Source organism: Lepeophtheirus salmonis, unplaced genomic scaffold (assembly GCF_016086655.4).
Source record: "Lepeophtheirus salmonis unplaced genomic scaffold, UVic_Lsal_1.4 unplaced_contig_487_pilon, whole genome shotgun sequence".
Taxonomy (NCBI): domain Eukaryota; kingdom Metazoa; phylum Arthropoda; class Copepoda; order Siphonostomatoida; family Caligidae; genus Lepeophtheirus; species Lepeophtheirus salmonis.
In genome coordinates, this window is record NW_027294566.1 from 1 (window position 1) to 64,532 (window position 64,532).

Here is a 64,532-nt window from a genome sequence, read left to right on the forward strand (position 1 = left end):
AAAAAATAGATTAATTTTTTTATATATTGTTATCTTTTTTAATACACAGAACCATGGATTTCTAGTAACATGTAATAACAAGGGTCGTCTGAAAAATTTCCACCCTCAACGTGAAAATGGTAGCACTGTTAAATAAAAGCTAGTCACATCTATTTAGCATCTGTTGACAGTTACTCATCAAAGTTTCAGCCATTTTGGACGGTCAGTTGTTATACAACAGTCGTTTGAGTGAGTTCATGTGAGTATTTTTAGTTGTTATTAAATATTTATTTTGAAAGTATAACCTTTAAATAGATTCAAATAATTGCAGACATAAAGGTTGTTATGTTAAAATTTGACACGTACAAGATAATCCAACCTGTAGAATTGAGTTAAAAAAAGTGTCTTGTGAGGCGTGCTGCTGAAATTGTAACTAAATGTTATTTACTTATTCAATGTGAAGGCATTTAAAGATAATGAGAGACCCTTGATATGTGATGATAAAATTTCTGGATAACAGCTCTTACTCACAAAGGTTATAAAGTTGGAAAATCAACTTCGATTGAATATCAACTTCTATAGAGCCTTTTCCCTGAAGTCATAAATTGTATTATAATTGAAGGATACACCATTTAGGGAACTCAAAGCTGATATTTTGACTACATCAAATGAAAAAAAATCAATAAATCATAATATAACTATATCAAATGCTTTTATGAATAAAAAGACATAAAAATTGCATTAAATACTACTTAAAGTCAAAGATAAATACTAAAATTTATATAAAATTAAAGTAATAGATACTGAAAACCCTTATGAAATGTTCAATTTTGTACAATTATTATTCTTTTTTGAGTGATTAGGACTAGAAAGATCGAATATTAGTATAAATATGTTATTCTTTCCCTACTTACAGTTATTTTAAATCTTCAACACAAAAATACAAATGTATAATTAACAATGCAATAACATATTTTTAATTCATTTAATCATACATAACATAATTAGGAATAGAGGAACAGGTTTTGATGACAGTAATGTTCATGTATGGTTCTCAAAAGTTCGAGCGTTGGACAAAAAATTTGATTAAAAGATCATCTTACAGGCCCATACTACTTGGTTTAATTTAATTCGAAATTTAATAATGTAAACTTGATAAGTCATTGGCGATTGAAATTTTTACATATTTAACAAATGACAGTAATTTTGACTTCTGAGCTGTCTTTTGAAAGTTCAAATCCAGACTAGTTGTGTCAATTTGCATTATCTGATCCAAGTGACCATGTGTTAATTTATCTAAATAAAAAAAAAAGATGGACATATAATTGAGCCCTCGGCGCAAAATCCTCACAAAATGGAATCCTATTGCCAGGGTAATTCAGTGTGGATTTATTGCAAGGCATTCCTTCCAAAACATTCACCCTTCCCATTGATGAACACAGATTCCAAATTCGGTATCCTGCTCTCAAGAGAGATTTCATTTGACACTTTTTAATATTTACCGCTTCCTTTTTCTCTCTCTTCCTATAAACTGTAACATGCAAATATATGGACTTTTCTTATGATATCAATTCAAAAATTAGTTTTATAAATGACATATTATTATGGGATTATCTCAAATTGACAACGGTATAGATCATTTTCTGATTTTTTTAAAATTAATGTTCAAGCTATCCAATCAGATACTTTTGCGATATATTTGTATTGAAACTATTAGCTTCTGAATAAAAAGCGCATATTTTCAACTTTAAATAATGGTAACTCAAGTTATAAGCACGATACATACATTTTAAAAATAGTACAATATTTTTTTACATTACGCTTTCAAGTATACTTTTATAATTTATCCTTATCTTCAATACTTAAAATAGCTTCAGAACTTAAAAATAGCAAAAAAATAAAAAAAAACCTACAAGGCCTGTTTCTGTAGGCTATTATCCAGATAAAGAAAAAAATATGGATATATTTGGAAGCAGGGGATGAATCTGAACTATTTTCATCATAATTTGCGTATGTGACATTGTTGTTGAAAAGTGTAATTGATAGGATTAAAATTTGTAATAAAAAAAGTGAAGAATACCAACCTTTGTTAAAATTAATAGTTTGACATCCAAAAATGTTCTACACCATAAATTGAAGCCCTAATTTACACTGATAAATTATTTTATATAATCAAAAGAAAACATGAATCATTTTGGAAAATGGAGAATGCCTTCATTTATTCCATTTGTCAAGAGTTCCATGGCTGAAAATATACAAAATATGCCATTTTTTAGTGGGAAGGGGTTTTTATCCATCTGAAAATTGGTTTATTTTAAAACTTTCTGCAATACTTGTGAGTTTTATTATAAAAAAATTAGTTTAGTGCTAAATTAAAAAATTGTTGTTTATGAAAATAAAAATCAGAAGCCAGTAGCGTATAAAACTATAATTTGGACCATTTTTATTCTTTGATATAACCATTTCTTTACTTTGCTGTAAATCTTTAACCAAAAGCTAAAAACACAATTTTTTAAGTCAAACTGATAATTTCATTATTTGAGCTAGACGTATATATAACTTTAAGTAGGGCATAATGGCATAAAAATAACTTATCTTATAAAATAACCAATATCAATTGGAATAACAAATATTATATTTTCTTGCAGAAGATCCTTTGTTTTGCTGATTATCAGTGATGAAAATTGGTTGTATTTTGGGCATGTTAAAAATAAACAACCGAAAATCAACATGATAACCCTTATAATTGAAATAATAATATTTTGGAGGAGTGCTGCTTAGCACTCCTGATGATTCAGAAGATCATATACAATCATTTGTGACAAGAGGGGGGAAAGAAAATAAACAAGGACATTTGCAAGAATTACTCCGATTCTACACCATTCTACTCAATGTCAAACAAGGATTTACAACTTTAACTCGGCAACAAAACTTCTAGGTTACAGTGCATTTTTTATGAGCACACATGCATGTTTTATCACGTTTTGTATGTAACTGAATGTAGAAGGAAGCAGTTCACTAAGAGTTAAATAATAATGAAAACAGCTAAGGAAATAAGTGTTTTTTTCTTTAAAAAACAAAATATCACTACTAATTAGTAAAAACACATTCAAAATTAATTATTGATGAAAATAAAATGGACATTGTGCAAGTCAAAATATGGACATTGTCCAAGAAAAGACAAATATACATGTACTTATGTGGTATATATGGCTTGCGATGTACCTTTTTGTTTACTTAATATGCTATCATATTAAAAAAAGTAATGCCCGAGTCTGAAAGCATGATAGATTGTGATTATTTTTTTTCAATCAAATCACCTTAAGTTCCAATTCAATTTCTCTCTACGAAGCCGAAAGCTCCAGTACGTCCGGATCAATTTGTCCCTTGACAAATCCTGGAACTCCTTTTTGATTGGACTGATAAAATCGTCTTTGATGTTAGAGAGTGTTCCATTGGTTTCTTGCTGAATCACACTCCACACAAAAAAATCCATCAGATTCAGCGAGTTTGGAGACTATAAGTCTGCACAGATGAAGTTGTAATGGATCCTTTTGATACTTTTTTTTAGGTGTAGGGGGGAGTCGTTTCCTGCTTCTACATGTAAGGCCTTGGGATCTAACCACCCCAGACACCATGGCATGCCTCAAAAACACCTTGGAAGCCTCACATTCCCTCCTAACCTTTTGAACGAATGTCTAACTGAGTCCCAGAGTTCGAGCAAATGTTATGTTGTCGCTCCCGGCGTGGATTCCAAGGAGGGCTCCGGAAATTTTCCAAATATTAGGATAACAAATTCGTAAATTGACTTTATTTTTTCAAAGTGGTGCAAGTTTAAAGAAGCTACCTAACAAAGATAAATATCTGCCTAGGTGCCAGTGTTTGCCGAAGAGAGCGTGCCAATGTGGCAGCTAGAATACTTGTGTACCCTGTATATATTTAAGAATGATTAAATTTTTAGAAATCAAGCTTACCCGAAAACGTTTCTATAAAAAACAGCATTCCAAAAAGTGTTAAAAATTAACTTACATTAAACTTTTTAAGAATCTTATGTTAACAGTAAGAGGCCATTAAATTTTGAGAGATTTGACAAGATCATCTAAAATGGTTTTTAAAGCAATATACAAATTAATTATGTTGGTGGGTTATTTATGTTAATAATCAGAGGTCGTTAAATTTTAAGATGTCAACGTCACACAATACATAAACGTAATTGATCATAACTTTTAAAAAACATATTGAGATATATTGCTCTAATAAATGTTAATTTTTAGTGGAATACATTGTAGGTGGAGGTTTGCACTCTAACTAGTGTCCATTCTAGTTTCACAATAAATTCAAATTTAATACATCTGGATGGCTTAAAAATAAATTTTTTGTCCATATTCATGGTACAAAATATACATCTAACCCTTTTTGCCAGATGTATCTAATTGGGTACATTTATTGTATATATCTACACTTTATCATAACACAAATTGTTCTTTAGTTTAATCTTTTATTCAGATTATAAACTTGCATTTATGGATACTACTGTATTATTTTAGAGAATATATTGGTATCTATACCTGTATATATAAAATATATATAATAAATATATAAGCCTGTATCAAGAGGTAAGACAAGTGGAAATGAATAAGTGACACTGATTAATACATGTTAACTAACATAAAATAATTTTAGTATTTAAAACCTCTTCAATGATGAAAATAGTAAATAAATTAAGTTACAAAAATGGGCATGTCTTCATTTATCATTTGCTAACATGTCAAAAGAAGGTCTATGAGTCTGTAAGAGGGCACTCCATCTTTGTTTTGTTCTGAACAACATATGAAAATAATATGATGAGCAATATGCTAATCAAATAACTTTTTATTGCAACAATTTGATAAATGTTTTTTGAGAAAAGCAGCATAGCTTTGATTACATTTCATTAAATTTACTGCAAGCCGCCATGCGATGACAAAAACTCATTCCATATCTAAGAATGATATAGGTAGAAATCTCTCCGTTATTGATCTTCAATACTACTCCAAATCCAAGAAGGACTTAATCTTTTAAATATAATTGTGCCAGTCCTTATTTTATCAGTACATTCCAGTCTTAGGATCGGTCCTTGAGAATGGTCCTTAAGAAAGAGATTCAAAATGACACTCAGTACTAAAACTCATTAAAAAAGTTGCGTAACGTCATCAATGTCCGAACTTTATCGGTTTCAGGACTGATATACAGAACTGAACTGTACTGGAAGGAGCCTGACCTGGATGGAACTGGAGTCTTTAGTCCTAAATAAGGTTTGATACAACACTACTTATAACTCTGAAACAAATTATCAGTGTTAATTTGTGTCTGTCACACACTAGTATTGATTTTATGTTTATAAGTTTTCTCTTCAAGAATAAAGTTAATTATGATAATAGCTTTTGGAAAATAAAATACATTTATTTAGGTAGTAACCACAAAAAGTCTGCTCCCTCATCCATTATCCTTTTATTTTCATCAATGCCCCACAGTAAGTTAAAGATAATGACCGTTATGAAAAAGGCTAACCATTGAACGTATTTATTTAATAATTTGTGTATCTGGTGGATCGGAGATTGCAGTGACACGCTTCATATAGTCTATTTATGTGATAAAAAGCCTGCGTGTTAACTATATATAACATATTTAAATCAGGTGACGGGTATGGTAAAGTTTGACAGTGTGTCGTTTTATAAAAGACCTCCATTGCCAACCTCCCCCTACGAGAATGTTTAAAATTGCCATCTTTTGCTGAAGAACCATTGATCTAGAGGGACTTAACATTCTATCAATGCTAAGTGTAACACAGTTTGGGAATCATTGCTAGGTTACATGCAAAATACATATTTTCATCACTGTCTTGTTAATTATTTTATTACTTTTTTTTTTTGACGTTGCAGAGACATAAATTTGCAATAATAAATGAGTTATACTTATTCTATTTACATACCATAAATTCATTTTTTTGTGCAAACTATAAAAGTAGCAAAAAAGAAGGCAAAAATCAATTTGCAATATATTCGCAGACTTTTTAGTTTCTTCCAAAAGACAAAAACAATAACAACTTATTGTTGGCATTTATTACGCTTTTGGAAATGATTTAGAGTTGAGAAAAGTTATTTATCCAACGAAGGGTTACAAATAGTTATTTTGCAATAAATAATGTACAAGGGCAAGGCTTAATCTGTGAAAGAAAACGAAAAAATAGACGGTTTGTTCTGCTACACTTATTTTTTTAATCAAAGGTTACAAAGATTAGGGGTGAATTATTTCCTCTTGGATGGCGTTAACTTTTGCAAACTTCTTGATATTGCAAAAGTGGTATTGTTAAGCACGCATAAGAAGTAATGACTTACATAATTATGTATTCATAAAGTTGTCAAATGATTAAACAGTGCATTTCATAGATTTAAAACAAGATATGTACAACATAATATTTGCAAATAAAAAATTGAATATTTATTAACTCTTATATACATATATTTAGATATTAAGGTGTCGTTAGGCAAATATATCTTTTTTTTCTTCTTCAAAATCTATTGGATCTCACTAACACAAATCCCCCTCTCCTAGAATAAGGACTACAGTTGCCAACTTAAGCATAAGCTTTAATGAGGGAGGTATCACTCCCAAAAGTTTCACACCACGTCCGTTCCCATCCTAAATTTAAAGAATACATACATATCGGACGCAACAGCGTCCAATATAACCACCCTTTAAAAATTGCATCATTATAGGTATCTGCTTGTTACATCATTATAAATTAATGTTCTATCATTTTAATTTGTCTAATTTATATATACTTAAATTAATAATAATTGTTAAATATTCCTTTGATTACAGATGTTTAAAGTTTTACTATAGTAAATCTAAATTATTTCCACTATACTTGAATTTTTTATTAAATAAAAGTGTTGTTTAAAGACCCTCATAGTGAATAAAATATATTATTCTCGATATAATTTATGTATAATGGTGTAGGAGAGTCATGCCCATTTAAAACTCTTTCTTCAATGACTCAGAGATAATTTGGATTTGACCTACAAAATTATTTACACCAAATTTCAATAAATTTAAATGAAGGCATATATTTTAATAATATTTTTAAAGTATAAAATGTTCTAATCGCATGTCATAGTTAATGCAGATCATAGTGACATCTGATAGTTTCGAGAAGAAAAAAATCACAAAAATAGAGTTTAAACATTTTTAACATTTTTTTTTACTTTTACAGGATACCTAAATATAAATATTTATAATATTATATACCTAAATATTTCCATACATTAATCATAATAATTATAAATAAATTACCTTTTTGTTACACATTTGTAAAAGATAATAGTTTTTTTTTGGCAATGTTTTTTCATACATATTAATAACCAATTACTTCTTTGGTTATATCATTGCAAAAATAAAAAAATATATTGCTTTTGAAGACCTCTTTTCCTCCTTAAACTAATGGAGGCGTGCAAAGATTGCAAGATTTTTGCAATGTAGTCTTCAGTTGGCTAATTTTGCAATAAAATATATTTATTTTTTTAATGGAATTCTGTTCTAAATTGCTGCAACATGTTTTTTTTTGTTTTTTTTATAAAAATCTAATTTCTTCGCTGATACAATGCATTTAAGTAACTTGAGTGGAAAGAAAATCTATAACTTAATTAAACTTTTGTTGTTTCCCAGGGGGTCTTTTTATATCCTGCACTTTGAAATATCATTTTATTGGGTAGGTGCATAATTAGCTTTAGAGTCATTAAGAAATTCTGGAATTGACTATCGAGGTTTCAAAGAATAATTCGTACTTTTTTTATATTATTCATCTACCCCAACGTTGAATATGCAAAAAATGGAAGAGGAACATAAAATGTTTTATTCTGAATAAAAATAAATGATAATAATTTATTAATTTAAAAGTAACATTTTCCCTACAGAGTAAGGACCCAAAACTTGCAGTAACATTTAATTTCGATATAATCCTCGTTATTTGTAACTATGAAAATTTATTGTGTGGCCAAATGACAGTTGAAACAAGAATATAAATGTATTGTTTTTATCTTATGTCTCTTAGTTTAAAAATGTCGGGTCAAAAACAAACAGACAAGGCTAGTGTAGCCCCCTTTGGACCAGTGTAAGTACTGAGAAAGCTGCAAAGACCGTTGATATCTTCATTCGAACTACCGGCAACAAAATCAAGAAATAAATTGCAGCCTCATACATTCAAGGATAATAAAAACAAATACAAAAAAGAAAGTCTGACCGTCTGCCATACCTTCATCGTGCAGTCCTTACCTTAACCCCCTGATTTTTTAGTTTTGAGACGTCTTGGATGAGAATGTCGGCTACACATCTAATTCAAATGAGATGCGCTCCAAACTTCCAACATGATAGTGTGGTACTCCATGGATGCGACCTTCATCATTTGTAGCTGCAAATCTGTTCACTGTCGTGTCGAGGCATTTATTGCTAGAGACAGATAAAAAATAAAACATTTGATTATATCTCAAATTAGTTCTAGATATTTTTTTCCTAGATTTAATATCATACAGTTTTTTATTTATGCTACTGCAAAATTTGGGTCTGCCCTCTGTACAGTTTACAAAGTTTAATATGATTTTTTCTTAACACAATTTCAGGTGACGAAATCACACGAAATAATATATAATTATCAAATGTACTCAATTGTACAATAATAATTAAAATATCAAATTTAAGAACAACTAAGAGCAAATATAATTTTGAAAATGATAAAATATCCATTTTTGTGTTTGTTTTACTAAACACCTCACGGAAGTACTCATCAGGGTACAGATATTCTTTAATTATTTAATGAGGAGGGGAAAATTTCACTGTCTCACAATTGGATAATTCCTGACCAAGGCTATAAATAAAAAAGGGTTAAAAATATGAAATTTTTAATTTTTGTAGTTGCCATCTGTAAATATTTCTTTATTTACCAAAGCTGTTATCATTGCTTGTTTATTCTTGAAGGAAAAACAATAAATATAAAATAATCCCCAATGTGTCAAAAACAAAGATTATTTTTTACAAAGATATAAGTGCAATTCTTTGTTGGACTCTGAATATAATTGAGGATCGACATTATTGTAGCTTCGGCCTTTAACATCGCTAGATATAGAGTCGGATTTGTGCTTATATCCCTAGTTTTATAACTTTGCAGATAATTTAATGAACCTTTATGACAGCTGAGTTGTTCTCCTACAAAACATTCGTTTTTAAAGATTGGATAAGGGATCACATGAGATATGACAATAAATGTTTGAAAACACTGGAGAACATTTCAATTCGAGAGGACATAAAAATCCAATATGAAAGAACATGTGCTAGAAAAGTCTGGCCTTAAAGATCCGATGTTTATATGATACAATTGTTTTTGGTTCAAGAAATGGTGGATCAATCAATTTCAGTTAAATACACCAACTGTAATGAATAAAATTGAATTCATTTATAAAATTTACTGTAAAACAGTTTCATTTAAAAAAATCATTTAGCTATAATTTCATGTAAGGCTACGATCCTGAAAACAGAAAATAGTTAGATTTTTTATAATAAATATAATAATATATTTGATTATATAACTTTAAATACTCCTACTTTTAAATTTTAATGTTATATTTCGAAATCGATTAAATGTTACAGATCCTCTTAAAACATATATATGTATTGTTTTGGTTGGGTTAAGTCCGTTTTCTTTAAAATCCGTCAAATTGGCAGGGTACCCATGGCAATATTTGGTTTCGTTTTTCTTTAACATACCGGATTTTCATATTATTTAAATCTCTGGCTATAAAGAATTATCTATATGAAAAGTTAATATCAACCTGAAATTGACTGAAATTTCTTTTTTTTGTATGATTTGAATATTGTTAAAGTTTGAGATGTACTATTTTTTATTATTATACCATTTTTGCTTACTGAAGTGTATATACCAATATTGATTATACACTGTGAATTCATAAATCCCATGGATCCATTGAATGATTCATTAAACTAGTTTTCCGTAAATTTTGAATTCCCTGTTGTTTAAAAATTAATGAGAAATGCTGTAGAATTTTTTTCTGATTGCATTATATTTTGATATCTTGAACATGTATATATGCAGATATAAAGCTAATTTCCGCAAGTATTAGTAACGATAATGATTGTATAATTATTGTGAATTTGAGGAAGGAATGCAGTCTGTTCATATAGTACCATTTTAGTAGAGACAAAGGAGGGGGTTGGAAAGGTAGTAATCTTATTAGTACTGCAAAATTCAAAGTGTTTAAGTCAATAGTTAAAAGCTGGTCAAAATACTAATTAAGTCTTAGCTTTTTTTTCATTCGGTTATTATTATTTAGTATTTTTATTATATTTAAAATACACAAATAAAAAATCTAACATGTTTGTAATATAATTACGAATATTATAATATTGTATGAATAATTGTATTTTTTACTAATATATTTCGGCGGATTAATTGGTCTATGTGGCTAATAAAATTTGACAAAGACATTCTAAGACTTCTTATTGATAAATGCCCCAAAATATAAACCTTAAAATGCTTAGTACGCTAATGTTTGGTCATAATTTTCTATTTAAAAAATTAGAAATCATGTCTCTTTGTAAAAAAAAAAATATTTCTTTTATTAATGCAATTTCATTAGTTGCACTGATTAGAACCTAAAAATTGAAGTCTATATGAAAAGTGTGACAGGGAAATTTTCCGTGTCATTATATATAAATTTTTTTGTTTGCACTAATTAAGACTTGATGTTTTGTTCTTCTTGCGCATTGTTTTGATTTGATCCAAATCGGACGAGAAATGAGTGAACAGGAATAAAAAGGCAAAGGGTTTTGGATCTTCTTGACGCAGATTTTGATCAAAAAAAGAATTTCAGACATCGTCGGCGAGACCGTACGGACAGTCTAGAACATCAGGATGGTCAAGGAGAATGGGAAAGATGTCATAAAGAAGGCAGGAAGTGGAAGAAATGGGTTGAAGCAACATAAAACATTTCTCAAGTAAATGAAAGCCTAGATCCAGGAAGAATCAACTGCATCAATGCGCTGCTTAACTGACGCCTTTAACGTGGACGAGATCACCATCCGGAGGGCAATTCATAATGATCTCGGCCTTAAGAACTTTGTCAGGATTCTAAGACTTATTCTCAACGAGAGGATGAAATCTTTAAGATTGGGAAGTTGCAAAATAGCCATTAATTACTTCCATCGACTGTGATGATCTTCTCAGACAAGATCTTGACAGCAGACAAAGCTTTGAACCGCAGGAACAACAGATTGATAGCAGCATCACCTACGGTAGTCCAAGGCACCTTCAGGACAAAACATCCGGTCCAAAAATGTACTTGGGAGTCGTGGCCTCTGATGGGAGAAAATGAATCCCTTCTTCTTAAAGCGAAATGAGAAAAATTGGTGCAGAGACCCACTATAAGGTCCTGAGGTGGGAAATATTACCCTTGCTGAAGGCTAACTATCCCAAGATTAATTATGTGTGGACCCCAGACGGTGCCCCCTTCTGGGTAAAGATATTCTGGCCCTCTTCCAGTCCTGATCTCACTCCCCTCGACTTGAGTGTGTGGAGCGTCTTATAGAGCAAGGTTGGAAAGACATCACACAAAAATGTGCAAGATCTCAAGGCCAGCATCAAGAAGCATTGGGCCTACATGTCCACCGATTATATTGTGGCAACCGACACCAAGTACCGACCTCGTGTGGAGCCTATGATAGATGCTGGAGGTGGGCATATTGAATAATTCTTACAAGGATTAATTGCTAAAAGTTATTTCAATAATATTTTTATTTTACTTTTCTAATCAAAATTTATTTAATCCCTCTGAAGTGAACTTCCTTTTCTATTTCATACCAAATATCATTGATGTATACGAAATTGGATGGAAAATTTAGTAGAACTCATAAAAGGGGAAAGAAACCTTGATGATTCGTCAAGAGTTACAATTTGTAAGTACTTATTGACTTTGAGTTTATTTGAATATCTAGTTAGGACTAATTTTTGTATATGTCCTTGTTTATTAAATTATCTCCCTCCCACTTCTTCACAGCTGATTGTAAATGATCTAATGAAACGTCATGACAACATGGATACTCTCTTAAAATTTTTTTTTCAAATAATCAGTGTCACCATTTTCAATTTTGGTTTTTTTAACATACTCTAAATGCTCCCGAGTGGCATCACTGTCCATTTACATAATATATTTTTTCTAATGTTTCTAGAAATGACCGTAAATCAAACATACGCACATTGATTTAAAAAAATTAACTTTTCTAGAGTTTGTTATCTACTGAGCTATGTTGCTTTATAAAAAACTTCCGCATTGGACGACGATGAAAGCACTATTTCACACAGATAACACATGGCCCACAGGTTAAGCAAAACCATTGGAAAACTTCAAGAATTGAACTTAGAATTTCTTTGGCATCTACCTTACTCTCCAGATTTGGCTTTCAGCTACTATTGGTTGTTGGCAGACCTAAAAAGGTGCTTTTGTATAAGAAATATCTCTTTAGTGAAGCGATTATCCCTGAAACTTAGGATTATTTTTATGTAAAAGATAAAACATGTAATAAAAATGGCAATGAATTGGTAGGACGGCGCTGGAATGATTGAGTTGTTCTTGATGTAGATTATTTTAATTAATAAAAACAACCTTGAACGGAAAATAACTGTTTTCTCTATTAAACCTAGGACAGTTCAGCTTATGTAATATTTATCTAATGGTGTTCAAAGCATTATAAGTTAAGCATGAACGTATTTAAGAACTCGAAGGAATTAAAAATTTATTTATATACATAGTAGAAAAAAACTTTTAATAAAAAAGTCAATTTTTTTCTATATCTAAGTTTTTTTAAGACGTCATTACAAAAGTTTTATTTTTTCTATGTAACTTTATCTTTATTCTCTAGAATTTATGATGTAATATTACTTAACTAAGTAAATATAAAATGTGGATGAAAGTATCTATTCATTATATATTAATTGGTGCCTTTTTTTCAAAAAAAAAAAATTTACAAAAGTAAAGTTTTAAGGCGGTTGAAGCACTTTTCGATTAATTACTCGGAGTTGGGTATAATTATACTTAAAAATTTGTAATTAACAAATTTAAAACTTTTTTCTTAAAAAAGAAACTGTATTTTCCAGACTATAAGTCTCAATTTTTTTACCAGATATCAAATCAATAGGTGACAAAAAAAGGTTGAAAATGTTTGATTTTTCAGACACTACTGCTAGGCAAGACATCACATCAGACACGGATGCACCTTCATGGAAATGTTGCTCCATTCCCTTAATTATGAAGACCATCAATGCCTTTAAATTTGGATTGGGCATTTTGCAGAACTTGTCTTCCAAAATGGAAGATATTTCAAAGTCTATAAGATTCAGATCTGGAATGGATGGGGGCTAAAAGTTATTGCTTAAAAGTTAGCAAGATGAGCCTTGCATGATCTTTGCATCATTTTGTGTGTCTGAAAGGAGCACCATCTTATTGAAAGGTCTAAGCTCAATCCCTAATGTGGGAATTTGCCCGTGATAGGATACATTTCTCCAGGATGGTGCGCACGTACTCAATGTTGTTAATTTTGATCCCTAGAGGTACGAAGTTAAGACGCATCTTACTGGACCTTCTGATGTAACTCAAAGCTATCAACAGCTCAATTGTTTGCTAACAGTAGATTATAGGGAGAGAATCAGATCTTTTTAGACTAAACCCTAATCATTAAATTTACCATCACCTGAAAAAATAAAATGATTAGCCCTTGAAATATTACTCTGAGTCGTACCAGACTATAAAAAATCAATAAATTTTTGCTAAATGAAGGATCACCAATTAATGATTTATACGCAAACATTGTAGACATATAATTAATAATTTATTCTAAAATTTTGTATAATTATATTTAACCTCGTTATTTTTTAAATTTATAAACGATATATAAACCAATTTATGTTAGTTGTAATCAATTTAAGATTAGAACTCTAATAGGATTATATTAATTATGTTTCACAAAAAAATAGAAAAGTAGAGGATCAGATGAGACAAAAAATATTATTAGGTAGAAAATCACGTGAGCTTAGAATTAATATTAAATATTTTATGTGATGGTTGTAATAGCAATTCAGGAATTTGGTCCGAATATTACGGAGATTTGAACTTCCCTTTCAAAATGCCACTTCAATGGCTGGTGTGTCAACTAAATATCCATGATTTGACATTAGGAGCTATTCAAGGAAATAGGTAAAGAGCAGCTGGGACAAAGTATTTAGGATAATTATATGAATCTAAAAATTTAAAAAAATGTCAATCATTCATAAATCGGTTGTTAAAAGAAATGTAAAACATATTAGAAAAAAGCAACGCTGTCTTTACAAAATTGCCTTGGAAAATTAAATCAGGAAACATTCATCTTGGTTTCTAATTTGTCTCTTAAATCACCAAGAACCTTGCATGAGGACAGATGGCTGATCAAAGTGAAAATAACTTAGGGATATATTATACTAACATATAAACCAACGAAAAATCTTTAAAATATGATAGTGTTATCCTAAACAATTACATATTAATATGGTTTACAATTAAACTTTAATCCTATTGTTTTGATGGTTCGAAGCATTTTCAGTCTGAAATTTTATTGTCCATGGATACTGATCAGGATCTGCGTCCTATAATACAAAAGTAAGAAGTAGAATTGCATTATTTACTAACCATTAAAACTTATTGTTACTAGCTTTGGTAGATGAGGATTCTGAATTTCATAGATTTGCGTTGCACCAAGTAATAAATGTAAGAATATTCATAATTTTCCTAATTAAATTAACTATGAATAGAACAATTCTATGCACACGATTGATAGGTCCAAGACAAATAGTCTATGTTCTTTCAATCTGACAATATTGGTCCAATGAAAAACTTAAAAAATTCAAGAATAAAACAATTAGATAAATATTCATATTGTTCCCAATCTCTGGAAAGGGAAGTAAAACTTGTATCATAATTAAGAACAAAGTTAGGAGATTTAAAATAAAATATCAGTATCAAGTTTGATTAATAAAATATATCATTGATATAAAAATAATAATCATTATTGGTTAAGGAAATATTATTAATATTTACGAATGTTATCTTATTTTGTTAAATACAATTCGTATGCTGTTGAAGTTAATATACAACAGATAAATATACTAATTAAGATTTGTAAATACGTACCGAGTAAAGACAGATTATTAAGTAATTAAAATTGTCTACAAACAGGGTCCTCCATAATTCTTATTGCACAGCAATTTATATTGGGCTGGAAGTATTGAATATAGAATCACAAAACCTCACATGTAAACAATTGACCCAAAAAACTCAACCCAAAAAAAGTTGCTAACTGAAACACAGCTTTACTGCGCTAGGCCAGATCAAATTGCGCAACCAAAAGTACTCTGCAGCCGGTCTCTGGTTACAAAAAAAGACGAATCCTATGCAATTGTAATTATAATTAATTGAAAGAAAAAATAATTAACTTTCATATGAGCCTGTTCAGGTCTGTCAATGACAAAAGTTACACGTGGGGCAAGCATTTTAGTGATTTTGTCTTGTTAAAAATGGTACTTCTAATACCCAAAAGCAATGAAGCCGAAGTATGAGCCAATTGTTAAATCATCAAAGTCATAAATTAAGGTACAAAAAGTGACTGTCAGAATGCAAAGTTTATTTAAGACCACTTGAAAAGAATTCAGGAGGTCATCAGGGTTCTTAAGTGCAAGATTGGAGGGGCGAAACACTCAATCAAGGAGATACGCCAACAAAATTGAAGTTTTCATGAACAATATGGACATGACCTGGATCATTGGGGACATTCAAGATCAAAAAAGTGTGTGGTAAAATAAGCAAGGGGATTGGGAATGTGCTGGTTGCAAATTGAGAACACTTAATGTAAAGAAAAGTCAAATGGTGTCCTCGAAAACTTAATTTTAATATTAGGATTAATATTTAGCCATTTTTGAGACGCCTAAACTCTTGATAGCTATTTTTTTTTTTTTTTCTGGTTTCAGTAAAACACTGTACCGTACATACATTATCATCAACTGGTTATATATCAATTTAATCCTTTTAATCACTTTTTTGAACTGTTTAACAGAAAATAAAACTTATAACCATGTTAAATTTTAATTGAAACACATTAATATGTTTCATATTTTTGTATAGATAGTTATGATATTTAAATCATCTCTTTGAATGAAAAATCTTATACTACAATATTCAAATATGAAGTGATAAAGTACAAGCCTGAAGAAAAAAAGAACGATCCAATGCTTAAGTTTGCACATTTATTCTTGAGTAATTCTAAGAATTCAATAGTTATGAGTAATTTAGTCAGTTTTTATGTTCTTTCTTTATCTGAAATAATAATATCCTTTGAGTATTCTTCATTTGATGTGAATTAAAATACTATAAATTACACCAAAAAAAATACGGTTGGTGGCGCTTCAAAAATTAAAAGATGTAATGTCAAAAGTTCCAACCGTTCCTCCTAGCGTTTAAAATATTACGTGTAAATACCGGATGTAGAAAAAGTTCTGAAACCTGCCTCTATCTTGTCATTAAAATTCTCATAATTAATCGGGATGATGTTCTACATAAAATTTTTATTTCATAATATTTTTTATAATCACAATTCCCATTAATTATGAATATGCCCAACATCAGTTTCAATGACAGCCTCCAACCACCTAGGAACCCTTGCACACATTGCTAACGTAGTCCTTTTTTTCATTATCCTCCACTGCTGGTTAATGTAGCTCTTCAGAGCATCAATATTCAGGTGGCAGACTTTGCAGGCTTTCTCTAAATTTGCCACCATATGGAGTATTACAATATATTCAGATATTGGCTCTGAGAGAGACAAAGGTTCTCAGACAAGAAGTTCATGTTACTACCCATCCACTCTTGTACAATATTAGCAGTATTGGGCGCTAGGTCCCTCCTGAAATACGTACGTGGTCTTGTTGACTTCTTCAAGGTCTTGTTGATCTATGGGACCATATTTTTACCATCAAGTAGTCTGCCGTGCATAACCAGTATCCAAGAAGAAACCAAATTGGTGGTATTTTTCTCTACTTGATGCCATAACCCCAACATCATCACACAGGCCGGATGTTTGGACTTTGTGATTGTCTTGAAACTGTTGTAAACCTTTTCAAAGCATACCACCCGATTATTTTGCTTGTTGTAGACGGCGTCAATGGTAAAGTTATTTTCATCATAGAAAAAATTGCTGTTGTGCTTAAAATCATTCAAGAGTTGTAGACATCGCTGAGGACAGAGTTCTTTTGACGTTGGGACAGGAGTGGTCTCTCAATTCTTCTAAGTGACCTTCCTACAACCTTTCTTATGGCCAAGCTCACAGTAGACCAATGTCCTTCTTGTTCATGGTGTACTCTGGACATTTCCATCATTGGGTTGACTTTTTTTTAGAAGGTCTCAATACATTTTGTACAGCCGGTATTAATCTTGTATATTAGTAAGGAAAATATTTTTAGTTAGTTAGTCTGGGAAAACTCTCCTTTAACAAATGAGCGTATATAACTAAAACTCAGTTCATAATGTTAAAAAAGAAAAAAAAGTGAGTACATATATAAAGTTAATAAAACAAAGTTTGTCTAATTGTTTGTCTGAGGAGAACTAAAAAAATATATTACAAAAAACAAAACAATTATGTTGATACTAAAGTATATTAAAAGAGAAAATTGGAGCACATATTTATACTAATAAAGCAAAGTTTGCCTGTCTGTTTTTTTGATGAAAATTAATTGCAAGCAATGCCGTGTAATTTGCTAGTATATCCCAAAATTATTTGTAAGTTTAAGTAATATTAGTAAAAAAATTAACTGAGATACTAGAAATAACAAAATCAACATTTATGTGAGATTGTGCAAAATTCATTCTCACAAAATTTCATATGTTAAAGTTATAAACTAGTATACTACCACTTCAATGAAGATTCTAATTTTAATGAAATAAGGAATACCATTACAAGCAATATTAAAAATACCTTAACAGATAGATATCCCACAAACTTAATTACAATTCGAAAACTTAAAAGTGAATGGGGAAGTCTTTAATTGGCTATAATTGCCACTTATACCCCCTAGATACAATTGCAAAAAGTGTCAAGACAGCTTTAAAGAATTTAGAAAAAACGAAGGGCAAAGTTTTTGGTAATGATTACATGGGTGGAAACTTGATTTATAACATAAACAAGTTAAGGTATAAAAATGGTAAGGAAGATCCTAAGGGATTTACAATTTTTCTTGAATGTAAATTTAAATATATTAAAATTTCGTTTATGTTTTTCCAACTGTTGTGTCTTGACGAGGGAGAGACACAAACTTATTTATAGTTGGAGAGATCCAGGATGACAGAGAGACATGAGGAGAAGAAATCACGAGGAGGAATAATACAACACTTATTTATAAGATCATGTGTATTCTATATAATAAAAACCATACTCGTAATTTATTTACAAAATACACGACTATTTATACTATGTAAAATACAGTACTTATAAGAACAAGGGGAAAGGAAATATGAAATACATTACATCACACCCCAAGCACCAAATCCATGACGGTGCTTACACAGGTTCCGCTCCATGAATAGCAGCTTATAGATCAGACCATCCATGTCCAGGCGCGGACAAACCATTCTTTCTTGTACAGCAAATTTTTATCTCCATAGACGAGCCGTGCTCTCAGCACGCGCACCTGAGAAAGGAGAACAATACTCCTCATAGAGGTTTTAGGGACACGAGCACCCTGCTCGTCCCTGGGAGACATATCGATCTTGTTCAATGTACCCTCATCCAACTCAGGATGATCCAGAGGAGAGACCGTTGCACATCCATTATCCAATGATGTGAACGGGAGAGTAGGAACAGCAGAGAACCAAAACTGCGTAGGACTAAATCCACTTTTAATTATGTGGTCCCTGACCCGGACACACACTTCACTTCTTGCAAGTGACCAAGGTTCTTTTCTTTCCTCCACGAGGCCCAAACTGAGGCACAGTCCATATTGCTCCGCCTTCTGCAGACGAACGAGCGTTCTCCCTATTGACGAAAAAGGGCTACCCAACTCCAACAGGGCTAGCTTCGCCGACGATCCCACAGCAGGGAGGTCACGTGATCCTGATCCCATCTTCGTCGCCAATGTTGTGTCTTGACGAGGGAGAGACACGAACTATATAATATAACACTTATTTATAAGATCATGTGTATTCTTTATAATACAAAACCATACTCTAATTAATTTACAAAATACACGACTATTTATACTATGTAAAATACAGTACTTATAAGAACAAGGGGAAAGGAAATATGAAATACATTACATCAACTGAGAGTTTAGGGACTGGAATGACATACATAATGTCAAAGTATGAAGTAAATCCAGTTTATCATTAATATTATTATGGAATAATTTAACATAATATTAGTTATAGTAAATATAAAAATTTGACTTTAACTATTTAACACATTCTATAAATTTAACACAATTTTATATTTCAAAAAATATTTTGACTTTAATCTTGATAAAATATTAAATTGGTAATGAAACTACCACTTAATTACAATAGCTAAGCGGTAATACATCATTCTAAAAAAAGTCATTTCGCACAATTTGGTTATGATTTATTATATTAAATATATTTTTGAAACTATAATTTAAAATTGTTATTACTGTATGTTTAATAAGATAATATATTTATTATTATTAATATATAATTTGAATTTCCATCCTTAAATAAATGTAAAGTTTAAACAACTGGAAATAAAGAATCGCAATAAAACTCGCGCTCACTTTTTTTCTACACGAGGAGGCTGACACATTCTTCCTTTGTTTTATAAATTATAATAAAAGAAAACGTGGTTCACTAAAGTTAATTTTTTTTGTTATTACTTAATTAATAATGGTGTACAAGTATTCTGCTCCTGGATGCAAGTAGGGCTATGACGGCATTACTAAGGATCCGGAAATGAGCTTTCACAAATTCCTCATGAAGGACTCCAAAATTCTAACCAAATGGCTTAGGGCCATCCCAAGAGATACGACTTACTAGACACCAACAGCAAATTCAAGACTATGCAGTCTGCATTTGAAAGTGACTGATTTTATTACTGAATCTTAGATCAATCCCGTGATAAAGGAAAATCACTCCAACGAAGGTAAGCAATGCTCCCTAATACTATGAATATTGCTTGTGAATATCTGAGACGGCTCGTTTTTTGCTAAATTTCCTTTCAAATATTTTTAGAAGCACTGTCCAATGTTTGTCAAATGTCTGGACAACGAAATTATAGCATAATTCAGAAGAAAAAATTCCTTGAGTTACCTGAGAAGCTTTATAAATATGGTTCAAAGTTGTTCGAAGGACCATGTGAGGATTTTAGGCCTCTCTCAAATACCTCAAGGATTGATAATAAGTGGACTGTAATAACTTACTAATATAATATATAACGCGGAATAATAACAACGGACGTGTGTATAGTTGAAGATGTATATTTCAAGTGCTCAACTTAATAATAAGAGGAAACGCAGTTTCCCTTCAAAAGCATGTATGTAAAAATCCCTCCTACGTGAGGTAGGGGAAACAAAGGGAAAAAACCTCCACGCGAAGTGAGGAGGGAAAAATCCACCTGTAAGAAGAACAATAGAAAAACCCGCTCTTTTGTTGGCGGGAAAACTATGTGCATGAATCATTCATATTTTTGATCCTATGCATGATTGGATATGTGAGAGATCCAGATTCCGACAGTGGGATACCCCTTAATTTCTTCATCAAACTTAAAAAGAACTTCGTATCCCTCTTTAAATTATGCATTCCACTTCCTGACTTTCTGCATATGTATTCTCCATTTTTTCATCTTAGCCAATTTAAAAACCAGGCTTCTAGAACACTTAACAATATCCGTAATCTTCCTCACATCAATTCCAGCATCTAGGAGATCTGAGATGCGCTGTCTTTTTGTTTGTTGCTCGCTCATGATTATGAAATGACTAAATGATGAGTTTGTTTATGTAAAAAGGACGGCAGAAACAGAATATCAAAAAATTAACAAATGTATTAATTAATTAACACTTGTGGTTTTGATTACACATTTTCTTTAACAAATGGAAGAATAAAGCAGCACAAAGTCAAAAAGGCCTACAAAAGACACATATTTGTATCATTTTTTTCTTCCAGTATCAAATGAGTGATATAATGCGTCAATATAGGTTTAAAATAAACCAATGGATCCATTCAGTCTTCATTTAAAAAAATATTTATCTAAATTCGTCTTGATTTTTAAGATAATGATATGCAGCTTCACTATTTAAAGGATCCTCAAAGTTCAACAAATCCGAAAAAAGGGAGCTTAATCCCCATATCACATCTTTCGGTTTACGAGTTGGCGCCCATCCTGAACCATTGACACTATTTTGACGAAGAATTGATAGACAAACATCATTACTTTCATTTATATTAGAATGCCAAAGTTTTTTTTTGACATCTGACTATTGGTAGAACAATGTTGAAGTCCTCACATAATATTTATAAGTTAGGTGATAGTAGACGGGAACATACTCATAAGAAGTGTTCTATTATATGTTTGTATTACCGTGTGCTTAAGATTCCCCGAGGAAAATTGACATCAGCTGAAAGTTAACTTCAAATATACCTCATTTATGGGTGATTCATCCACCCATCTAAGGACCCGTCGATACTTTTCCTATCTGCAAATACCATATCTTCCAGAACAATAAAGCATCCCTCCTAATTTTTCAATACTTTTTTATAATGACAGATTCGATGACGGCCACTACATATGTTCAAGGGTTTTTCTGCAGAAGGGAAAACTCCCATGTTTAGATGAAACGGATTGGTGAATCACAAAATATATAGTATAACTGCTGACAATCTTCCTAGATTCGTATAATATTAAATAATGACATTACTTAAAATGCCAAAAATTAGAATTGTAAGTTTTCAGACGATAAAATGTTCTATTATCATAAAACGGAGTAACTAGCAAAGGAGGATGACACACCTGCAAAACAGTAATTTATTTTACCACAACTAGGCAAATGGTTCAAATTCAATTACAGAAACTGAGTAGTATGTACCACCTCGGGAATATACGATGTGGCGCAGGTTAAAAAAGTTTCTATTTCCGAAATTTAAAAATATAGAGAGGCGTATAAGCAAATAAAAATTAAGGTTAAAATTTCAATTATCAATGATGAAAATCCAGCGTCGAATGGGTATGTTAAAAAAAAACCTAAAATCAACATGGTAACCCTGACAATTTGAAGAATGTTTTTGAGGAGATAAAGAATAATGCTCGTAATGTTTCATTAGATCAGCTACAATCAGCTGTGACAAGAGACATAGGAGAAAAGGATATAAACAAGGACATTTGCTAGAATTACTCCGATGTCGATCCCCAATTCAACTCTGAGTCCAACAAGGACTTACATTTATAACTCCACATTAAATCCTCAGGGTTACGCACCGTCTTTTATGAGCACACACGAATGTTTCATCAGGTTTGGAATATAATTGAATCTGTTTAGGAAAGGATATTGACTACTGAAGAGTTAAATAATAATGACAACTGCTAAGGAAAAGAAAATTCCTTCTTAATATTACCAATTAAAAATTAACGGGCCAGCTAGAAAACACACCGGATTTACATCATTGTGACAATCATCATGCTTGCTTGTGCTGCACTCTAAAAAAACGAATAAGGATCATTGAAAAATTACTGCTAGCATTCTAAAAAAGATTTTCCTTAGCCTTCCCCTCTTCACTTTTTCTACATAGTATCCAAAGACATCTTCTACTCCAGGACATGAAAGAAAAATTAAGACGTCATAATATCAGACATTACTACAAGGCTTCTTCTTTTCCTAAAGAAAACATCCTCTCACAATCATTCTTTAATAGAGTAGGAGGGAAAACGAACCTTCAGGCCCTGTTTGATGTAACAATCAATACTTTCTGAATTTCAGTTCCTACTATAGAGCGTTTTCATGTGACGTTAGCATTGTTGATGTCAGCATTTTTGGGGCCGAAACAACCAAGTTTTATAACAAGAATAACCCTTTAGCATAGTTTTATTATATATCTGACCCCAAAAATGTATTAAGAATATGTTATAACATCGCCATATTATCTTAACTATTACAAAGGAAAGAATAAGATATTTTTCTCTTTATCCTACTTTTTTTCGTCCCTCATTTATAATAATTGTACAAAATCTAAGCATTTTTAGAATATTTAACTTTAATTATATTCAAATATCCCTGTTAATCATTGGCATGAACTAGTATTCATGATTCAATGCAGGTTTTTTTAAATTCATAAAGCCATTTAACGAAGTTTCGTGAATATTTATTGGAATTTTGTTCATTATATCGTGTAAAAATTTCAACATGGAGCCTCAAAACTGGCGTCTCCTTCAATCATGATGCTATTACTGACGTCAGCCAAAGCACTCTTATGGGGGAATTAGACGTTCAGAATAATGACATTTGAGTTTTACAACTATGTAACATGAATAATACTGTAATAGCCCGAACTGTCTGGTCCATGGGTTCGTCGGATACATAACTGTATTAGAATAGAATTATTTTTCTCTGTGTCAATAGTGGACTGTGGGATTCTAATAACTTTGACATGAAACCAGGAATCCCAGCAGCACACAGGGCATTACGCACTCCTCCTCCAGCCAATAAATGAGTATATCCTCGGCTTATCATTCTAATGACCAATGACAACGCGATGACAGGACAGATATAAACAAGGAAATCATGAAGGACGATGGGATCTAAGAATTTGTTTTGGATCCTTGAGGTATATTCTCATCTATTTCCGCTACTTCTTTAACAAGGAGTTGATCTCGAATGGAAACACAGCGTCGAGAAGAAGAAGAAGCCGACTTCTCCACTTCCTCTTCTTTTTTAAGGAGTATTTTGGTTAAACTTATCATTATTTGTTTGATTTGAGGATGTGGTTGTCAAACATTCAATTTTTCGCAGGAAATAAGCTCTTGTTCCTTTCTTCGAGTGCAAACATTCAATAAGGAATTCGATTCCCTTCACTTCAACTCCTTCAATTAATCAAGAAACCGAAGAAAAAAAAAGAAGAGAGATAACTCCAGCAAGGAACAAGAAGGGAGCCAGAGCTGCTAGGCCTTGACTCATTACAGCCCACAAAAGGCTTGCTAGGTAGCTGCAACGTATATATAAATTAATATAATCTACCTTGGGTAGCTGCTATATCTAATGGCGTGCATTCATTTTAGCAACATTTATTTCAGCGAGGGTCATCTTAGCAACATTCATTTGGGCAAGCTTCAATTGAGAAAAGTTAATTTCAGAGCACATTTTCATATGTGAATATTATGAAATAAATTACGTCATTATTAAACGTCATCGTTCATCACCCACCCACGGTATTCAAAATCAAATGGGAGAAATCTCGAAGGAACAACTGAGGCTCTTATCGGATTTCGTCTTAACTCCGTAAGCTTATGTGGAGGGATGAATTTACAAAACATATTGAGTGGGATGGCATTCGAACACTTCGATCGATGGGTTCTCTAGGAGTAGGATCTTTATAAAAGGATGTGCACTATCCGATCATTTTCGTTGTCCAATGTTATAACAGTAAACCTTTGATTTATTAGCCATTTTTGACTTGATTTAAAACTATATTACTTGTATTTAGTTCTTTTTAGGAGAACGCTTCACCGGAGTTGGGACGGGTTTTTAGGGTGCTCTTTCATCACTCTGCTAGCTTCATTGAATGCAGAAATATTCGTCATTCTTAAAGGAAGAAATAAACCATAGATAGTCTCTATAGAAGGCTCTGTTTTTTAACAATAAACACAACATTTGCCAATTTTCTATCAAGTATTATTTAATATGATACGAATAACCAATTAAATATCCCTCTTTGGATGGCTATGTTTTCCTTAACAAAAGGACATAGATTTGAATGTAACCTTCATAAATTAATATAAGTTCTATTTTTTCAATTTATTTTAAGTGTGTCGTAGAAATAAAGCATTTGGCCCGCCAAAAGGCACTGCCGGATAATTTATTCATCTTTAGTTATTATGACTAACAATAGGCAGATAAATTTTCTTATAATCATTTCAATTATTTTCGAGGTATTTTTTATCTTAAATTTATAGAAAAGCCCAACACCCTTTGTCGTGGATTGCAATATTCAATTCAAGGATATATTCTTGCACTTTGCTGCCGGTAGACACCATTCTCAATTTTATATGATTTGGTATCCAAATAAAGGAATGCATCATGCGCCTGTAAAACAGAACTTGTATCTAAAATCATGGTGAAGAAGATAATAAATGATTTATTTACGTTTCAAAATTTTAAGAGCTAATGAATTATACGAATTAAAACAGTCAAGAAATTTCTTAAGGTTGTATTAATCTTTTTTACAGAGGAATTACTCATTAAGGAGTCTTATAAATTCGAAAGAGACATCCATTTAAAATATTATTTCTTTATTTATCAAATGATGAATAATTGAGTGATTTGCTTTATCAAGTGCGTCCCCAGGATTTTATTTTGGGGGCTTAGGTTTTTTGGAAAATATTTCAAACACTAAATTTTTGCCCCCAGATCTAAATTTGATAGAATGACCTTTAATTTTTTAGAAAAGCAAGAACATTATTATCGAAAGGTGACATAAATGAATGCAATTTCTGATAATTTAGTCATAATGGTATTAATTTGTACTAGAACAAGCCAATTTTGAATTACTAATTGATTGAGATTTATCCAATTTGTTTAACGTGGTTTATTCATTATTAAGTTACAACGATTTTAGCAGTCATCATTTGTATCATAATTATACAGTTATAAAAAATGGAATTTATCAAAAGCTGCCGAAGGGCTAATCATCTTTGCTTTCAAGGCTATATCTATAGGTCGGATAGGAAAAACTTAAATAGTTTGAATTGGAGGTGTGTTGAAAATGGTTGTTAAGGCCGAGTTAAAACAGGACCAAACCCGGATGTTGGAACATAATCACATTCCTGCTCCTGGAAAAGTACGGGTAAAAAACCTAAAATTAAACATTAAAAGTATGGCTCTTTCCTCGGTTGAGCCTCCAGAAGCTCTTATAAGGGGTGGTGTTCAAAATATTGGAGATGAAGCTTCCATTGTCATTTGGAAAAATTTTAATTTAACCCAAACCATAAGACGAATAAGGAGATATAACAGTGCTCCTCCATCGCCAGTGTCTAGGTGTGGATTTGAAATCTTTCAAACTCAGGAAAATCAATTTTATTATTTGATTCTGGATCGATGGATGAAATCGAATAATTATTTATTCAACTAAAAAGTGTTAAGAAATAATGAGCAGATACCAACATTGGTTTGTGGATGGAACTTTTAAAGTTAGTCCGATTATATTTTACCAATTATTTACAGTACACGTACTAGTCATGGACACAGTAATTCCAGTGTATATGCACTTCTTCCGAACAAAAGCCGTGATACATACAGCAGATTTTGGGATGGGTTAATGAAGAACACATACGGAATTACATTTAATTCCATCAGTGTATTAGCTGATTTTGAAATAAATACGATATCTACAACTAAGGAGGTTTTTCCTTTGACTAAAGTTGTTGGATGTTTTTTCATTTGGGCCAGTCGTAGTGGAGGCAAGTTCAGAAGTCAGGGCTACGACAAATGTATATTGAAAATGAGGAAATACGAATTAAGATAAAGAGTTTTATTGGAACACCAGCTTTCCTACCTCATGATAGAATTATCAATGTTTTTGAGATCCTCACAGAAATCTTTCCTGAGTATCTCAGAGTCATTGCCAATTATTTTGAAGACAATTACATCGGTCAATATATGGGAAGAACTAGGAGAGAGCCACTATATCCACTAGCTTTATGGAATATGAATATACGAACAGAAGAAGGTTTGCCTAGAACAAATAACTCTGTAGAATCTTGGCATATGGCTTTCCAGTCTTCCCTGCAATGCCAGCACCCTTAACTTTGGAAGCTTCTCCAAACCATTATTAACGAAAATGGATTACAAGAAGTTGTCTTTCAACAAATTATATCAGGATCAGTTCCTTTGCACAAAAAAAATAAAAATATAAAAGAATAAATGAGGCACTAAATAATTTAATTCAAAATATAAATAATTTAATAATTCTTAATTTTTTGCGTGGATGCGCGCTAAATATAGAAATGAATGTATAATTTGAAAATTGAATTTGTCTTAACTTATTTAAATATATAATACCACTTCGTGGTAAATATCAGGAGTCGTTGCCTAAGAAAAGGGGGGAAGGGGGCGTCGTTGTGGACGAAAGTAAATCAAAAGATGGATGACTAAACGAATGAAAAGTGTATTATTATTGCCAAGATCCCTCTGCACACTAAAAAAGTAAAGATAGTAAAACGATAGATAAATAAAATTACTATATTTACAAGTTGCAAGTAATACTAATATGCCACGATATACATATATCCAAGTAAAAATACATCACATCAGCTAATTAACTGATTAAATATTAGACCTTTAACCATTAAATGTTTTTGTTGCACACATGAAACATACCAACCAACACCTATTTGATATAATATTCAACATGAATGTGTCAAACTGAAACAACCATGTTGGTAAGTGTGAGTAGATATTCGTATGATATTGATGTTGCATCAGCACACGTGCTAAATAGTTAATTAGTCAATAATAAAACAACATTTTAGGGTTAAAGAATTTTTTATATCTAATTCAGAATAAGAGACAATTTATTATATTCTATAATTTGTAACTTCTATAAAAACCAATCAACATAATAGTCAATTAAAGAAAATCATCATCTGGCACAATAATTTAACTATCATCCATGAATAATCAAGATTTCAAGAATCAAAACTGTCAATAGTTTATTTCTTCCTTTAAGAATGATGAATATTTCTGCATTCAGTGAAGCTAGCAGAGTGATGAAAGAGCACCCTAAAAACCCATCCCAACTCCGGTGAAGCGTTCTCCTAAAAAGAACTAAATACAAGTAATATAGTTTTAAATCAAGTCAAAAATGGCTAATAAATCAAAGGTTTACTGTTATAACATTGGACAACGAAAATGATCGGATAGTGCACATCCTTTTATAAAGATCCTACTCCTAGAGGACCCATCGATCGAAGTGTTCGAAAGCCATCCCACTCAATATGTTTTGTAAATTCATCCCTCCACATAAGCTTACGGAGTTAAGACGAAATCCGATAAGAGCCTCAGTTGTTCCTTCGAGATTTCTCCCATTTGATTTTGAACACTGTGGGTGGGTGATGAACGATGACGTTTAATAATGACGTAATTTATTTCATAATATTCACATATGAAAATGTGCTCTGAAATTAACTTTTCTCAATTGAAGCTTGCCCAAATGAATGTTGCTAAGATGACTCTCGCTGAAATAAATGTTGCTCAAATGAACGGACACGATATTTAATATCTCCAAGTGAATAGGCATATGGGGATGAGTGTTGTGTCGGTCCTTATTTATTCGGTCCAGTCCAGTATTAGGACCTCCCTATAGGTCCTTGGAATTTTTCATAAAAATATCGGTGATTTATTAAGCCAAATAAGATATATGAAATATGTATTTGGATCATCGCACATATCTTGAAGAAATATTACTTTTTCATCTAACGTCAATTTTCAGTTTTTTAAGAAAAAATGCCACCAGACAATGCTAATTGTACATAAAAATACCGACGAATTTTTTTTTGTTAGGTTGTGTTTCTTTTACAATTTCAATAAATGCTATTAACTATTTTTTTGCAAAATTAGTGCAAAAAAGGGTTTTGCAATTTTCTTCGCAATTTTCAACTTCGGAATTTTTTAAGTAAATAAAAAATGGACCTCTCATTTAGACAATTTTTTAGATGCATATATGTTGGTATGTTATTTGAAGTTTATAACAAATTACTTTTTATATTACTTTTTATAATTAATGTATGATGGTTTATTTTTTAGTATGTAGATTATATTTAATTTAAGCCTTCTATTTTAAACTTGGAACTTCAAATATATTTCGAAATACTCTTACTTTGTCGTTTTATTAGTTATTATTATGAGAATATGGTTCATAATGAATTACAATTTCATGGAGTGTGACGTTTTCAAATCTACTGTAACGGATAAAAAACGTCTAAGTCAATTATACGTAGTATATCTTTATTAAACATTTTGCTAATAAATACTTTTGTTATACCCTCAAAAATCATAATAAAGCAGGCAACTGATAAATACTTATGTGATTATCAGTGAGAATCACATCAGTATTTTAAACAATGACACCATATGTCTTTCTCCCCCCTTCTCCTCGCACGCGTTTTTCTCTACAATATTATCAACTATAATTATAATTACTAGCTAAGGATTACCCGGCGTTGCTGTGGTAAAGGAAGGAGAGGGAAATCATATTGAAAATGGTCAAATTAATCGAGAAAATTAAAAAAATATTCGGAAAATACTTCCTATATATATAATAAAAGTAAAATCTGTGCTTCAGTTCAAAAAGATAACCAAGATTGTGCGTCGATAGACGGCGAAACTAGTAGATGTACGCATATAGCTCATAAAATAAAAGTTGTAGACCATGAAAAGGTGCAGGGCTGAGTTTTTTTTTCCTGGAAACCTTTTGCCAAGGTCTGGAGAAAACCGTTCTAAAAAAACAGGGACGACAAAAACAAAATACTAACTTCACATCAATTAATAGGAAAAATGTATAAATTTACAAAAAGTTTTCTATATGTGTTGGCTAACTTTTTGCATTTTATAGTATGCAAAATTTTGCCGTATTGCTCTTTTTTTTACATAAAATCCTTATTGCGTGCTATTGACTCTGATGCAAATCAGTTCCTGAAATTATACTGGTAAAATAAACTTTTGAATAATACATTTTTGACTAAATTAAATTAGCATATTTAGGTTAAATATTTGAAATTTTTTAACAAGTGCAAATTTCAAAGATGGAGCCCCTTATTAGCAGCTATTGACTCTGATTATATTTAGTTAAATTAACTTGTGATTTATAATTTTTTGTCTAAATTAATTTAGGATAATTATTTTCTTGTGCAAATTTGGCATGGAGTCCCTTATTAGCTGCAAGTCTATATACTAATAATTATAATATGAATGTTCCGTTGTTGTAAAAAGATCCTGATAATTTTACACAAACCTATCAATATTTTTTTCGTACTTAAAAAAACAAAATAGTTATGAAGAATAGTGTTGTCGAAAAAATAACACTCGATAAATGGTTCATTTTTGCAAATATTGCAAAAATTATATAATAAAATGTTCCTGAAATAGAAAATACTCTTTTTATTAGTTTTCGTGAGCATTTTTTGGTATAAATAACGTCGTCTGGCGGCATTTTTTCTTAAAAAACTGAAAATTGACGTTTGATGAAAAAAAAAAAAAAAAGAGAGAAAAAAAAAAAAATTGAAAAACTATTCAAAAATGACCGATATTTTAGTTAAACATCAATTTTTATTTGGCAAATTTATATGCAAAGGAATCTCCAGACAAATTTCTACAAACTTTATTCCATATACTAATCCCATATTCGAATGAATGTTCATTTTTTCGCACTTGAAATAAGCAAAATTGCAATTTTCTCCGATTTCTTTTTAAGCCCATAACTTTTTTGATTTTGAATAAATTTAGAAAGCGTAGTAATTTGTATAGTTGTTTTCGAAACGCCAATCACTTATTGATAAATAACTCAACCCCCTATCTAGTCTCCTTGAGCTACAAAAACGGTTTTTGGGTTTAGGATAAGCTCCTCTTATATGTATGACCTCCCCTTAAATTGACACCCCATCTTTGCCTGTCCCAGCCTAAAAAAAAAAAAAGAGGAACCCATGCAAAATTTCAGTCTCCTAGGTTCAATGGTGTGGGAACGTATAAAGGACATCTACACACACAATCTCTCTTTTATATATATACAGATTTATAAGTATTTTCTAAATAATTTTCTCAATTAATTTGACCATTTACAATGTGATTTCCCTCTCTCTCCTTAGCCCGAGCAACGCTGGGTAATCCTTAGCTAGTAATACAATATAATAAGAACATATTATATCGTTACTTAGTTAAATAATTTATCCTATTATATAACTGAATAACATTGACGTCACTATAGTCCGATTATACCTTCTTCGAGGACCGACAATTAGAGCGGACTGGACCACAGTCCTAAATAAGGACCGACACAACACTAATGATGATATGAGTCACTTGATTATTGAGTTTCAGAGGAGGTAATGTACAATATTTGGAGGTCACACCTTCAATAGGAGGAGGATCTATTGGGTCTAAGAATAAGAAGAAGGGAGAATGAAATTGGACTTAGCAATGAATCAGTGAGTAAATCTTGGTGGTCGAGTTGATTTTCTCTTATTTCTTCTCTCTTTTTTTCTTTCCCCTCTCTCTTTCTCCTTCTTATGTTCAGTCACTTCAGCTACTAGTTTCTTGACTGGATTTATGCAAGAATCCTATATATTAGGTCGTGGCATTTCAGTTAACACTGCTAACCAGCCAGATGACGTCACGAACAGGATAAAAATCAAAATAAACTCCGTGATACTTCACACTTGACTTGACTGAGAATTAAATAAATTACTTTCCAATATAATTATAAAACATCCTTTGGATCTAAATAATCATGGACTTGAATCTACATGGAGAGAAGGTAACCAACGATATGAAAGATATTTCGTTAAAGTTTTACTTTCAATAAATAATTACTTGGGTGGAACCTCCTGAGTCCAACCCCATAAAAAAATAGTCATAAAATATGTGCAATCTTCGGTTGCAAAAGTCCTGATGGTGTCATATACCACAATTTTCCAAAGAACATGGTTCGACAGAGGATTTGGAAGAATCTTTGCTAGAGGAAGGATACATTTAAAGCAGAAAATGCACAAGTGTGTAGTATGCACTTTAATGATGGAAGCTACAAGAGGGGACCTGGAACATGAGCTTATTTATTTGACTCCCAGAAAGAGGCTAAAAACAGATGCAGTACCAAGTCTGCTACTTCCTACTTCCTCTGTTCCTAAGCCTGAGGATCAATGTGATAAAAAGTTCCCGAAAAATTTGCATGAATCAACATCCTCTCAAACTCCCAGCAGTGTCGATAATCAAGGTGAAGACCAAGTAGATTTTGTTTCACCTCGTTCCAGGAGGGAAATGAGGAGGCAGAACAAACAAATGATAACCAATTTATTGATAAAGGAAACGGAGCAAAAGAATAAGGATATTGGGATACAGACAGAACATTCCCTTTTTCTGGAAAATTCTGATAATCTCAAAGCAGAATTAAAGAAAACGAAAGCAGATTTATGTTAACAAAACGTCAAGGTAAATATTCTCACAAAGAAACTCGAGCTGCTTGAAGCGAAGGAAAAGAAACACTCCAAAATTGTAAGGACTCTTCATGATAAATGTACTCCAGCTAAGAGAGTTTTTACCCCTAATCAAAAATGGGTTAATTACTCAAAAGAACATATTGTTCCTGCCTTGATAATAAGATCAATGAGTAGACGTGCTTTTGAATATTTAAGACAGAAGAAAATCATGCAAATGCCAAGCAATCGAACTCAAGGGAGATGGCTTCAACATTTTAAAATGAATCCAGGATTTCAAGATGATAGCATCAAATTCCTTCAGGAAATGATCAAGACCAACACATCTCAATACAAGTTTTCTGTGCTATGCTTTGATGAATGTCAAATTAAGAAAAAATATGATATTGGCATGAAGACGCAAAAGATTTATGGGCCTCACTCTAAAGTTCAAGTTGTTATGATGAGAGGATTAGTTGAGAAATGGAAACAGCCGATCTGGTTCCATTTTGATACCACTATGACCAAGAAGCTGCTTGATTATATCATAATCAAAATGGAAAGCAATAGTTTTGAAATAAGAGCAATTGTTTGTGATCTTGGGAACCACACACTTCGTTCTCAACTTGGGATTGACAAAGGAAACTTTTTCTTCACCAATCTATTTGATTGCAGCAGAGTTGTCTACATTTTTCCTGATTCTCCTAATCTTCTCAAGCTCTGTAGGAATCATTTACTAGACAAAAGGTTTATGGTTCCTGCAGAGGATGGAACATTAGTCCCTCTTGTTAAGACTGATTTTTAGGGATTATTGAGGAAAGATTCCGGATAATTTAAAATTGCTTTTAAGCTTAAACCTCTTCACATTTACTGCAAAGGAGGAGCAAGACAACGAGTAAGATTGGCTGCACAAGTTTTGAGTAATACAGTAGCCAAAGCTTTCACCATTCATAGCCAAAGTAAAGAAGCGAGAGCCAAGGAAAACGCAGTAGAAATAATGAACAATTGGTTCGATGTAGTAAATATCAGGCAAATTTATGACAAGGTCAAGCTCAGATGTGCACTGAGTATCAATTTTGAAGATCAATTTATTGCCTTGGATAAAATGGAATTGTTTTTTTGATACATTTAAGGTCATTGGAAGGGGAAATGAGAGTGAATTGCCATGGCAGAGAGGTATGTGAGTTTCAATCAAATCAACTCGAGCCTTGTACCATGATTTGATTTCTAATGGTCCTCTTTCTTTCATTTTGATGTCCAGAAATAATCAAGATTGCCTTGAAATTTTTTTTACCCGTTTGAGAAGTGCTGGTGGTGATGATGATCACCCTGGAGCCGTTGGAGCAATGAAAAGGATGATAATTCTGGAAATTGGAAAAAATTGTGAAACTTTGGTGAGCAATCCGGCTGTTCAGATTGAAAAAGAATATGACGTTTATAGAATTGAGGATGAAGAGGAAAAAGAATCTGTAACAAAGCAAATCACTGGAGACATCTTAGATATCACAATTGGTGAAGAAAGCTGTTCAGAATTTGAATTTACGTTTGATATCCCTCATGAAGTTCATGTGGATTTTGCAATAAACCATCCACTAGATCAGTTCAAAAATGGGATCTCAACTTTGAGGGGCTCAGTTATATATCGGGTTTTATTGCCCACAAGATGAAACTTTTACATCCGAATTTGGGGAAGAAGACAAGTGACATATATTTGAATGATCATGGACTGACACTATGGATATATCATTTGTCTAGAGGAGGACTGATGGTGCCATCTGATAATTTTTTCGAATTGAAAAGTTTTCGACCAGAAGTTCAAGGAATTCCATTTACCTCTATTAGATCGTCATCCAAAAGTAATCGAACGTTTTTGTCAAGTTTTGGAACATTCCTTTGGAGGCAAGTATGACAAGGCTGAATCTATTCGCAAAGACAAGGACAATGATACGAATAAGATACCTCAATGCACAATTAGAATTTAATACTGGAGGGAGTGAAAAAATAAGAGGAAAAAAGTAAATCGGCCTATTTCAAGTTTAATTATAATTTAACCAAATATTCAATATAATATTAATTATCACCAAATAGATTATTTTTTATATGTATAGTATATAACTTATCTACGGCAAAAATCAATTCTTATTATTTCCTATGATCTGCATTATAAATTTATCCTTGAATAAAAAGTGAAGCACATCTGCTGTTCATTATGTAATCGTTAGTATAATACACAAGCCTCTAAATTTCATATTAGTGATATATTGTTTATAGTTGATGGAACTGGGGAGCCGAGGGGCCCAGGCCCTCCCAAGAATTTTAATAGTAATATGTATTACTTGTAACAATTAAGAAGCCAATAAAGGTGACACAGGAAATTTGAAATCCTTAAAATGGCTAGCAACCTCTCCCCAAGGAGAATCTTGCCACCTTCCACAGATTTGTTACTTCGTCTCCTTAATATTTTTAACTTATTGCATCTTTGTCATAATAGGATCTTGCTTGAAAAGTAGAAAAATGTCAAAGAAATATAACAATAATTTATATACTTAGTACGTTTAAACAATATAGCTTTATCCCGTCCATGACGTCACAATTTATTTATTTATTTTTGTTTGCATAGAAATGCCCCAACCTTTAACGCTTTAATATCCTTGGACCTTGGATTTATGTAGGAAAATTTCCTTTTCCACTAGATCAGATACAATGACATATTTTACTGCAGGACTAGAATGCTTCTGCGTGTGCGCGATAAAATAAAAAAAGACGTCCTATTCAAAATAATTTGAATATAAATCAAGCTCATTGAAATAGTTATTTCTACATAATATGAATTATTGATGAGCTTAAGCAGTTTTCATATTTGTATTATAAGAGTAGTAATGTGAGGAAAAATTCAAAATGCATCGTTCCACTTTGCAAAACGGGGTCCAGGTCATCAAGTGATAGTATCACTTATAAAGGTAGTATTTTTTGTCCTATCTGATAGAAAAACCTGTAAGTATCTATTTTTTAGGCGCTCCGACGATTAACTTTAGTTTAAATAAAGCCTCTGATTTAACCTTTGAAATCTATAAAGAAGGGAAGCTTCAATCCTCCTCTATTATCAGTCATTTATTAGCTTCTAATAGTATTTGTACCTGTTCTGAGGTTGTAAACATTTTAGCAACTCTCAAGAGTCTTCCAAAAACTTCAGACTTCCAACACATTGGAGGGAATAAAAAATATATACAGGCAATTTTGAATGTTCTTCCAGATATTGAAGATAAGACTTCAAAACCAATAAAGTTTTTGATAGAGCAGTCTTTAAATATATTGACTCCTATGAAAGGACGACGCTATTCACCTATTACGTTGACAGTAGCTTCTGTGTGGGAAAACATTTCTCCTGCATTGTACAAATACATAGCCCAAGAAGGACTCATCGCATTACCAACTACGCGTTATATAAAGATCTGTCGTCATATTTAAACGTGAAAATGGGAACGGAGTCTGAATCGTACAAATATCTGCAAATTAGGTTCACATCATTAAAATGGAACGATAAAAAAGTGTCCATTCTCATAGATGAAGGTTATGTAATGCAGCAAATTGAATACTCTAAAGGCAGAATCACGGGTTTGGAAAATATGGAGCCTGCAAAAACATTACTGTGCTTCCTCATCAATTGCATTTCTGGCCATTATAAGGGCACTGCTGCTATTATTCCTGTTTCTCAGATATCCTCTGAGCTAATACAGACATCATTCTACTCAGTTCTTAAGATGGTATCGACGATAGGGTTTGACTTTGTCTCAGTTATAACAGATGGACATTTCTGCAACAAATTTTTTTAGAACTATGTCGAAAATCCATATTCCAATGGGAATAGAATATACTTTTTGTTCGATATGGTTCACATTTTTAAGAATATTTATAACGATTGGCTCATTTGGAATTTTTTTTGAATGTTTAATGGAGTTGCAATGTCAGCGAATTTTAATCACATCCGTGAGTTATATGAAAAAGAAAGACTTCTACCGGTCAGATATGCTCCCAAATTAACGGATAACGTCATTCATCCAAGGACTATTGAGCGAACTTGTGTTAAACTAGCAGATAGTTGTTTCCATGACTCAACAATATCCGGACTAAGAACATTTGCAGAGACTAACCCAATGTGGGAGGTAACTTCTAACTTTTTATCCCTAGTCAAAGAATTCTGGTGTAGGATTAATGAAAAAAATGTATTTGAAGCTGTCCGCTTTAGGGACTGCAGTAATCTCTAAAAAATTTGACACTCTACTTTTCTTAAAAAAATTTTATAAATGGATTTAAGATTGGGAAAACTCAGGAAATTGTGGCTTTAGAACTTAAAGGACTGGATTATGTTCTATTAGGGAAAATTAATTCTGATCCTATCGAAGCTCGTTTTTCAAAATATCGCCAACTTAGAGCAGGGGTTCCCAAACTTTTCAGCCTGCGACCCCCAAAATAACGGTGCCAGAGACTGGCGACCCCCAACAACACTGGAGGTGGATTATAATGTTGCGCACAGCCACGCGCACATGCACTATGCGTGCGTGCTTGTGCGTGTCTGTTCTCCCAGACAGCGCGCACACACACAGGCCACGGGGCCCCGCTCACTCGACCAGAGAGACGCACACAGTGAGATCAGAGCTCGTTCACGTGAAGCAGCCGATCAGTGACTGACTGCTTCTTAACAGTTGAAACAGTGAAAACACAGAGTCTCTCTGGTCACAGCTGCTCAGAGATCAGCGCCGCAGCTTCTTGAACAGAGCAGAAGCTACTGGTGGTTTGTACCGAGTTTCTGTGTCCGCCTCCAGTCCGACCTGCTCTCACGTTTAGTTTTAATATTTCGTCAACTAAAATATATCTTTTTAAGCTATTAGGCTGCAGCTATATAATATTATTTATTTCAAAATAGAGTGCTTCTTATTTTATACATTTCATACATATACACACATTTTTCTCCTCTTCAGACGAGTTTGGTATTTTCCTTTGTTGTCACAGGTAAAAATAGCTAAAAAAATTTCAACAGTTGTCGTTCTATACTTTAATAATTGCAACAAACTATAGTTTTAATATATATAGTATAACTATATATAAAACTTTATAAGCTGTGTTATCAAATATGATTTGCGGCTCCAGACAAATTTGATTTGGGGGAAGAGGGGGCAAAACGGCTCTTTCGATAGTAAAGGTTGCTTACCCCTGGCCTATGCAAAACGGGCATTAATACAACACAAAATAACAACAGCCTTACAGAGATGAAATTATTTTATAGTAATTTGAGAAATAAAATACAACCAGAATACAGGGAAACTTTAAACAGCAGGACTGAGTGAACATACAATTATAAACAAGTGCGCAGGTAAGTCTTGTCTGAGAAAAACACAGGATCTGTGCGCTTATAACGTGCAACAGACACCTTATTGCTGCATGTGCAAAAACTTTACTTATTAGGGATATTATTTTAGCCTATTATTTACATTTCTTAAACACACCTAATGAGATGGGTGGGCAATATTCTTGGAGCAGAGCAAGTCCATTCTGGGCTTTATTTTAGAGACGGCCACTCGTAGATCCTCCTCCACGTTTAGCCGCGATCTGTATTTATTTTTTATGTAGGTCAGTGCTGAGAACGTTTTTTCGCACAAGTAAGTAGAGCCAAATGGAATCAGGAGATGCATAGCGGCCTTGGATAGCTGTGGGTATTCCCTCTCAACCGAAATCCAAAACTCCACCAGCGTCTTGGTGTTAAATGCTGCCTGTAAGGTTCTGTCACTTGACAGTTCAACCAATGCGTCCTCCAGGTCGGATGTGAGATGATAAGCCCTCGTAACGGTGAATGGTGATCTTATCCAGTCATATTTCTCTGGAGCAGTTTCCTCCGGAAAATACTTGTTGAAGTGTTCCAGGAGAGACTGAAGGTGCGCTGTGATGAACTTCTGCACAGTTTTGACACTCAGTGCATTTTCCTCGATGAATTCGTCCAGCTCAGAAAACATATCGAGACTCCCCATTCTCACTTGCCCTGACCAGCGCTCGAGTTTCCTCTTGAATGCGCAGATTTTGTCATTCATTGACAAGATGTTAGTGTTTTCACCTTGCAGTGCCAGATTAAGTCCATTTAATTTTTCAAATATGCAAGACAAATACGCCAGCCTTGTTATCCATGCAGGGTCATTGAGGTGGTCGGCGAACTGGGATCCATGCTCCATCAGAAAAAGGCGCACCTCGTCCCGCAGTTTATACAGGCGGCTGAGCACATTTCCCCGCGAGAGCCATCGGACTTCGGTATGGAACAGCAGGCCCTCATGCTCTGATCCCAGTTCGTTACACAGAGAGGCAAACAGTCTAACATTGAGTGGACGTGTTTTTATGTAGTTTACCATTTTAACCGCAGTGTCGAGAACATGTTTAAGGTCTGGTTCAAGCGTTTTGCTGGCAAGCGATTCCCTGTGAATCATGCAGTGTGTGAAATTTATGTGCGGCGCCACTTGTAATACTCTCGCTTTCAGTCCTTTCTTTTTCCCCAGCATCGCTCCAGCCCCGTCCGTACACACACCGATGCAATTTTCCCAAAATAGTCCCTCTTCTTTTAGTTTGCTGTCAAGCTTTTCAAAAATGTCCTCACCTGTGCACGTTCCCTCCAGCGGCGAGCAAAACAGCATGTCCTCATTTAGTTTTCCGTCAAAGCTGTATCTGACAAAAACAAGCAGCTGGGCAGAGTTGGATATATCTGTCGATTCATCTAGTTGTAAAGCATATTTTCCTCCTTTTATTCTGTCCACCAGCTGGCACATTATGTCCTGGGCCATGTCTGTGATGCGCCGGGCAATAGTCCCGTTTGACAGCGGCACCGATTCCAGCTCACGGGCTAATTTATCCCCATGCATGGCCCGACTCATAGCTATAGCAGCAGGTTTAATTAAGGTTATATAGAGATGCTCCGCTTGCATCTCTACCTCCGCTGGCATCTCAAGCTCCGCTGGCCTCTCCTTCTCCGCTAGCTTCTCAAGCTCAGGTAGCCTCTCCTGTTCCTGTGGCCTCCTCGATTTGGTTGGTATTAACCAACGTTTCATTGTGACTGTCAATAATTTTCAGCTGCTTTCCAAAAGAGTTTTGGCCAGCTACCGTGTGACTGGTGCCGCTGTAAATGTAACTGTCGCTAACCTGTGTCATAAGATAAAAAAAAGGAAATGTTCTTTTTGTGGAGGAAAAAAAGGGGAGAAAAAAGAAAAAAACTGATGGGAAATGTGTAAGCTATTTTATTTAGTGACTCTTATTTTGAAGAGGGGTTTTACCGGAAGGATGTGCTGTACTAAACGGCTGCTATGTCTCCTGTGTCTTCTTTAGGCTGAGGCCTTATTCAATACAACAACTAAACGCTCGGCTACAATTGCATGGTTTAACTCTAATATCAACTCATATGTATATGTTATACAAAAAAAAAATTGTATTTGTTTTTTGGAATGCATTTCGCGACCCCGCATCTGTGTCTCGCGACCCCCACTTTGGGAACCCCTGACTTAGAGGATATAATTACTACATCTCTATTAAACAACTTCTGAAAGCCGAGAAAAAAAATTAGACTTTTAAGTCTATTTTCACATTCAAAAATGGCTTTTAAACAATTAAAGTTGATAAATTCTTCTACAATTAAGCCTTAGATACATTTACACGAATAGTCGATAAAGCTCTACCCATTCTAAAGCTAAGCACAGAAGTAAATGGTCTTAAAGGAGTTGTTTATTACATATCTGGTTATGTGACAAAACCCAATATCAAGCTGAATAAATGTGAGGACAGTCCTAATCTTTTCAAAGTTAGTGATATACCTCCAGTTTTTGACCTTTCATCTGATGAAAACCAAATGTAAGGACTTAATGATTTAAAGGAAGAGTTAATAAATGTGGCGAATAGAGATGGATTAGTGACACCATCAGACATAGTTTATCGGTCTTGTCTATTTTGTGTAAAATTGTACAAGGAAATTATGAATGACGAAGAAACACAGTCTCTGTTTTTTTTCTTTTTATCAATCAAAAGAACTTTTTGCAAGTCGAATTCAAGAGGAGCATGATTTTAGTTTCTTATTAGAAATTACTTGTGAGAATGGACATTCGTTTTCTTCTTTTTTTCCAAAAATTTAGTAAAAGTTTTTGAATGTAATGATAAAGAATGGCACAAAATGAGAAATCTATAAATATTTTAACAGACGATAACTTATTAATTATTTTTGCAGATGGCCAATTTCTAGAGTTTGGAGGATGTTTTCGTTTTTTTTATTGATGTTTATATTATCATTATAATAAGAAATAAAAATTTTTATCATTACATTGAAAAACTTTTAAAATATAAAAATAATAAAAAGTAAATTATTACTTTATATAACTTTTTTTTTTTTTTGCATAAGATATGAAGTGTCCCGTACGACTTATGGAGAAACGAGGGAGGAGCCCGTTTGGAATACTTATATTCTTACTGATATTCAGTAGTATAATAATAAAAAAAAATCACAAAAAAAAACAACCCGATATAACTAATATATCTTAGAATTTTTAGACTAACGATGTATATTATTGCCATTTTTTGATATTTCTATGCTTGCACGCTAAAGGATTAATACAGTAGACTTAGTTCATGTCTACTATTTCTATTAACCTTCTACTGAGGACATAAGTATTCGTTATAATAATAATTGTTCTAGTAACATTGAGTAATTATAAGTAATTATGGAGAAGCTGAGCTGAGACAGGGAAAGCTAGAGAAAGAAAGAGAAAAAGAATTTAGAGAGAAGGAAAACCAGTAAAAAGGAGGAGGAGAAGAAGAAGAAGAAGAAGAAGAAGAAGAAAAAAAAAAAAAAAGAAAAAAAGAGGAGCCAAGGGAAAACTGAAATGAGTATGGAGCGACATCTTTTTTTTTGGTGTGCGCTTATTTTGACTGTAGTGCAAAGGAATGGTTTCATATTTATAAAGTAATGTCTTTAAATTCAAACTATGAATGTTCATATCTTACCCATTTCAAAGTATAATTAAATTTTTATAAATAAAAAGTTTAAGAAATAAACAATTGTCATTTCAATGACAACGAATATGTACAATATATTTTTAATAAAACCTCATTATTTATTTTTATGATGTACAATATGCACATTCATATTGAAGAAAAATGAAGGTCTGGTAAAACATTTGGGGAAAAAAAAATAGGAGTTGAAGAATTTTTTCATAGTTTTATTTGTATAAAGTTGGCTGTTCGCTTCAGAAATAGTGTTTGTGGCTTAGATATCGAAGGATTTTGATGTAATTGGGTTATTACTGATGTGACGATTTTTGAAAGCATGTTCTTTGAATAGAAAAATGATTCTCTCTTGCTTATATGCAGTAATTGGCTTGGATAGATAGTATCTATTGTATGTTCGCTTCAGAAACAGAGTTTCTGTCTTAGATGTTGAAGAATTTTGATACATTTTGATTAAAAAAGTTGCTTTATTAGGGGGTTATTACTGATGTGAATATTTTTGAAACTATGTTCATTGAATAGGAAATGGATTTGCTCTGCCTCATTTGCAGAAATTGGCTTCTATATATAGTGTATATTGAGTATAATATATGTTTCATTTAATACAATAGCGTTGCGTTGATAATATGTTATACATATTCTATGTCATTGGAATGATCCGTCTTAATGGTTCAGTTTTCTATTTATAACGATTGCATAACTGTATGAAATGAGTGTGATACTATGATTTATGAGGTATGAAAGTTTGGAATGAAAGCATTTGTTTTATGAATATGAGAGAATGATTTTGCAGTTGCGTCAAGCATAAAAATAGAGGGCGGCGTGCATATTGATTTAAGCGCTCCCCTTGCTAGCTGCTCTTGCTTGAAAAGAAGAAAGAAAGAAAGAAAGAAAGAAAAAGGAAAAAAGAAGAGGAATGAATTTCTGGAGTAGTTAAGTTGTGAGTTCTAAAAATTGTGAATTGGAAGTCCAGAATCGAAGTGAGGAAGGAAGGGAGGGTATAATGATAGTACCTGAGATGTAAAGATGTATGCTCGTCGCGGAGGCAGTCTGTATCCACCAACTCGAATAGCCTGTTTTGTTTGTGGTAGCGACGTCCCATCGGATTATCCTCTCTTTACGGAAAAGCCTCCCTCCGGCTCCAACTCTCCCCATTTCCCGTTTCTGAAGAATCAAGCGCCGCCTGCAGGCTGCAAATCCCCCTTAGAGACCCACGGAGTTGCAAAGTCGTGCCGTGTGTGTTATAGCATGCTCATGAGTCAGTGGGATGAATACGTCAAGTCTGGAGTTCCTCTAGACAAGCGCGTCTATTGGCTCAAGCGTAACAACATCGCAGAACTCATCGCCCCTCCGCCGCCCTCGGCCCCCACGCCCAATCATATCATGAAGGACAATGACTCTGCTCTGGATCTGAGCTCTGGCTCTCGCGACCGTGACACTGTCAAGTCCCGGAGCTCCCTCCATTCTAACCCTAGCTCCTGTATGAGCACGCATTACAGTTCTCTACCTTGTGATAGCCACGTACCAGGAACCTCAAGCTCAGGATCCTCCTCCAGCTCAGACAATTTAGCGGATCTGGCTCTCCCCGATAAAAATGCCTCTCATGAAGTCTGCTACGTCTGTGGAGATGAATATAAAAAAGGGACGCTAAGTTACAGCTTTGCCAAATGTCATACTGCAAAAGAACCCTTTTATCCTAGCTTTCTTCGTCATCCACGTCCACCACGATCTAGACCTATCGATCCCGCAGGAAGAGTCTTAACCTGTGACAAATGTCGTCTTCATCTTCATCGTCAATGGTTACAGTTTGAGAATGAGGACGTGCCTCACACGGATCGTAACTACTCTCTTCGCAAAAGGGATAATACACTTGAGTCCTACGACTTTACCATTTTCGTTTGTTATATCTGTTCCTTGGACTATCATTCCTCATGTTTGAGACTTCTCTATTGTCGTTCAAACTCGGATAATGAGCCTTATTATCCATTCATAGAAAATCAACCTAAACCCCCTGGAGCTAGTTCAGTTTCACCCCAAGGTATGGTGCAAGTCTGCATGGTATGCTACCAATCCATCAAGGAAAAACATCGTGGTATTCTAAAAAAACCCTTCTACGACGGATCAACAACCTCCTCCAAAAAAGAGAAAAAACGAATCTAAGACCTTCAGCAGGATTAGGTAACGATGAAGTGGAAGTCATAGGTGGTTCAATTGCTGGCGTTCCCTATGGAGACGCTGCCACGGATGATAATGACAATCTTCCTGAGGACATAAGTTGTCCTATGTGCAAAAGGAAGTTTAGTATAGGAAGTTTTAAACTTTTGCACGTTTTACCATCTCCTGTCGGAGGAATACCCTACTTTCCGTTCCTTGAGACCCTTCATTTTACAGAAGAAGAAAAAAGTCATTTAACCAAAGATGAGCCTAAAAGCAGAGTTCGGGCTTGTCGTTCATGTACAACAAGTCTAATGAATCAATGGACTCAATTTCAAAGAGAGGATGTTCCTGTGGAGAAGAGGGATTACACATATTCTAGTTTAACCTCCAACTATAGACGAATAGCCTATCTTTCCCCAACCCTTGTTTCTAATGCGGAAAAAGATCGTTCTAAACAATTAGATAAATTATCGCCTACAGGTGTGGTGGAGCCTCCTATTCGAGCTAGGTCAAATACATTAGGATCAATGGGAGCAAGGTCAAACAGTCCACATACGCAAGGGCATCCATGTCACTCACCTTCTTCTTTTTCTACCCGATCAGAGCCTGTTGGAGGTGGTGGACAATCTAATAAAGTATCCACATCCTCATCGAGCTTTTATTGTTTTCTCTGTGGATTGCATTCGGAACTAAGTTTTTCTAGAGTTCTATATTCCTCAGCTCCAGCAAAAAAGGCACCCTTCTTTCCCTTTATGAAACTTCATGTTCCTAAACCTAGGGCCGAAACTCTCAGAGAGGACGGCACGGCATTAGTATGTACTTTTTGCTATCATTCAGTTATGGCTCAATGGGTCAAATACAATGAAAGTAAACATTCCGTTGAGGCCAGTCAAAGAAAATATGACATTCATAATTTTATCTGCTATGTATGCTGTATTACAACATACAGGAAACGAATAAGAGCCTTGAGAGTTGTGGTAAGATATTTCATACACTAATCAAATAAAATATATTTTAAAAAGGAAATTAGTCGTGAATACATCAAATTCGAAGCTCGTTGGCATTTGTAGTCTACCATAATCGTTTTAATTCATTTAACTCATGATTACTAACTTTTGATAAGGTTGTCGTCATTCGACTTTTCACGATGCATGCATATATATATATATATATATATACTTTTTGCTATCATTCAGTGCGTCATATCATATATATATATATATATATATAAATAAACTGAAATGTGATGGCACAAGAAGCAAAAGATTGTTTTTTATTATAGGATTTAATCTTTTTGCTTCTTGTGCCATCATTTCAGTTTCTTTATATGTTCAACAGTTAATCATAGCAGCAGCAGTACTAATCTTTCTATTATAAGAAAAACATTGAAGCAATAACCAAATTTTACATTTGACAATGAGCTATTTGATGGACGTTTTAAATGTCTTCATACGGAGAAATAATACTGACGTCTAAAAATGCTATGTAGATTTTCGAAGACCCCTGCTTAAATCATGCATCACACTAGTCTTTGTATTTGCGTATTTTAAAAATAATCGATGTTTGAATCCAATGTAGTAGTATTTAAATACGCATAATATTTCAATGCCTACAATTCAATTATGATTAATATAAATCCGTTATTATTAGTGCATCATAGCGATTATTATTAATATTATATATATATATAATATATATATTGTATATTCCAGGACTTTCCTTTCTTGCGCCAACATAAAAGTAGAAACAAGAATGTCATATCCATGGAGAATGGTGAAATGGTCGCAGTTTGTTTAGATTGTTTTGAAAGTCTTAGAGGCCAATTTAGTGAAGGAGCTAAATACGGAATTCCAGTTAATAAAAGACAATATAATTGGATTCAAATCCCTCCTCCGCCCCCTGAAGATCCTCATATTACTACGCCGCAAGAGAGACTACACAAAATAGAACGAAATCCTGTGGCATGATAAATGTTTCTTAGTTGATATGATTTTTATTTTTTTGTTTTTATATATATAAAAAAATCTATATATATAGGCTAAAGAAGAGAAAAATGAGTGAGTGTCGAGCTGATATGATCCTTCATTACAAACACTCTACTATTATATAATAATAATAATTTAATCATACTTACTATATACATTAATTATATGTATATAGAGTTCTAGAGTATGACTATTAAACATTTTTAAAATAATAGCCATATTAATGTTATATATATATATTAAGCATATGGAATTAATTAGCTCTGCTTCTCCTGTTGATATGTATTTTTTTTATAAGTTTAATCATATCCTTATTAACTTTCATATTTTCATAGGCAATTATTAATTTATATATCTAAAGTTTAATGTGACGACCACGTTTATATTTTTGGTTCCTATTGTCCATTAAATTTTACATACTTCTAAGAATTTACTATTATTATAGTTACTTCTACTAATTAATACTCTTCTTTTTCTACCATTGCAAATATACATTTTGAACGTTGTTTACAAATTTATTTGATGGACTCTTGATCCTTTTTTTTTCTTTTTTTAACGAATGCATGATTTAATTAATGTGGGTGTACTAAAATAGTAGACTCATGGGATGTAGGGCAAGAGAAAAACAAAGAAATTGCAACATTATCAAATCAATCAAAGCTTTCAATAATGTTATGAGTTTATGTACTAAATGTAAAGAGCTAGTTAAACAACATGGACCATTAAAGAGTCTTTTTCAATATTCACACACATACAAAATAAAAAAACAAAAATAGTTAATTATGTACAGACTTTTTGAAAAAAAAAAGTTATCCCGAAAACTATCCTAAATTGGATTTTCATGTATTTTTAATCACTAATTACAATAAAAAATATATTTATAAACATTCATTTCATGAAGTGTGGTGTTATTTATATTCGTCGTGTAATTAATATAATCATCTTCAATATAAGAGGGTTTTTATCCATGATAATATTAATTTGCGAGGGGTTTTAAAATGAGTACCAGGATCGATTGTAACTTACCGGGATGCCAAACAGTCATCGAGCACGAGTCCAAACATGTGGCCTCTCTTCAAAGCCCTTAGTTTGTCTCACCCACAAGCTATATCAACTAAAGTCGAGTAAGGCTCATCCAGTGGAAGAACTGCTCACAGGTCTTCTCCCTGTGAGAAACCCAGGATCGATTTTGAGACAACTGAAGAGGGATGGAGAATCTTCATAACGCGATGGGAATGGTTCAAGTGGGCTACAAAAATCGAAGACTCAGGCAAGACCTACCAACTTTTTAAATGCTGCGAAATAGAGTCAACATCCTAAGACTCGACTCGTCCTGAGTAATAGTGAAGATCACCTCTTGGCCGAGATTAAGTCATTGGCTGTCATTCCAGAAATTCAATGTGTCAAACAAACGGAGCTATTTACAATGAGACAGTCCCACGGGGAGCCCGTGAGGGCGTTCTGCTCGCATGTTAAGAGATAGGCCGACACATGCGCCCTAACGACATGTTGCAAATATGGAAAAGGGGTGGACTTTGCCAAATCTATTGTACGGACTATAATCCTTGCTGGAGTCGCCGACAGATACATTTTTCAAGAGATTGTGGCCATACCCAATATAGACAAAAAAGACATTAACGAGCTAATACAAATAATTGAAGCCAGGGAAAGTGCAGGGAACGCATCTTCAAGCACTTCAACAACTATGGCCATTTCGGCATTAAAAAAAAACAGTCAAAGGAGATATCTGAGAAGTAAACCAAGACAGAGTCATGTCCCAATCGTGGAAATTAATTCAAACTCATTACAGAAGGAGCAAGAGGGCGGAACAAAAAACCTCATAAGGAGTGCCTTGAATGCTGAAAGTTGAAACGGTCCCAAAGACTGAAACTGAGAGTGGCTGCTATATCTCAGGAGGACAAGTTAACGCACGAATGTCCAATATTCGAAGTGGCGTCGATGGATGATACTTCACAAGTCTGATCTCCCGCAAGGAAAAGTCATCTGTGTTACTCAAACTGATCGTGCAAAGAGTCTCAGCTGGAAGGACACCCCCTGATTCAATTGAGAATATGCTCAAAAAAGTGATAACAATGCCAAGTACCAAGTTCCCGAGAATGAAACCGACAATCATTCAAGTAGTGGCAGACACTGGGGCCTAGTCCAGGTTTATGAGGCCAGAGGGGATTAATAGAAAGTGAACTTCAATTAAAAGATTTGTTTCCAGTGCGTGATACAATAAAAACAGCAAATGGTTACTCCATAAGGATATATGGGGCTGTTCTACTCAGAATGTAGCCCCTTAAAGCCATAAGACGGGATGTCATGTGTGCCACGATGGTATAGTCAGCCCTGATACAAAGTCCTTTTACCTCTCGAAGGACTCTCTCAGACAACTAGGAGTTATTGGGCAAACCTTTCCTGAGCCCATTATCACAAACTGTGAAATTAAGACAAAGAGATACAATGCCGAGTGTGATTGCCTCTGGAGATCCAAACTAAATATCAGTATTAACTTCGTCAGCTATTTTCAGTTTCGTCTCGTCTTCGTCATCATTTCGTCTTTGTCATAATATTGTCTTCGTCAGAAAATCGTCATAGTGATCTTTTATTTCGTCTTCGTTAGGGTTTCTTCTTTATCAGAGTTTCATCTTTGTCATAATATTGTGTTCGTCAGAAAATCGTCATAGTGATCTTTTATTTCGTCTTCATTAGGGTTTCTTCTTTATCTTCGTCATGATTTTTGTCAAATTTTTGTGTTCGTCAGAATTTTGTCTTCGTCAGAGTTTCCTCCGCATTGGAAACATTTTTTCTAGTTATATGATCCATTGGACTTCCTACTGCGTTTGCGAAGGCGTCCGCAAGGGGTACGCTGGTGAGGATGTCGCCCTCCCCAAATTAAGGATTTTTTGTTTTTTATTAAAAATTTGTTTTTGTTATTTTGGCAAATTATGCAGCAGAGCAAAAAATTTAATTTAAAAAAAAATTATTTCTCTCTGCGTAGCTCTGGGTTTTTGATATTTTTTTCAAAATTGTTAATATTGGAAATTTAATTTTTAAAATTTTCTTCCTAAAAATTAAAATTTATGTGAATAGCTATGGGTTTTTGAACTTATATTCCGAAAAATTTTATATTTGAATTTTTTTTCCAAAATATTTAATTTTTTGTGAACAGCTATGGATTTTTGAAATTTTTTCAAAATATTTTAATTTTTTTCAAAAAATTCCAACAATCAAGCCTCCCTCAAAATATAATTTTGTGGACGCCCCTGATTCAGCAAATTTTAGTCCTGGTTGTGAATCATTCATGAGTGTGATCATTTTTTTTTTAACAGACATTCTCATTCTTTGTGGCCAGTGTTCCTTTTTCTTTGTATTCGTAGTCGTAATAGGCGAATATTTACGTATTTAATTTGTTTGGTGATCTATAATTTATTAATTATTTAATTTGCTTGGTGATCTATAATTTATTAATTATTTAAAATTGACTACACTATCTTTTAAAACGTAATGATTCTACAAAAAAGTGTACAGAAAATAAAAATATCGGTGCCAGTGATTGGAAAAACTTTGTAAGAAATATTCATTTCATTTTTTCACCTGCCTATTATGAATTCACATTCAGTTTATACAAAAACCATTACATACAAATTTATTGACTTTCCTAGTTTACCATCTTCAAGTTTGAATCCATGAAGTGTCTAATTTGAAAAAATACGTACAGAAAAACTTAAATCTAATTCGTTATATTCGTGACTTTTGTTCAGATCCCCCCCTTAAAAAAAAGAAAAACGTTGAAGAGGTATTTAGTGCCTATTTACTTAAATGAAAGATACCTGATGCAGACTCATTACCAAATATTATCTAGTGAGTAGATCAAAATTTTGTGTGGCAATAATAATAATATTGGAAAATACCTGGGCATTCAATGAATTAATTCAAATAAATTAAATACGTTAATATCTATCTATACTTTTTAAATTCAACAAATGCTATTTTGCAATTTATAGTTATGGGTCGTAAACCTTTCTAAGCTTTCTTTCTTGATGCTGACCGCCTTTGCAAACACAGTAGGAAGTCAAATAGATCATATAAGTAAAAAAATTAGTTAAACTCTTGAAGTCATATAAAAAACAGTGAATTAGCGTTGGGTTATGAGCCCACTACGTGCTCCGCTGGAAAAAGTAAATAGAGTATCGCATAAGGGATTCATTCGCCAATTACAACGATTTGGCTGTGGGTTATGAACCTACTCCTGGCCATACTGATATATTACACAACTGGTGGGCTGATGAAATACATATGTTACGGACAATATGGAAAATTGGGCATTTTGCAAAATGCCCGGGCAATCCATAAAATTCCCAATAGTGTGGTCATTTTATGTTCATTAACATTGACAGGTAAAATGATTGTGGATAATTTGATTTTAAACAATTCAATGCTAAACAATTTCATCGTTAAGGATTTGATTATGATACAATTTCATTTCCATCAATTTGATACTCTGGTATATTTTTATTGAAATAGATATAGTGTTCACATAATCAAACTATTGTATTATAAGAAATTGTCACGAGAGACTCAACTCTATTTTGCAAAATACACCTCGGCCAACAGGTTGTGCAGGTGGACAGCTGGTCCCTAAGAGGGATCAAAACCTATCTCCATCACTATCCTTAACCCCTTCTAATATATTATAATATACCCCGGTTGGACAAGTGAACCACTTGTCCAAAAAGTGGATCATTACCCACCACTTCCCTGAGCAGCAAGGACCTCTTTTGATATCCGATAAAACCCGACCCACGGGTTGTACAAAATAATTGCAGGTTCTAAAAGTGTATCATTAACCACCGCCACCGCTTCCATGAACATTATGGATCCCTTTCAATATCCTATAATACACCTCAGCTCATGGGTTGTGCAAGTGAACGCTGGTCGAAAAGGTGGGTCGTTATTCGCAGAACTCTTGAGGGTAAATCCATGTCAAATCACCAAGTTTTTTCAACTTTTTCAACTGATTTTCTTCATTTTCAAATATGTGCTAGTGAACTATGCGCTGATAACTCAGCCAAATTTTTAGTTCATTTGCATGAATAGTTCTAGAGATATTGACATTTTTGTTAAGGCCCGGTTTCCAATATTATGGTTTAACTACACCGTACGCCGAAAACTAAAAGTGACATTGTTGTGTCAAGGAATAGTCATAAAGAAATAAAAATAAGCATGTTTCATCAGTTTTTGATGCAGATTTCGAAAAACCACATTATTACCCCTATAAAGGAAATGAAGTGATCGATAATTACAGATTTCGGATTTATTGACTGCGCCCGCTTTTGTGGTCATTATTTCAAAACACCCCCAAAAAAAAAATTTAATTAAATTTTTATCTTCAAAGCCAAAAGTAACTGTCTGTAAAATATTATGAAGGCGAAATTTGTAGTTATTGCATAATTCAAGATTGAAGTTGAGACCTAAATTATGTACTTGCCATTCACTAATTTGAGAGCTTGTTATTTAATATACATATATTAAATTATCTATTTTGTAATTATATTTTACATATAATGTAATTGAGTATCAATCTAGAAAGGTACCATTTGGTTCTTGAAAAAGGTATCTTAGCAATGCCTCCGACATACAAAGGAAAGATTCTTCCTACAAACGTTTTTGACAATGTTTCCTCGTTTTATGAAAATGACGAGTACTCACGTGTGATGTCAGGAAAAAAGGACTATATCAGCATTGGTAAGAACATTCATAAGCAAAAACGATTGGTCTTGAGCAACCTTAAAGAACTGTATCAGTCATTTAAGACTATCTACCCAAATTTTCAGGTTGGATATTCAAAGTTCTGTTCTTCGCGACAAAAATGGTGTATTCTCCCACGAGCAAGTGGAACTCATTCTGTTTGTGTTTGTAAATACTATCAGAATACCAAACTTCTTGTTGATGCACTGAATGCTAACTTCACACACAAAGATTTTCTGAAACAATAAGTTTGCTACATTGATAGCAAGGACTGTATGCTTGGCAAGTGTGAAAATTGCCCTGATCAAGAATATTTGAATAAATTTCTTACTGACTTTTATGGCGACTTTGATGAGAATTACCATGTTTTCTATACTCAATGGACTAATACTGACAGATCAACTCTTTCAAAAATGGTTTCTGATGTACCATGCTTTATTATGAAGCTAATTGAATCTTTAGAAGAAATTCCTTCATTTCTAGGGGACAATCTAGATATTAGAATCAGCTGAAATAAGATTTAGATAAATCTAGTGTAATCTTTTTGGGTGATTTTCCTGAAAATTATTCGTTTGTGGTTCAAGATGAGGTCCAGAGTTTTCATTGGAACAACCTCATGTGTACGCTCCATCCAGTTGTAATTTACTACCAAAATGAAAATAATGTTCTTTCTCACTTGTCGTACACCATCACCTCTAATGACAACACGCATGATGTACATTTTGTGTACATGGTTTTATATATTATCATCAATGATCTCAAGACAAAAATTCTGTTGAGTATGATTCATTTCTTCACAGATGGGTGTGCTGGACAGTACAAAAATAGAAAAACGCTTTTTAATATCTGCCAGATTGAACATGAATTTGGTTTGAAAGCTCATTGGAACTTTTTTGCGACATCTCACAGGAAATCTCCATGTGACAGCATAGACGGGACTGCGAAACGACTCACTGTAGCAGAAAATTTAACTAGACAATACAACAACCAGATTTTGACAGCAGAAGATATGTTTAACTTTTGCAAAAGTCATATACCTAATGTGATATTTAAGCTTGTTCATCAGAAGTAAATGAATCAACTCCGCACTCTTCATGCTGATCGGTATGCAAACATTGAAGATTGCATTCCTAGTAGAAAATCTTATCATCATTTCATTCCACTGAGTCGTGACAAAATTGGAGCAAAACTATGCAGTGAAGATATTGAATTTGCTCGCACTCACAATTTTAATGAAGTGTTCTGTCTGGAAGAAGAGATTGTTGTGGGATCATATGCTGCTGTCATGTATGATCAGTGTTGGTGGATTGCCTTGATCCTTCAGAAAAATGATGCTGAATGTGATGTTCGAGTGAAATTTATACACACTAAAGGTCCATCTCAATTCTTTCATTAGCCTCAACGTGAATATATATACTTCATACCAAATGATTGTGTACTTAAGTTGATTGGAGTAGCAAAAGTTTTAAACTCTCGAAGAAACTATTCCATTAATGATAAAGAAAAGCAAATAATAATCAATAAATTAAACCTATTTTTAAGAAAACAATAACCTCATTATATTTATCAAATTGTAATTATTATCTAGTTTGTTATTAAAAAGTATGAACATGTTTCATTAAGCTTATACAACACATTCTTGAACTACTTCTTTAGTTTTTGATTTGAGCTTTTTCTTATGAAAACGAATCAAAGATTGCATAAAATAATAAGTTAAAACTTTCTAACTAACACTCCTAAGACACACATCTAGCTTGTCCTATGAACTTCAAGGCAGAAAGGTCGACCTAACAAAGGCCCGAAAACAAGTCAACCAAGTGATGATGACTCTTAAAGATCTTAAGAATAAGAAACGCTTTGAATCAATTCAAAAAACTTGCTGAGTTGAAGTCGTCTGATCTGAAATCAGTAGCTGACAAGGAAGACTCAATTGATTTGGATTTCAAGGAGGCGAAGATTCCAAGGAGAGTAAAGTGGAAGGGAACAACCGAATCCTACTTCCGTGAAACACATTTCGATGTTGCAATCAATAAGATTGTATCGGAGCTTGAGAGCAGATTTGCCACTTGTGATACAGACATCACAATGGATCTCATTGCAATCGTCTATGACAGTGATGTGGATACCTGTGCTATGGAGTGTGTCGCCAAGCACTACAGACTTGATCTCGAGCGGCTCCAGTCAAACCATGCAATCTTCTAGCAATTCAAGGTTAATATTATAATGTTCCATTTTGCATTATATGTTTAAGATTTATGTTTATCTAGGCAGATATTGACACAGAAGACATGGTTTCGTCACAAATTTCTGCGGAGTTGATAAGCTCGGGAGTGTGCCTGATGCCGGGGCTATACAATACCCATCAGCAGCTGTTAGGCGGAGCAGTCATTCTCCTGATTCAGAAAGCTCAAGAACCACATGAGGACCACCATCGGCCAGGAGAGGCTTTCCTCCCTCACCCTCTTGAACATAGACAGGATGATGGTGGACAAGGTGCTCCATGAAGACATGGACAGTTTGATTGACACCTTTGCGTCCAGGAAAGAGAGGAGAAACTTCTTCTTCTATGTGATGATTAAGGGTGATAATTTTGGTAAGAATACAAAAGCGTGCGAGGAGAAAAGAAGAATTACTTATGGCATCATTGATTAAATAATATACATCCTCTTCTATCAATCATGAACGTTATCATTCCCGCCTGTATTATTCAATATTAATATAATATGAGATGGTGATAGTCGATAGAGAACTGAATAAAATCCCCAAAATGACGTCGCCTTCTGTCTGGATTTATGAAAATGGAGGCCCAGGAATTTGGAAAATGCTTACCGGATGAGAAACAGATGGTTTGTCGGATTTGTCGATATAAATGTGCCTTTAGTCCCCTGTCTAGAATTACACGCCACTCATTATCCTCATATCATAACAAGAGTATGGATATTCATCTATAAAATCAATTTGACGATGAATACATCAAGTCAGACTTTAACTTTGATCTCACAACGATACTTATTGCATGTAATATAACCTTATCCATTGCTAATCATCTACGTTCAAAAAATTTATGGAGAAATACAAGGGTAAACATATCCCTTCCCGAGGAACCATCATTAAATTAATGGAGGATGTTGGTACTGATGTCATATATAGAAATACATATAAAAATGTTTTGAGTCATCCACGCCAAATGATGATCAAGTTATCAGTAAAAAGTATTTACGAATATCGAAATGGAACTCTGAATTTTGTACTATCTCACAGTAAGTATTCAATTTTTTTTAAATCTAACCATAAAATATGATTTTATTTTAGCTAAACATATCAAGAATTATGATACACAACTCAGTAAAGGGCAAAAACAACTGCTTAAATGGTCACAACTACGGGGGGTAGTAGCTTTGGATGGTTCGCAACTAGTTTGTCTGAGACTACTTACTTCGCTTAAAGACTTTGGTATGATCATTAGGTTTTCCAATATTACATAGTCTATAAATATTACTTTTTTGTCACTTAAGGATTAGCTATGGTTCATAAGCTCCAAGAAATGATGTTCAAAAACTCATAAAAGGCAAAAACAACGGCTTAAATGGTCACAACAACGGAGGTAGTTACATTGGGTGTAGCATTATAATTAGTAATTGTGTGTATCCTTCATTATAATAGTATGTTGTTATACAAGCATAAATCACCAGGGGTGATTTTTTGATGCTCTTAATAAGGAGTAATATCGCCGGATATTACTACATAATTTTATATCTAAGATAAGTAATTAAGGTTTAAAATTTTACTGCATGGATTAACTTTTCTTTTCTTAGATAAACATGAAATAAATGAAAGTGGGATTCTAGAAGCTGTCGTACTAAGATTGGAAGAAGATATGGATTTAAATCTAACATTATTTTATGATTTTGACATTTACTTTATTATTAATAATTAAGATCTTATCGGTAGAGATTTTTCTATCCTGTGCACAATTGTATATGCAACTTGCACATGAGGAAAAAAGGGTGATGATATTTTTTATTAAACCCCACGCCTGGCTTGTGTTTTGCAACCTAAAGTTATGACATATTGAACTGAATTCCGATGTTAGAACAAGAAAATATTATTTGGATCAATCTATTATTTCAATATTCTGTGTTTATAATTTATTGTTATTATTAGTTATATGATTCTAATTGTTTAATTTTGTATATTTAACTTAAATGTATGATGGTTTATTTTTTAGTATGTAGATTATATTTAATTTAAGCCTTCTATTTTAAACTTGGAACTTCAAATATATTTCGAAATACTCTTACTTTGTCGTTTTATTAGTTATTATTCTGAGAATATGGTTCATAATGAATTACAATTTCATAGAATGTGACGTTTTCAAATCCACTTTAACGGATAAAAACCGTCTAAGTCAATTATACGTAGTATATTTTTATTAAACATTTTGCTAATAAATTCTTTCGTTATACCCTCAAAAATCATATAATAAAATAATATATATAAATAATCATAATACAGCAGGCAGATGATAATCTCATCAGTATTTAAACAATAATACCATATGTCTTTCTCCCCCCCTTCTACTCGCACGCGTTATTCTATACAATATTATCAACTATAGTGATGATAAAGAACACATGCATTTTTACCTCATTTATTTCAATTATTTATTTTACATGTGAGTTTAGAACATAAAGACTTGTGAACATAATCTGCTATCTTTTCTGTCGATGTAACGGTTATATAGTCCATTATAATCTCGTTCATTAACTTCATCCGTTATTCTTTTCTAAATACTTAAGGAGGTTTAAATTGTTTGACTTAATTTTATGTTTCAAAACTTTTGCTCTCATTCTCACCCCGTGCATTTTATACTTCTTCCTTTCTGAATAGAATGGCATTGACTTTCCGTCTAGAGTTTTTCCTTTTGATTTTATTTTTCCCAATGTTTGCCTGAAGAAAATTATGGTCAGACAACGATATTCTTGCAAGATCTAATCTGTGCAGAAGCATTTGTCCTGTTTAAATATCCCACGTTCACCCTCGTAAAGCAGACCGAAAAATCTTCCTGACATACCGCACTGATTGTGAGTTATGGGTATTTCCATGCATAAGTTCACTTGCACAACTCATGGGCTGGGATGTATTATAGGATATTGAAGTATCAAATTGTATCATCAAATCCTTAACGATCAAATTGTTTAGCATTTAATTGTTTAATAATCAAATTACCTACAATCATTTTACCTGACAATGTAAATGGAGTCAAAATGTCCATTATTCACTCTATTGGAAATTTTATAAACTGATCGGGCATTTTGCACAATGCCCGCATTGATGGTAATTTTGCACATTGCCGGTAACACATACATACGCATTACACAGACACTTAATTATTAATTAAATTTAATACGCTTTAAGACAAGTTTTTTATCTTATATTTCATCTCGTCTTCGTCAGAGTTTCGTCTTTGTCATACTTTTTGTTAGATTTTCGTCTTCGTCATGATTTTTGTTAGATTTTTGTCTTCGTCATGAAAAAAAGTTTCGTTAAGGAAATGATTTCGTCTCGTCAGGCTTAACGAAGTTAACATTGCTAAATGCTTTGAGGTCCAACAATATGTTGTCAGAGTTTGTGGCTTCAACTAGGTTTTCCTAAGTAAATTTATCCAGCTCTGGGCCATTTTCCATCATCAAAACAAAAATTTTCTATGTACAACCTCATCTTGATAAATTATGAGTATTTTAATGAATATTTAGAGGCAGGTCTCAGTACTTTTTCTACACCCGGTATACAACTAGTACCGTGTCAGTCCTTATTTATTTGGTCCGGCACAGTCTTAGGGCCGGTCATTCGGACTGTCAGTACTACAGCTGAAAAAAAGAAAAATAAAGTTGAGTTACGTCATCAAGGACCAAACTTTATAAGTCTTAGGACTGATATGCAGGACTAAACTTGACGGGACTGCAGTCTTCAGTCCTAAATAAGGACTGACACAACACAATACAATCGTAAGCGGACAATTAGGCGAATTTTTTTTTGTCGAATGAAATTTTGACGAACGGACAATTCGCCGAAGGATTATTTGGGACATTTGGCCGAAACATAATATTTAATAAATACTATATTGATATATGGGATTGCATATTTTAATTCATTTAAAAAAGATGGTATGATAAATTGCCCGATTGTTATTGTTCATATGCTATATATGTCTTATAAGTAAATTAATTAGTGTTCTTTTTCGGAAATTGTTTTTTTATTAATTAGGTATTGATCCTTATATATATGAACACACCACAGTAGCATGTAGTTCGAATCTTTTACCGTTCTAGTACTTTAATTAATAAACCAACACCACAGTGATTCAATGGAATGGATGAAGTGCTAATAAGTAATATCCGTAATATATCTGTTATCAATTATCGTTGGACATGATGGATTATATATATTTGAAAAGACTCATGCATGGACGAAGAAGCATAACATCAGATCAAGGAAAAGTAATGATTTCAGATTTTTATTTTGTTATGATCCAGGATGTTTCGAAAGAAGAGGAGGTTGGCTGTGGTGAACCAAACCACTGAGAAAATCTGGGGAGGCACTCAAAGGTTGGGTTGTAGGAGAGCACGAGGAAATGAGAGACGTAAGCTCAGTACATAAAAATTCGTTGAAAGAATTGACTCATAACTAGTTCTCATCTTTTTATTCAGATTCCAGATTGCACCAACTGTACTGAGCTTTACAATTTTCTTGTGCTCTCCTACGACCCGACCTTTGAGTGCCTCGCCAAAATTTCTCAGTGGTTTGCTTCACCACAGCCAACAATAATCAATGATGATACCTAATTAATAGAATATATTTTCTGCCATACTGACATATTTTTTTATACTTTTAAATCTTATTTTTCAAGCAATAATTTCTTAATTACTATTACTATTTCTTAATTACTAAGAAAATTTAAATTAAAAATTATAAAAATCGTTTCTATTGCAAAGGAAACTTTGACGAAGACGAAATTCTGACGAAGACGAGACGCAATAAAAGATAACTATGATGAAACAATGACGATGTCTGACAAAGACAATATTATGACGTAGACGAAACTCTGACACAGACGAAATTTGACGAAATTATGACGAAGACTATAGGCTAACAAAGACAAGACGAGACTAGACGAAGACAAGACAAAGATGAGAAGAGACGAAACTGAAAGTAGCTGACGAAGTTAACACTGACTTTGACGAAACAATGACGAAGATAATATTATGACGCAGACGAAACTCTGACGAAGACGAGACGAAACTGAAAATAGCTGACGAAGTTAACATTGCATATATATATATATACTGTATGAGTGTATAATGTTATTGCTTATTAATAGTTCTTACGGAATTATAAACACACGGAAGACTCACGCTTTTAATTTTTCCTTTGTTATTCTATTATTTAGTTTATTATATTTTTCTTAAACATGACAACGAAATTTTTGATTGTTCCGCATTTGTATAATTTGGATTGAATCCTTGATTATTCACTCTATAAGACGGAATATTATAATGATCGTGAAGCCAATATTGCCGAGACTGGCATTAAAGGAAGCTTGTACAAAAATTGATTAAACTGACTCCATAATTACTTTTTTGAAGGATTACATTAATGATAATAATTAATAGAATATATACTAATTTAATTCATTAAAGGCCAGATCTTTTGTAATATTGTTATTTTGCCCACATAAAATTTTATTCTAATGACTAATTTGGTAATGGGTCTGCATCAGATACCTTTCATTTAAGTAAATAGGCACTAAATACCTCTTCAACATTTTTCTTTTTTAGAAGGGGGGTAATTTGAGGAAAGAGAGACGAATATAACAATAATGAATTAGAATGAAATTTTTCTATACGTAGTTTTTTTCAAATTAGACACCTCATGGATTCGAACTTGAAGATGGTGAACTAGGAAAGTCAATTAATTTGTATGTAATGGTTTTTGTATTAACTCCATGTGAATTCATAATTAGCACGTGAAAAAATGAAATGAATATTTCTTACAAAGTTTTTCCAATCACTGGCACCAATATTTTTATCGTCTGTACGCTTTTTTGTAAAATCATTACGTCTAAAAAATTGTGTACTCAATTTTAAATAATTAACAAATTATAGAACACCAAACAATGTGTAATAGGAACTGAATATCAATAAATAATAATCATCAAGTTTATTAAATAAGCTCAATTAGGGTCAGACACAAGGTAACATTTCTGATTAAACATGTACTGAAAGTATAAGCAAAATGTCGAATTTATTCAATAAATTTAGAAATTATTGGATTCAGTTCTAATTGCATTCCTACATACTTTATTGAATAATAAACGTTAATTCTTTTATTAGATACCCCCAAAAATTGGGATTGGTTAGAGAAGTATTTAAATTAATGATGTGCCACGAGCAAAACTCATAAATTGCTATTCGAGTTTTATGAAGTAAATAAAAAACGACACAAAAAGCTCGGCTTGTTGGCATAAATAGCCGAGTGTTACTCGGAACTCGTCAAAAGCTCGGATCCCCTCAAAACTTAGGATTCTCTGTTTTGATCCAGTTATATCATGTAATTCTTGCTAGGCTGACTTCCTTTCTCTGAGAAAATTTGAAATTTATGTTGTCCCACGGGCAACACTAATACAAAGATGTTGACTTTTGTGCTCTTAATCCCAGTTCGTTTGAAAAGTAATCTTTTTTTGATTTTTTTTTAGACTAGCGGGAGTAATTGACATTGCTTAGAATTAGACAGTTTATTTAGTACACATTCAAAAAGTCATCCTCAGACCAATAGAAATACGACAAACTTGGCTGCATTAATATAGATTAATGAATATATAAATGCATGAGGGAGGGGCCAAGGTAACTTGAAATACTTATTTTAACTGATGTGTGTCTTCCACACGCGTTTTCCTTTTTTTCCTGTGTCGATGGAGCGTGATGTCACATTTAAATTCATCAATTGAGTTAAGCGTAAATCATAACGTGATTCATCTTAATCATTAGGACTAAAATGCTTATCAGTTTTAAACAAACTTAATTACTTTCTAGATACAATCTCTAAAAATGTTGAATTTGTTATTTAAAGATTTATGTTTTCCGATATGAAGAGCCAAATTTATTCTGCAAAGATATGAAATGATTTTTTAAGTAAATATATTAAAATAATGCTAAGACACTAAAAACCTTCAATATTATACATAGAACATGCTGATTTGTATGTCAAATATATACAAAGGTGTTCACAAAATAAATCATTATAAATGTAAACGTTAGGTACTGTTTCTTCATCTTCTTTTTATGGAGCAAAAGTGTTAAGGTGAGTAATGAGTATTCAGACGAGTAACGAGTTTTCAAGAGAGTAACGAGTAAAGCTTAATTAATAAGTTAATGTAAATTATTGGTGCATACAAGTCGACGATTAACATGCCTTGTGTTGCATTTGGTTGCAAGAATAATTATTAACTTTACATATGCTAAAATTCGGTTCATCATGAAGTCAACCTAATTTTTGAGCCTTTTAAAAAATAATTTATACTCAAGTCTCTTTCAAAACAGATCTTTTAAAGAATCAATTATTCAAAAGCCTTAAATATCCTAGATGTATATAATGTTTGTACTGTGTAAAAATGAATAGTGGCAAAGATTGTTGTAATAAAATGACTATAGTTTATTCTTGATTCTGATGTGACATGGCTTCTGGCTTTAACTAGAAGATGTATTCCGTTTTTAATAATTAACAGACGACATGGTACTTAAATGAATTTTGATTAAAAGGGAAGGACGCAACAACAAGTGTAGAGTCAATGAGTTCTACTAATATCTGGAGTGAACCAAGCGTCAATCACTGAACCTCATATAGGGGAATCTGTATTTTTTATGGTTAAAAATCAAATGGGAAAACCTAATTGACTTTGTACAACATTACTCAATTTATATATTTCAACAGCATCAGAAAATCTTTGTGAAGTCACGTGCTATAATTAATATATCTTCCACCAAGACAACATTTTTGAACTCAAATAAAAAAGTTTTTGATTAAAAAAACTTGTATAGAGTATATTTTTCAACCTGGAATTGCTACAGATATTACCTTTAACATTTTTCTACAAGATAATTATAAAAAAATTACCAAAAGTAAAGTTTAGATCGAACATTTTATCCGTTAAAGTTAAGAGTAATCTTTTGGGCTAAATATGCACAATATATATAACTTAAATCTTAATAGAGAATTAAGAAAGAGGAGAGAGGGTCAAAGGGTTGAATGATGATTAATTGATTAATAATATTAATATTATATTAGACAGTATTGCGTCCGTGCCATTTTCATTTCATCACTTAAAATTATTATTAATTTTGTTTTGTATAATAATAGCCTAATTAGTAGTGTAGTTGTAAAAATACAGTGATAAATGTGAAAAGGTAATTTATAATTACCTCTTCACCTTCAAACTAAGATGTAGCTAGTTTAATGGCTTCACATTCGCTTATTTTGCTGAGGTTAATATAAATTATTAACTTTGGTTCTTACATTATTATTTTGAAATTTTCTTCTAATACACCATGGATTTCTCAACTGTTTAAAAATTCATGAATAAACTTGCATTTTTTTTTTTGTAATAATTATTGAAATGTTTGAATAGAAAATTAAATTTTAAGAAGTAAATCCTGAAAAGTATTTTTGTTAGAAGATGTTCCTCATCATTTTGTAAGCAGTAATTGAATTGCTATTATTTTACATATAAAAACAATAAACAATTTTTGAAACACTTAATAAAATCTTTTTAAATTATAGTTTGTGTAATAATACTTAATAAAATAATTTCATTTATTAAATTATAGGCAAAATGGAGTCGGGCGTATAAAAAATCATAAATTTTCTGGGATATATATGCAATAAATAATTGCAGTGTTATTATTGAGTTTTTTAATTTTATTTTTGGTTTATTTAATTCAAAAAATATACAAATACTGTGACGTGTACAATTCATAATTTAAAATAAAATATTAAAAATAATTATAAGGATGAATATCGTAGAATCAGCCCTTCAAGAACACATGGTAACATGCTGTCGTGTATTTTAATTAAATGACTGATAAATCTAAACCCGTTTTTACCTGATGTATAAATGCAATACTTTTACTAATCTATCTTTTATTGATTTACCTTATTGTGTATGTATACGTATGTGTTAAAACAGTGCCTTTTAGAGCTCAAGAGAATATAGTCCTTTTATCTTTATTCCATGTCTAGTGTCTCCTTTACTCCTCACTGCCACCTCATCTAGGTGACGAATAACATTCTAATTTAGTTAATTGTAATACACCACACATGCTATAAGGCAAATTTATTTCATAATATTCAGTGAAAAAATGACAATGGCACACACTCAATACTGACTAATATAATATTAATATTATTAATCAATTAATCATCATTCAACCCTTTGATTCTCTCTCCTCTTTCTTAATTCTCTAGTTATATATATTGTACATATTTTGCCAAAAAGATGACTTCTAACTTTAACGGATAAAATGTTCTATCTAAACTTTACTTTTGGTAATTTTTTTATAATTGTATTCGAACTTTTTCTTGAATGGGCGAAAAAGAAGATAGGAAGAAGCTCTTTATAGAAGGGAAGCACCTCAAGCATGTGTGCCAATCCATTTTGCATTCTAGAGGGGAATGTCCAAAAGTACCTTGGTCGTTTACATACTCATTATCTAGAAAATAGCTTTACTTTGAGGACAAATAGATCTATTGAGAATCCATCAAACAACCCTTACAATATGAGCGACAGGAAGGTATCCAGATATTTCTTGAAAACCTCATGATGAGTATGGCGTTTTAATTCACACTTCAAAGCTGTTGGTTTTACAAGTCATTGGATTAAATTAATCTTATACCAGAAATATGTTCAATCATGCTAATATTTTTGTTATGAAAGATATTGCTGGAAAAATACATTTTTAAAGTAGTGGAAGAAAGAATGTCCACAAGTAGGAACTATTGGAAGGCGGAGAAACGTTTGCCATATATGTTAAGATCATTCGGAAACTTTAGCCTCCTTGTTTAGGGAGTCTGTCATAAAAAAATCCTTTAGATGATTAGACATTAAAAATTGGTAGTTCCATCAAAATAATTTAGATTGTGTTCAAATAGAAAGAAAAGACTACTACACGAGTCAGTTAAATAAAAATAAGGATGAAGTTCAATTTTGACAATTGACTTTTCGGAGGCTAAGTCCATTCCATATTTATATTATTTAAAAATTCACTTGTTATATTTATATAAAATTAATTTATTTGCTGTTGAACATGAAGGAGCAGGGACATCTCACATATACCAAACATGTTTGATGAAGCTGAACAAGTAAATTTATATTTTGTACTTAAAACACTGTTTATTTATTCTTATATACTTATTACATGAAACTTTGAAGAAAGTTTCTAATTGTACTGCATTACTTGTATACCATGAAATAATGTATTAAAATTTTCCTTCTCGACCTGAAATTCAATGTGACAACTGTGGTGGGTGATTTCTTTCAATAATATTTTTATTTGTCATCTATTTTTTTACTGCATTTCAGAGGTCAGAACAAGAATTTCATGTTTATGGACCTTTTAGCATACATTTTAATGTTTGGAAAAGTGGATAAAATCTATGATCATTTTCTAGTACAAAATTTTTCCAAATTTTCTGCCGATCACAGCTTTGGAATGATTTCTAAACCTTTTAAAAATCAGCAATGTATAGATTGCATTGATTGAAGTAGTAAATAATACGTCTCCAAAGTTGTATGCAAAACAAGATGGAGTTAAATTGGGAAGAAAATTATATCTTAATACTTTAGTAAGATAAAAACAATTAAAGAATATCACGTATTTATGTTCTCCTCTGATCATTCTGGAATTGTAAGAATGAATGAGTGGTCAAACAGTAAACAAATTAAATCGTTAGGGCTATTAAAGAATAGCCTTTCATCTAAGGAATTAACAATTTTGATTCCTGAAGATTATTCATTTGAAGAAGCTTTTTCAACAGAAGTAAGGAAATAATATCATGAAAAAAATA

At 32.7% G+C, this 64,532-nt stretch overlaps 2 protein-coding genes, 3 long non-coding RNA genes and 1 pseudogene across 9 annotated transcripts; 3 read left to right on the forward strand and 3 right to left on the reverse strand.

Moving 5' to 3' along the window:
* Nucleotides 1-18,495: 18,495 nt before the first annotated feature.
* Nucleotides 18,496-24,588, reverse strand: LOC121131360 (NEDD8-conjugating enzyme UBE2F pseudogene; annotated as a pseudogene).
* Nucleotides 24,589-27,834: 3,246 nt separating this feature from the next.
* LOC121131358 (uncharacterized) lies at nucleotides 27,835-31,603 on the reverse strand. Of its 3 annotated transcripts, none has more exons than XR_005869033.2 (3): nucleotides 31,435-31,603; nucleotides 28,197-28,545; nucleotides 27,835-28,135 (listed from the first exon to the last, which is right to left on the reverse strand). It is a non-coding gene; the product is annotated as an uncharacterized lncRNA (long non-coding RNA). The 3 variants fall into 3 exon arrangements; XR_005869031.2 differs by having other exon boundaries at nucleotides 28,197-28,560; nucleotides 31,417-31,524; XR_005869029.2 differs by lacking the exon at nucleotides 31,435-31,603 and having other exon boundaries at nucleotides 28,197-31,017.
* On the forward strand, nucleotides 31,416-37,079 carry LOC121131361 (uncharacterized). Its single transcript, XR_005869035.2, has 3 exons — nucleotides 31,416-31,509; nucleotides 31,599-35,453; nucleotides 35,507-37,079. It is a non-coding gene; the product is annotated as an uncharacterized lncRNA (long non-coding RNA).
* Nucleotides 37,080-37,997: 918 nt separating this feature from the next.
* LOC121131357 (protein FAM200A-like) lies at nucleotides 37,998-38,516 on the reverse strand. Its single transcript, XM_040726827.1, has one exon. The coding sequence runs from the start codon at nucleotides 38,514-38,516 to the stop codon at nucleotides 37,998-38,000; it is 519 nt and encodes a 172-aa protein (XP_040582761.1).
* A 3,821-nt stretch (nucleotides 38,517-42,337) lies between these two features.
* Nucleotides 42,338-46,550, forward strand: LOC121131359 (uncharacterized). Of its 3 annotated transcripts, none has more exons than XM_071893939.1 (2): nucleotides 42,338-44,651; nucleotides 45,387-46,550. In XM_071893939.1, the coding sequence occupies exons 1-2, from the start codon at nucleotides 43,578-43,580 to the stop codon at nucleotides 45,639-45,641; spliced, it is 1,329 nt and encodes a 442-aa protein (XP_071750040.1). In that variant the 5' UTR covers nucleotides 42,338-43,577; the 3' UTR covers nucleotides 45,642-46,550. The 3 variants fall into 3 exon arrangements, with proteins under 3 accessions (XP_071750040.1, XP_071750041.1, XP_071750042.1); XM_071893940.1 differs by lacking the exon at nucleotides 45,387-46,550 and adding an exon at nucleotides 45,096-45,386; XM_071893941.1 differs by lacking the exon at nucleotides 45,387-46,550 and adding an exon at nucleotides 45,132-45,386.
* An 8,239-nt stretch (nucleotides 46,551-54,789) lies between these two features.
* On the forward strand, nucleotides 54,790-55,110 carry LOC139907515 (uncharacterized). The gene is made up of 3 exons (XR_011784197.1): nucleotides 54,790-54,866; nucleotides 54,929-55,017; nucleotides 55,077-55,110. It is a non-coding gene; the product is annotated as an uncharacterized lncRNA (long non-coding RNA).
* Nucleotides 55,111-64,532: the final 9,422 nt, after the last annotated feature.

What these genes read in the sequence shown, in the direction of transcription:
- LOC121131359 (XM_071893939.1), top strand. Translation starts at nt 43,578, where the DNA reads ATGCTACCAATCCATCAAGGAAAAACATCGTGGTATTCTAAAAAAACC. An exon ending in TAAGAGCCTTGAGAGTTGTG is followed by an intron (nt 44,652 to 45,386) that starts GTAAGATATTTC and finishes TGTATATTCCAG; the next exon opens with GACTTTCCTTTCTTGCGCCA.
- LOC121131357 (XM_040726827.1), bottom strand. Translation starts at nt 38,516, where the DNA reads ATGGGGAGTCTCGATATGTTTTCTGAGCTGGACGAATTCATCGAGGAA.